Source organism: Zeugodacus cucurbitae, chromosome 2 (genome assembly GCF_028554725.1).
Source record: "Zeugodacus cucurbitae isolate PBARC_wt_2022May chromosome 2, idZeuCucr1.2, whole genome shotgun sequence".
NCBI classification, from domain to species: Eukaryota; Metazoa; Arthropoda; class Insecta; order Diptera; family Tephritidae; genus Zeugodacus; species Zeugodacus cucurbitae.
The window spans coordinates 48,151,965-48,224,053 of record NC_071667.1 but is presented as its reverse complement, the minus strand read 5'-3'; the positions used below and the strand labels follow the sequence as shown (position 1 = coordinate 48,224,053).

General features: G+C 34.2%; 1 protein-coding gene across 4 annotated transcripts; it reads right to left on the bottom strand.

Moving 5' to 3' along the window:
* Positions 1–44,938: 44,938 nt before the first annotated feature.
* Positions 44,939–56,590, bottom strand: LOC105220363 (tachykinin-like peptides receptor 99D). 4 transcript variants are annotated; one of them, XR_008470107.1, is made up of 7 exons: positions 53,480–56,590; positions 50,495–50,652; positions 48,439–48,613; positions 48,257–48,330; positions 47,490–47,612; positions 46,356–46,495; positions 44,939–45,076 (listed from the first exon to the last, which is right to left on the bottom strand). XR_008470107.1 is itself a non-coding variant. In XM_054226086.1 (4 exons), exons 2-4 carry the CDS (start codon positions 47,507–47,509, stop codon positions 45,051–45,053), a joined length of 186 nt encoding a protein of 61 aa, XP_054082061.1. In that variant the 5' UTR covers positions 47,510–47,612; positions 48,257–48,424; the 3' UTR covers positions 44,939–45,050. The 4 variants fall into 4 exon arrangements, 2 of the variants coding, with proteins under 2 accessions (XP_054082061.1, XP_054082060.1); XR_008470108.1 differs by lacking the exon at positions 48,257–48,330; XM_054226086.1 differs by lacking the exons at positions 48,439–48,613; positions 50,495–50,652; positions 53,480–56,590 and having other exon boundaries at positions 48,257–48,424.
* Between the last annotated feature and the right edge of the window lie 15,499 nt (positions 56,591–72,089).

Genomic DNA, 72,089 nt, shown 5'->3' with positions numbered 1-72,089 from the left:
TATATAGCATTAATAAGTTTCATATATTTTTATATAAAGAAAAGATATTTAAATTTTACATTTTATAGTACTTTTTAAAGTGATTAAATTTTTAGTAGTCCAATATAGTTGCAATTAATTTTACTTCCTTTAAATAATTAGCCTCCCCATATATACAATACTTATATACATATATACAATACTTATTGCTCTGTACAAGATATTCCAGCTCCTTTCTAAAATATCATTATATAATGATAATATTGAATGCTTTATTGCATTTACATACATTAATACTTATATTTATATATACATAAATCACTTATTAATTTTTTGGGCGAACAAGTATAGGATATATACATGGAATAAATATTTAACTTATCGTCTAAGCGGTCAAACCATTTGAGAGTTGATATCTGAAGAGCATCAAAAAATTAAAAATTAGCGCTATGTTCCTATTCGAGCATTTAACAATTAAAGTGTACTCGCATACTTGAATCGAAACACATGTGGATTGAGCTAAAATATATTTAATGAATTGTACATCCAAACTTTTTTTTTTAATATTATAAATTGGGTATTTTATTATTAAATTAAATGAATTTAAGAAAGGGCTTAGTTTTTTTTTGAATAGCTGAGTAATATTGTCATTAAGTTGTTTTTGTATTGTATAACACTTGTTGTATTGTAACCACTTTTATAATAAGAGTTTATTTATTTTTAATCTTTAAAGCGTTTACTTCAAGTTGACTATCAAGAGGTGTGTATACAAAACTTCGTTTCTACTTATTTGCAATTAATTAAAATCATTGTTTACTTTCAATTCTGAATAGCACCATAGTGAATGGTAAAACTCTCAAACATTTTGTCACTCACTGCCGTTTTTTTGATTAAGCTAGCTAGAAGCAAGTATATGCCCTGCCCATTTGTTATTCACACTTCAGCCATCGAAGCGCATAAGCAATACCGTTAAATCTTTGTGCTTACAAGCAAATACTTATTAACATCAATATATATTAACTTATAAATAAAATTGAATTTTCATTTTCAAATATGTATTATATGTATATAATAATTAGTTGTTTATAGAAACGGGAATAAATGACAAATAAAACGTTTGTTTACTCGGAGTGGAGAATATCTCTTACACGAAACAATACAGTTCAATACAATACAATTTTATATGCGTCAGAAGACATGTTAACATAGATATACTACAAACTTATGTTATATGTGAAGTAGGAGTGGATGGGAACCGATTTCGCCCATTTCCCTAATTTCATAATAACGAGCAATATTCTCTAATGAGGTTGGAATAATAATATGATATATATAACTCCATATCTAACTCGTTTTAGATGTTACAAACAACCGTTATGGGAACAAGACTCTGTAACAAGTTGCGCGAGTATAACCGGAATTTTGGACGGTCAAATCATTTCAGCACGTACATGAACTAAAATTGAAATTTCAAAATTTTTCATTTTATTAGATCTTCGTTGTCAGCTGATGCTTCTTTTTCTTGTGCTAAGTTGCACGTGGGTGGTATTTTTAATATTTTTTAGAATGGTGTGTCAATGTGTTAGCCGTGCTGGTCGGCCCTTTTACATTCGAATTCATCGGAATATTAGCCAATGTGATTAAGTCAAAAGTTTTCGATTCCTCTTCACTTTTTTCTCGAACTTACATACATATATACTTTTCAAGGTAAACGAATAGTATTCAGTACTTCTCTTACATAAATTCGTTTTCAGTATAGCTGGTTCGAAAATATGTTTAAACATATTGAAAACTCAAAGTGATGTATAGGTTCAACAATGAATTAAGTAACTTTACATTTATCCCCTATTATTTCTGAATAATTTATAATTACTATTTAGTGAAGTACACTCGCATCCACCTTCAACTAGGAACTCAAATCCTGCCGATACATAAGATCTTTCATTTTATTTTATTTGGACTTTTGTATTAACACGTGAAGAGTATATCTAACTTTGGCGTACATGTAAGAACACATAAACAGAAGAAAGTCAAGTCAAGAAAGAGCTTCATAATGATTATAAGGCAGTGGTGGTTTGTTGTAATTAGTACAAGGGATAATATAGCTACATATTAATATTCGTTTTAACAATGTGTGAACAGGCGCACATAAAGGAAAGATGCGTATTTAGATGCGTTTCAGCTCAGATAGGCAATGCTAGAGTTACACAAAAAGTTTCAGAATATAAGTGTGCTTTCATAAATATTCTGGACAAATAAAATTACTGCATATCTCATTTGTAGCATATTCTCATATATTCTCTGATTTAATAAGAATTGTTAAAGTTCACAACAGATGCACAACTGATTATTTGTCTGTGGGAATACTAAAGCAAAAGAAAGAAAGGAGTTTAACTTTGCCCATTTGTTTGCGCATATTAAATGTTTACTTTTATACATAGAATAGTTATCTCCAATACTACTAACATACTGTATTCCGACTAGAAAAAATATATATGTATATATTAAAGTCTTATATATGTATGTATGTATGTGATTGGCGTTGCAACAGTTTAGCCGGTTATAGCCGAATCGACGATAGTGCGCCACCTCTCTCTCTCCTTCGCAGTTCGGCGCCAGTTGGAGATTCCAAGTGTAACCATGTCGCTCTCCACCTGGTCCCTCCAACGGAGTGGAGGCCTTCCCCTTCCTCGGCTTCCTCCGGCGGGTACTGCATCGAACACTTTCAGGGCTGGAGTGTTTTCGTCCATTCGGACAACATGACCTAGCCAGCGTAGCCGCTGTCTTTTTATTAGCTGAACTATGTCAATGTCGTCGTATAACTCGTACAGCTCATCGTTCCATCGTCTGCGGTATTCGCCGTTGCCAATGTTCTGAGGACCATAAATCTTGCGCAAAATTTTCCTCTCGAAAACTCCTAGTGTCGTCTCATCTGATGTTGATATCGTCCAAGCTTCTGCACCGTAAAGCAGGACGGGAATGATAAGCGACTTGTAGAGCTTGATTTTGGTTCGTCGAGAGAGGACTTTACTGTTCAATTGCCTACTCAGTCCAAAGTAGCACCTGTTGGCAAGAGTTATTCTGCGCTGGATTTCGAGGCTGACATTGTTCGTGTTGTTGATGCTGGTTCCCAGGTATACGAAATTATCTACGACCTCGAAGTTATGACTGTCAACAGTGACGTGAGAGCCAAGACGCGAATGCGCCGACTGTTTGTTTGATGACAGGAGATATTTCGTCTTGTCCTCATTCACCTCCAGACCCATTCGCTTCGCCTCCTTATCCATGCGGGAAAAAGCAGAACAAACGGCGCGGTTGTTGCTTCCGATGATATCAATATCATCGGCGTACGCCAGGAGCTGTACACTCTTGTAGAAGATTGTACCTTCTCGGTTTAGCTCTGCAGCTCTTATAATTTTTTCCAGCATCAGGTTAAAGAAGTCGCACGATAGTGAGTCACCTTGTCTGAAACCTCGTTTGGTATTGAACGGCTCGGAGAGGTCCTTCCCAATCATGACGGAGCTTTTGGTGTTGCTCAACGTCAATTTACACAGCCGTATTAGTTTTGCGGGGATACCAAATTCAGACATAGCGGCATAAAGGCAGCTCATTTTCGTGCTGTCGAAAGCAGCTTTAAAATCGACAAAAAGGTGGTGTGTGTCGATCCTCTTTTCACGGGTCTTCTCCAAAATTTGGCGCATGGTGAATATCTGGTCAGTTGTCGATTTTCCAGGTCTAAAACCACACTGATAAGGTCCAATCAGTTTGTTGACGGTGGGCTTTAGTCTTTCACACAGTACGCTCGATAGAACCTTGTATGCGATATTTAGGAGACTGATCCCACGGTAATTGGCGCAGATTGTGGGATCTCCCTTTTTATGGATTGGGCAGAGCACACTGAGATTCCAATCGTCAGGCATGCTTTCTTCCGACCATATTCTGCAAAGAAGCTGATGCATGCACCTTATCAGTTCTTCGCCGCCGTATTTGAATAGTCCTGCCGGTAATCTATCGGCCCCCGCTGCTTTGTTGTTCTTCAAGCGGGTAATTGCTATTCGAATTTAATATGTACCTTATCTTAAAGTTAATGATTGCTGTTTTGATAATTTTTTTACTAGACCTTTTATATTCAAATGCTCCAATGCGTATCTCAATTATTTAAAATCGCTGTTATATCTAATATTAAAGTTTGCTGTGAATCCATTTTATTCTTATTTTGATTATTATTCTGCAAGTGTTTTGCATCCATGTTATTCTTTTTGTCATTCTTGACAGTATTCTTGAGAGGCTAATTTTAGCATTATCTTTCTGTGGACGAAAGTACATATATTCGGAAGTGGAAATGGAATGCGATAAGAATTTAATTCCTTTAAAAGAATAGAAGGAAATTAATAAGCACCTATTTTTATAATTATTTGTATCAGTAATCAGCAAGTGTGAAGGCATGCGTCACAATTTTTTCAACCATTAACAAATTATGCGTACACTGGTATGGTAAAATGAAATTAATAGCCCTAAGATATCGTCTGTAAGAACATGACATTTATTATGCATCATTTATTATGCATCTACTAATAAATTAGGTTTTATTTTCGGACATTGTATTACTCCTTTTCTCTATTTAACCAAACACTTAATTTAATTAACTGATATTTGTCCTTAAATTAGCCAAAAAAAAAAAATAAGTTTATCGCGTTTTTCTAAATATTTTTCTAATCTCAATTATGATAAGTTTGATAAAAATATTTATTTGATATACATTTTTTCACAATTAATATTAAATGGATTCCAAATATTAATATTTATATGACTGCCCTATATTGTAAATTTTCCTCCATATGCCATAAAAAGACGGTAAGTATTGATAATGATAATGAATGTGTATATTTTTGTTGCTTTGGTTACTTCATATTATTTTCAAAATTACCATTTTCATCAATATTACTTTTCTCATACCTATACATATGTTTGTGCTTTGAGTTGCATGCTTTGTCACGTATACGCCATGTCACCATAAGAGCTTTTATGGCGCACAAATGTATGCAATTTATATGAGAGATATCCGAAAAAAATTAGTTAGATGTGTTCCTATTCAAACATTGTGATTCCAAGAGATGACGTACTAAATGATGTGCAAACAAATTGTACACTAGAATTATGTGGTTAGAAAAAAAAACTAATTTTATATTGAACATCTCCATATAAACACCTTGAGGAAATTTGGAGTTCCTGGCGCGTAATTGGATTATTGTCACGCCTACAAAACTTTTTTAATCAAAAATGCTGTAGATATTTGTAACTATCTACTATTAAGTCCATTAAAAAGCTTATTCGTACAAAGTTGAAATGCTCGTATTATTCAGAAAACCACTAAAAAGGGTTTGAAATAATGTTGTTCACCTTCTATGAACTCTTACAGTACATTGTGTATAAATGACCACATTTTGTCGCACTTCAGATTATAAATGTGTTTTTCACCGATGGCTACGCAATTGATTGATGAATATGCGTATGTGCACCATTTGGTAACTACCGTCGTTAGTCACAAAGTTGCGGTTTGTCTCGATTTGCTGCTTTCCCTCAAATCAAATTCCCAAAATTAATGCGCCATTCGTTTGATTGATTGGTTTATAAAATGTGAATGCCGTGTGATTCGCACGTATTTGAGATTCCTAGTAATTTCTTTCACAGGTAATGTCTGATTTTAAGAAACAAAATGGGTTTAAATTTAATGATTTAACCTTTATAGCATAATATTTTTTGGGACAGTTTATAGTATGCTAGCTAATCGAGAAATATAAGATTATGCGCTATTTGTTTATATCGGATGCTTTACCGCTATAAGATATTTGTACTTGGCACAAATGTACGTGCATAACGTACGTCACTTATTGAAAAAAAATCGCTGTATTATAGAAAAAATGTCAAAAAAATGTCGAAAAAATTATGGAAATCATCGAGGCCGACTATCATGTTAGCTTTGCTTTAATTGCCCGAGGCAAACGTTAGCCAAGCCAGGATGGATGGTCAGGAAGGTTTGGCCTTCTGTTTGCTGGGATTGGGAGGGAATCATCAACTTTGAGTTATTCACTTTTTAACAAACTATCTATCTATCACCCAGATGCAGCCAACTTTATTCAATAGGAGAGGAAATTCCTTCCATTAGGACAACTCACTCGCCAAATTTCACACTGACCGGCGTTGAATTGCGTTGTTTCATGCAGATTTTTTTTTATTTTCACACGAATCGGTCATTTAATTTTTTACTTCTTAACACAAGTTTCACACACAAAAGCTCAATATAATTGCTTGAAAACGTGTCCCATCTAAACGAGTTAGATGTAGGGTTATATATATCAAAATGATCAGGATGATGAGACGAGTTGATCCGGATGTCAGTCTGTCCGTCCGTTCGGGCAAGCTGTAACTTGTTTGTGTAAAAATTAAGATATCTTAATGAAACTTGGAATACGTATTTCTTGGCACCATAAGAAGTTTAAGTTCGAAGATGGGCGTAATCGGTCATATAAAGTGCTATAACTAAGCCATAAAATAAGCTATTGAAGTAAAATTTGGTATGATGGATCGCACTATGAAGGGGCATATGTGGATGTGGGCGTCGCCCCGCCCCTACTAAGTTTTTTGTACTACTTATCTCGTAAACTACTAAAGCTATATAAACCGAACTCTCAGGAATTATTTCCCTCAGGTATTTCCTTATACAGTCCAAAAATGAAGGAAATCAGATTATAACCACGACCACCTCCCATACAAAGGTTATGTTGAAAACTACTAAAAATGCCTTAATTCATTAAGGAAAACCACCAGAAACCTTAAATTTCATTATAAAGATGGTACAGAAGAGCTGCATTCAAAATGGTATACAAAAATAAATGGGCGTGGTTTCCATATATCGAACATGAGGACCTCAGTGCTTCTACTATTTTTTTTTACCGAAAATACCTAATATTACAGTTTCAAACTTTCAATGAACTTTATACAATATACATGCCTACTATGTATGAAAAATAAATAAATTGCAATTATTACAATTGCATGGTATAGTATAGATAATACTATATGCATATATTTGTACATTCTCGTACATTTACATTTGGCTGTTTGTATGTACATGTAATTTTAATCGTAAAGAAGTACAAATTAGCAAACGTATCGCAGATTTTCATAACAGTAATTTAAGATAATTGCGATTTGGGGAAATATAATTTTCATATGTGTTAATCATAAATTGTATACGTGTGCAATATGTAGTAGAAATAAGTACATAGAAAGGTTATTTCAAGTAATAATACTATGCAATGAAATAAACTCAGTAAAGGACTGCAAGAGGTACATTTTATTCCTGTTTTTTTCGAAATTTTAAATAAATATTCGTTAAGTTAATATGATTCTTCTGCAATGTGTGGATTGTTTTATATGAGTTTTAAATTGAGTATGTGATATATTATAATAGAAGTCTACGTGCATAAAGTAGTCTGCCATTATTCACTTATACTACCGAGCACTCTATCCTTTATACGATAGATAATAGATGCATTGTAACAGTATTTAACAGTGAGTTTCTATACTAGCTAATCAAAAATGTCATTGTTATGCAAGTCATATTTATTATCAAAAGTCTTAAGGATATGTAGCGGCTTACGTTTAGTACATCGGTATTTTGTTACTTATAAAATATATTTTCTATCGGATGTGAGTGTTTATATATCTATAATTAAAAAATAAAATTTCTATAAAAGTGTCATTTGTTAACAATAACTTATTCAAACATAATAGATAATACAAATATTCGTTTTTAAATCGCATCTAACTCCTTGTGTCGTTTGTTAAACACCAACATTAAATGCAATTACGAAGTGAATTTTAAAGTTCGTAGCGGAACGGATTGTTTACTTGCTTAAACTAAAAAACTTACACTGAGACAAAATATATTTTGTTTAATAAACTGATTTTTTTGAATTTATACTTTTTATACGACTTCGGAAAAGGTTGCGATAATTGTTTAACGCTTCAGTGGAGAGGGAATAGCGTTGAACAATTAACACGAGAGAGAGAGAGTGAATGAGAGTAAAGCACAGAACTTAATGCACTTGTCATGCTTATGCTTTTTGAACAATTCTTGATTTTGTAGAACAATGTTTGAATATTTGGTTGGTGACATATTCACATGTGTACGCATATGTATGTTTGTATGCTTGTGCATTTTTTTTCTTTCGTTTCTGTTTAATTTCTGCGAATTCTCATTTATTTTGTGTGACTTTTGGTTGAAATACTCTGCGTTACCCGTTGAAAAGTTAAGGCTTCACAGGATCATTTCTGTAGACAGTGTTTATTTACTAATTAATTCGTGTTCTATATAATATTGACGTACTATTTGTAGTGAACAGTGAGTAATTGACTGCCAAACAGTTCACACGTGTTTAGTAATCTTCTCCTTTTTTTCTTACATTCGCTTTACTAGCAACGGTAGTGTTGTTGTGTTGTGCTCTTTTTTGAAAGACAGTGACTTTCCGCCAAGAAATTGAATTGTGACATTATTCGTGAAAAGATAATTATAGTGTCTGTGCTAAACGATTAATTAATTAAAAAAGTGATCCCAATAACCATGGCCTCCGATCCTGGAGGTAGAGACCAAAACTACTTTTCAATTTTAGCTGAAGAACCTTCACCAAAACGCAAAAGCCCTAACCTAAAAAACCCACATGATTTCCCACAACTAAAGAAAAACAACAAAGCCCTAAACTTCTCTCCTCTCTCCTGTCCCAAATTCTTATTAATTAAAAACAAAGACACCCAAAAACCATTAAAAACCATAAACATATTTCTACTCCAAAAAGCGCTCGAATCAATAACCTACGAATCACCCAGTTCCATTTCATTTACAAGAGATGGAGATCTACTTATTCTCACCAAAAACAACCAGCAAACTGCTAAATACCTGAAAGCAACAAAACTTTCAAACATATGTGACATTTCTGTTAATTTACATCCAACACTAAACACAGTCAAAGGTGTCATATACGCAAGCTGTCTTGCCAGTCTTACAGAAAGTGAAATAGTAGAAGGTCTGCGTCAACAGGGAGCAACAGAATGCAAAAAAATTACGAAAATTATAGATGGTAAACTTATCAACACTCCTCTTCACATAATTTCCTTTAACGCCTATGAACTACCCAAAGAAGTCAATGTTGCTTGGCTTAAAGTAAAGGTGGAGCCATACATTCCATCGCCAATGCAATGTAAAAATTGCTTTGTATTGGGCCATACTGCAAAACATTGCAAATCCGATTCCAAATGCAACATTTGCTCCTCTCCAACCCATGACCCCTCCCCATGCAGTAAAGTGGAATGCATAAATTGTAGACAGAAACATAGATCAGACCACAAACAATGTCCCACCTTACTAAAAAGGAAAGAAATTCTCACATACAAAACACTAAATAAGTGCAGCTATAGAGAAGCTACTGAAAAAATAAACAACAAACCTAAAGAATATGTACCACCAACAGAAAATTTAGAAGAAGCAATGAATAAAAAAACTAGAAAACCTAACGAAACTAAAACAAATAACAGCATCCAACATATTGATAACCCATTGCCACCTCTCGATCCCTCTCATACCCAAGCCAACACCAGCAATGGTACTCCCAAAGCATATGTTAAGCCTACTAATAATACTTCTTACCAACAAAATACACAACAAATCAACTATACAGCAATAACAAACAATCAAACGGAAAACACCTCTTACTCAAATCTTTCTATTCCGAACAATAATAATGATCAATTCTCTTTGCTTAATGCCCACACTCCTCTAACTCAACTCTTAAACAACGCTACAACACAACAAAACATCGAAGACAGCACTGCTATCCAAAATTTACCTCTCGCACATCCAACGGACTCTCTTAGCTCAGAAACTATTAACGATATTGAACTTTAAAGTTCTCTTATTATCGAATACTTTTTCGATAACAGAGATTCTATTCACCTATCGCTCATTGCATCATCATGGTACTTAAGATTCTACAGTGGAATCTTAATGGTTACAACAATAATTACAATGAGCTTCTTTTACTATTAAAAGAAAACTTTTTTCACATAATAGCTCTTCAAGAAACACATATCTCTACGAACCCACCAACAAATATGATACCGAAAAACTTTTCTATTTATACCCATAACGACATAGAGTCCGATTCAACTGCAAAAAGAGGCGTTGCTCTTTTAATCCATAATTCTCTTGAACATTCTATTCTTAACACAAATACAAATACTTTAGCAATTGCCGCTAATATTAAATCCAATATTTCTTTCACCATAGTTAACGCTTATATATCACCAACAGACAATTTAACAGAAACCGATTTACTTCATCTATTTAATAATTCAACTCGTCCTACGTTACTGCTTGGTGACCTGAACGGATGGAGTCCTTTATGGGGCTCCACAAATTTTAACAAAAGAGGGAAAATTATTACCGACTTCATACAAAATAATAATCTGATCGTACTTAACGATAAATCACCTACCCACTTTTCAACGCGGTCAACACAAACACACATAGATCTAAGTATCTGTAATCCACCTCTAAACATCGCGGCCTCGTGGAAAGTCTTTGATGAACCACATGGTAGCGATCATCTACCGATTTTCATATCCCTATTCGGACACAATCAGAGACAGAATTTTAACTACAATAGAGGGTACAACCTAAAAAAAGCGGATTGGACATTATACCAAAAATCGATTGAAATACTTCTAGACAACCTAACCTTAAACACTAACAATAGCAACCAAGCTGCAGCAATTATGCTAAGAAAAATAAAACAAGCTGCTCATTCGTCCATACCACTCAATAAGCCCAATTTTCGCCGAAGCTCAACTTACTGGTGGAATGAACAACTAACTTCCCTCAGGCTTCAAAAATTAAATTCATGGAAAGTTGTCAAGCGTTGCCCCACAAATGAAAATATTTTAAAATATAAAAAAGCTAACGCAATATTTAAAAAAGAGACAAAAATTTCAAAACGCACCGCTTTTATAGAATTTACGAAAGATATTAATTACCAAACTTCTTCCCAAATCCTTTGGAATAAAGTAAATATCATCCATGGACACTTCTTTTCAAAAAATATTCATGTAATCCAAAATTCCGAAAACATATCCGTTTCTACTCCAGTGGAAATAGGACAAGTACTAGCCAAAGCATGGTCGGACTATTCAAGCAATAACAATTTTGGCCCTGAATACGTTAATAGCAAGTGTCGATGCATTAATACCTTTTACGTAAATTATAACTTAAGCCAAAAAGCAAAACAAATTGAACTTCCTTTCTCTACACTTGAACTCAATGCCTGTCTTTCCACACTAAAAGGTAAAACTCCGGGCCTAGACAAAATCCCTTACCCCCTTATTAAAAACCTTCCCTCTACTGGCAAAACTAAACTATGCCAACTATACAATATAATTTTTACTAATAGCGTAGTTCCTCAATTTTGGAAAACAAGTCTTATTATCCCCATCCCAAAACCAAATAAACCAAAAAACACCACCGACGGTTATCGTCCAATATCACTAATTTCTTGCCTTTCAAAAGTAATGGAAAAAATGGTAGCAAGAAGGTTAATGTGGTACCTACTAAATAATAATCTACTTTCTAAGCGACAAACGGCTTTTAAACCCGGTTGCGGTACAATCGACGCACTAATTACTCTCGATGAGCAAATATCTAACTCTGTCTCTTGCAAAAACCATTTCTCCATTCTAGCGATTGACATGGAAAAAGCCTTCGACCGAGTTGGTCTACACACGATTATAGATCAACTAACTATGTGGAAACTCGGTCCAAAAATTATTAACTACATAAGGGATTACCTTCTCAATCGAAAAATACGTGTAAAAGTTAACGGAGTGATAAGTGAGCAATGGCCAATAGAAAACGGTATTCCACAAGGCTCTCCATTATCGGTAACACTTTTCCTTATAGCTTTCGACCGTTTAAGCCGCATAATAAACGAAAATAAATATTTCAGTCACTTATTATATGCCGATGATCTTTATATCTTTAACACCGTTCGAAATGCTAATAATTTTATTAACCAAATTAACACCCTTGTTAACAATATTTTAAGTTGGTGCCAAAGCAGTGGTACCAAAATCTCCTCAAATAAATCCAAACACCTACACATATGTAAGAAACATAATTGTAATAATATCGTATTAAACATCAATAATTGTAATATAACAAATGTAAACAATCTCAAAATATTAGGATTAATATTTAATAATAAGTATACTTGGAATGATCACATAAAACAACTATGTTTATCACTTCAAAGTAGATTGAACGTAATTAAATGTCTCAGTAACATAAAATTAGAAACTAATTCCAACGCACTCGTTAACATAGTGAAATCAATAATTCTGTCAAAAATTGATTATTGTTTCCCAATATTCAGCAAAACTTCAAAGAGAAACTGGGCAAAACTGGCTTCAACATACCACACCGCAGCTCGAATGGCGATTGGAGCTTTCCGTACTACCCCAATAGCAAACGTATTGGCTGAATCAGGATTACCTACGCTAGAAAACAGACTAGTGTATATCACTAAAACCATGGTTACGAAGCTAATCAACGCTGAAGACTCTCCTATAAAAGCTGCTCTAATAAACAGGCTACAACGTAAGAGAAAAACCAAAGAAACTCCAACCCTCCAAACGCTGCTAGACGCGGCAAAGGATATGAATGTTCTTTTCACCACTTCTCGTTTTTTACGCCTTGGGGCTCCTCCTTGGGGTCTTATAAAATCGTGCATTATTCTAGATCTGGCTAAATTCAAAAAAGAACTCACACCACCAGACGTTTATTTAAAATACTTTTTAGAAATTTTAAATGCACACGCTAGTTGGAATAAACTCTACACTGATGGCTCAAAGGTTAATAATATTGTTGCTTTCAGCGTCGTGAACAACACATCAACAATTATGTCCGCTTTACTACCACATTTTGCTTCAATTTTTACTGCTGAAGCAACAGCCATTCTTCACGCTTGCATAATTGCTAAAAAAAGTAAACGTAAACATATAATTTTCACCGATTCCTTATCATCACTCAAAGCGATATTAAACGTTAACTTCACTGACCCAACGATATGTCAAATTAGAGATATACTCATCCACAATGTGGGTAAAATCATTCTTTCGTGGATACCCAGTCACATTGGTATACAAGGAAATACGCTAGCCGACTCCCAAGCCAAACTTGCAACCAGATCGCCTCTAAAGCTAATAAATACAATCAATAAAAACGACATCAAAAATTTAGCCAAAAAACACTACCGTGAAGCCGAAAATGAATGCTGGAGCGAATACTCCCACTACTACAAAATGTTAAATCCCCAACGAACTTCGCCTATTCTTCCCACAACTATTTCCAGAAGACATTGCATCATATATACTCGCTTCCGGCTTGGACACACCAGACTAACACATAAACATTTATTGGAAAATACTCAGCTGCCAGTTTGCCCATATTGCAACATAGAAATTCTCACGATTCAACATATTATACAAAACTGCACCTCATTGGAACACATCCGTCTAGACTTAAGCAACTCAAACTTAATAGAAATATTAACAAACGTAACACATACTAACATAAAATTGTTTATAAGATTCATCTGTAAACTAAACATCTACTTTGAAGTATGATTTCTCATATATATTTCTTTTATTGAATATATTAACTGTATAATTTTAAGAAGCTGATGGCCTTAGTCGCTCGTGCTGTAAAATTATAATGTTAAGGCATAATTGTATTATCCTTTTCAATAAATTAATAATAATAATAATAATATTTGTAGTGAATAGTGATTCAAGTGATTCAAATAGTTGTCAACTGCAGGTTCGTATAGCGAACAACCGGTACTCCTTGCGGGAGATTTCAATGTAAATTTCTCATTGCCAGAAGCTGAACCATTTCTGGCATTCCTCAGAGAGAAATTTTCATTAGAAATGATCAATGGAAGAAATGATCCTACGACAAAAGGAGGTACGACTATTGATGCGGTATTCGCGAGAAATATAGATAAAATATATGTAAGACATTCCATATCGTATTTTAGTTATCATAATCCAATTGTAAATATTATAGATATCAATCCGTCAGAACCCAAAAATCAAAATTGATTTGGACTTTGCTTTATAAAATGTGCATAATAAATTTATAAAATGTGAATCGAAGAAAGTGTTGGTCACTCCACCATATTTTTATCCTTTCCCTCTCGCTAGTTTTCTTTCATACAAAATGATATGCATTTCTTGGAATATCACTAAGAAGTATAACTTCTTCCGCGCGTAGGGACTCCACGCACCTTTTTTTTTTGTTTATTTTAGAATCCATATGTAAGTGGCTACTACCAAAAATCATCGCCGCTATTGTTTCTAAACTATTGGAAGAAAATATTAAGGCCATCTGTACAACACAATTTAAACGATCATATGAAGATAAATCAATACCTAATAAAAAATTGACATGTTTTTTATCGAATAAAATAAGCGTAGTATTTCCCTGTAAATAAAAGTATATACTGTGGAACTTCCATAACTCGAACTTCTATAAATCGAAGATCTCCATAACTCAAACACTTCAATTGGCAACAGCGTTTAGAAGCCAAATTTCATACAAATTTGCTTCCATAACTCAAACTTCTATAACTCGAACTTCTCCATAACTCGAACTCTTGAAGTGGCAATAGAAGGAAACTTTCATATAAATTTCCTTCCATAAATCGAACTTTTCGACCAGGGCATAATACAAAATTTAAAATTTTACTATCGATGGGATACAGGCGTCAAGAGCCAAACAATAGCAAAGTGCAACACACACAATTACAGAATTCATGTTTTAACGCATTTAAATCAAACTTTATGCGAAGTAAACAATGTGTATAAATCGTTATTTTACAGCTTTTTGAAAAATTTATGTTTTATTGCAAATTCTATAACTCGAAGTCTCTCTAACTCGATGTTTTTTTTTGGATTATGGTGATTTGAGTTAGAGAAGTACTACTGTATATTTCTTTAAAAAATTTTGAAGCACATTTTTCTTAAAATGCATATAAAAGTAACTGACTTTGGGAATACAGAAATGGGCTACAATCGTTTATAATAAGTGTGGAAACTATCAAAAGTACTAATATAAGCGCATACTATGTATATACGCGCCCAACAATAAATCAACACTTTTTCTAATGCGAATGTAAAGAGTTCGTAATGTTAACTGGTCAAACAGATTTATTAGCTCAATCACTGTTGCAGCCAAAACAAAAACGAATATTGATAGCTTCTTAAGAATCCCTCTATTTATTCAAATATCCGTGCCATGTGAATATGCAATAAATTGATGGATATTTAGTTGCCAAAAGTTACTTTAAACATAGTCAATTACTTTGAGTATCATTGACTATCATCTCATACATAAGCTATGGTGACCACTACCTTTAAGTTATTATATAGCTCCACCTTAATATTCAAAATGGCATATTTATGCAAATAACCGGTCCCCACCGTAACACAAAGCACATAGCTAAACAAAGTGAAATATTTATATAATACTTTCAAAACAAATACAAACATTTTCTCGCTGAAGTATGCTATAAAGCTTAATGTTATTCATGCATGCCTTTATATAAATCATGCGAAAGTTCAACGAACAAAACAACTTGTTACTTGCCGAACTTTTGTCGGAAACTTATCTTATTTCCTGAGCTAATAACACGTGATGACACATAAATTATGCACACTAGTATAATATGGGAGAAATTAACGCTTATTTTATATCAAAGATATTTCATACCAATTAGAATATTTCAGTTTTTGTTTGTCAAAACCGCGCAATAGGACATTAATGGCATTCATAAAGGAAATTATCCTTCAACGCATTTGTGTGGTAAAACATTAAGAGATAATATGCTATAACTGAGTTATGTATAGAAATACTTTGTTTTCAGTATCTTCTAACGAGTACCTTAAGGTTAGCGTTCATAATATTTGTATCCCTTACGGGCAGCTCTACAAAATGATTTCCAACTGCCTATGTACTAATTTCACTAAAATTGAATAAACATATAAACATTAATTGTAAAAGTAGTCTTCAATAAATTAACCAACAACCGTTTTGCCTTTTTGCTTATAAGTGCTCCTCTCATTAACATCCATAACTACAGGCTTCATTAAAAACTTGAAATTAAATGCAAATCGTGGTTACATGCTGTGAGTTTAACTTTTTGCAGTTAGTAAGGTAGTTAAAACGAATATTAGTTGATTGTATGTTAGGAAAGCTTTAACATTGAAATTATTTAATTTCAAATGTATTATATACATATTTTTCTTCTAAGCTTAAATTCAACACGTTACTGAGCAACATCATTTAGCTTACGTTTTATTAGTAAAAATTTTACTATAATTCCCATTCACTAGGCTTATGTTCTTCTTTTCAGGTGAAAAATAATTAACTAACCGATGTTTTGTGATTCTTTGGAAATATTATTGTAATTTTCATTATTACGATCATCTATGCTGTTTGTATCACATGACGTATGAGCAATATTCATTATATATCCAAATATATTAATGTATAAAAATATATATCCAAATATATCAACAATAGTTAATTAAGTAGTCACAAGTGCATACTTGGTAAAATCATTCGAAATAAATTTAAAATTTGCAAAAAATTTTGTTTGGTTAATACGGCACAGACATCTTCTTAGTGAAGGCGTTGTTTTGGATCACTCAATTGCGGCTCAAAATGCCTTAGAATCTCATGAGTTAATTATTTAAGGATTCTTTGTAGCTTTACTAAATTAAAAGTCTAGTCAGTATTGCAAATCTTACCAACAGTGGTTTGCACCAATAATCGTTTAAGTGTATTGAAGAAAAATTGTACATATAACCTGCACATGTATATTGTACTCTGAATGTGACGTTACTGCACGTTGAGGAGTTCAAATTTAAATTTATGGTATGTTCATTTTAAATATAAAAATATATTTAGCTTTAGTCGTTACGTCTATAATCAGTGTGAAATAAGTATGTTTGTCGACAAATTTAAATCTCAAATATTTGAAAATTCTAAGCATTCATGTAATGAAAATACTCAAGTACTAAGATGGACCCTTAGGATTATATTTGATATTGCCTTAGGCATTTCAATTGAATAAACAAATTGTATTCAGTCGAAACTTAGTGTGTGCTTGTACTATATAAACATTATACATATATTCCCAATGCAATATATTTATTTCGATGCATTTGTTTGAATATATTAACTTTTTGGAATCACATATATACATATCTTTGTGCATGAATCACAGTTTGATTAATGATAAATGATTAAATCAGTAAATGTTTGTTTGCCAGTAAATTATCTCATCAGAAAAACACAAAGGGTATAAAAAATGAGGAACGTGTTATTATTAAAAAATTCATCTCAGATGCAAGTAAAGTGCGCATAAATAAAATAAAAGGTAAGACTGACATGCAAGAAGTACACTTTATATGTTGTAAATCATATAGGTGGGGACGAACCTGTTTACTGCTGCAACAGAATTATCTAGTAAAGCGTACCGTTGCACAAAGGCGCAATGATTCTATCCAATGGTTTCTTCATGTCAACAAGAATTCGCTATCAAATTATTTAAGACTCTTACATCTATCATCAAAATACAAGCGTATCAGTTAAATCAGTCTCGTGAGCCCAATCCAGTGTAAAGTATTATGGTATGAAATTATTTCAACTTATGTACACTTATATAAAGTTACCAGACAAGATTAATGAAGAAACAACTTTGACTGTTCTTGCAAGTATATTTTCAAAATTTCAAAATGAAAGTATGTATGCAATATTCAAACTGAAGCGTAATACCACTTTGAAACCAATACTAAGAATATGATATCTGTATCTAACAGTGCATTCAATGTATATTAATTTTTATTTTCCTTGGTACAATTTATTTCATTTATTTTCAGTAATTTATCAATTATTAGCATTAACTGTATCTTTCAATATTTCTAACTCATATTGTTGTCCATACACACACCTCTTTTATTCTTTCTTTTCACCTTTAACAATCGATTACTATTAAAACATTAAAAGGTTTGTGTTTAGTCCAAACAAATACTACTCTGCATTTGAACAAAAAACAGGTTAATCTAATTGATATACACTAACAGCCCTATTCTGTGCACTTGACAAAATAACAAAAAAGTTAAAAATTTTTTTCAGATTTTTATCAAGTAAGAATTTTTTTGGTATTCTGTGACAATTTTGATAAAATAAAAAGCTTCAGTACGCATAGCTTTTTTCCACACGTGTGGGAAACAAAATAATGTAAACAGAAACAGCTGATTCTGTCCAATTATATTCGAATTGTATTGAAAAATTGATTTGAATTATTTTTTAACGTAAGTTTTCAAATACATTTCAATATTTGTTGCAAAATAGTTAATAATTTAACTTCAATTTCACAATAAATCCATTGCTTTTGGTCTAGACTTTTCTTAGGGTGCGCAAATATTCCATGCTCCGAAGCTGGCACTATTTTTCATGCAAAAGGCTGTTATTTGGATGAGTGTTTGTTTTAACCGAGCCTTCTTCAGTGTGGCTTCGTTGATAAGTTGGGTTTATGATTGACCAAAGAGTTATCAGCCTATCTATCCGATTCTGATGTCGAGATATCGACTGAAGCCTTTCAGACCTGATGCAAAGTATTTGGTTTGGTCTCACAACTCCATTGACTCTATATAGATGACAGGGTTATACCTAACCAAACAGGGAGTGCCGTGCGTAAATAAAGTTGATTGATAATCAAATGGCAGAGCCTATATATTCACTTTTACATCACAGATCCTCCATAATCTTTTGCTCCCCCGCAAAGCCGTAGAATACTTCATAATATAATACATATACATATGTCCTTTATAATATATTTAAAACTGGAACTGGAATGCAATTTTGATTTAGTTGGTTGTTATGTTTAGCTTCAGAAAAGTTCCTTGGGGACTACGAAATCTAAACTTTGTTCTTTGTTGGCAAAAATTTGCTAAGCTGTAATCGCATGCAATATATAGAAAACAATTTCAATGTTACCCTCATTATCCTCATTTTTTTATACAAAAAACGGAAAAATAAACTTCTTAATATATTATAAAAACGGCTCAGTAACGCGAGCCATCCACATGTTCATGTTTTTCCTCTTTGTATAAAATTAACGACAAAAGTAAAATATCTCCATTGCAACAAATTCTCTTTCACAACTATCCACAGCGAGATATTTTATTTGTCAAGAGCATTTTACTTCTTAACAACTTATAAAGAAAAGAGCTTTTTATTTTAGACACAGAATACGAAATGCATGATAAAGATCAATTTTTTACAAATTAGAAATTTGTTGAATTTGTAAAGTGCACAGAATAGGGCTGTAACACGGAATATAAATAATCACACAAAAAAAATTCACCCATATTGTTCACACACACTCAAATATACCATTTATGTACACACCCATACCCTTCTATACATTTATACTCAATATACAATATTATAACGTCAAAACTCAACCAATAGCTCAAACGGAATCGGCTCCATCGACTTACCCCGACAGTCAGGGCGTATACGTTACATCTGAGCAACATATTTATATATGAAAGAAGAAAATATGTATATACGAAGAAAAATATGAATGATTACAAGAATCTCAATTAACACACGTTTAATTATACGATTTCACCGATCTTCAAATCGTATAACGCTATAATAAAGAAAATGTTTGCTGCATATTTTTCGATTCGTATAGTTTTAACAGTTTGCAAGAAATATACATTAAGACTATTATCTGCAATTCCAACCTTCTCAAATAAAAAAAATTATAGTCTGTGCAACATTTTTCGAAATTATAAAATGTAATTCTTATTGATTCAAATTTTATTATTAGTTTTACCTTAATCGCATTTACCTTATTATATGCATATATTCTACATACATATATATTATTATGAAGCGGACCCTAACATTTATGCTTGTGTTTGTCATTTGAAAAAAGTCATCTAAATCTATACTGCATTAGCGAAATGAAATTTGTAATCAAATAATCACATAAATGACTTTACTAGCACCATTGAAACATTACGACCAATTAATTAAATTGCGATTCCCAATAAGTACAGCAGATTTGACATTGCTTGCAAATGGTTTTAATTTACTGTAGAGGTGTGCTCCATAGTTGAAGCTGTAAGTAATTAGATCGATTATTTCTAATGCAGCAGAATTGTGAATGATTGCGTCACTTCACTCATATTTACGCATGTACATATAGATATTATACATATACAAGTAATAAACTTATAATTTCATTACTGCTGACTCGTAATTGTCACATAGCATGTCCAAGCCAAATAAGGTTTAAAATGTTCTTTCAGTGCGTAAAACGTATTGGAAAATGTACATCAAAATTATAAACTATATTATGTGATTCATGTGAGATAAATTCCTTTTCAATTTGAGCTAGTTAAATATTTAAAGGTATTATTCATATTCACAGCTAGTAAAATGTTAACTGATAAAAAGTTGTTGCAAAAAATAAAAATGAGTTCTAACATGCTGATTACTATGCACTTAACATATTAATATTTATAAGTTCATTAACGAAATAAAGGGATTTTAATTTAATTTTAATATTAAATGGCTGGTCTTGCTGACTAGTGAAATTAAAATAAACTAGCAAATTTAATAATTTTAATGAGTTTGCATAAATTATTAAATTAGATTCAAAGTTGCTTTATCCTATGTGAAAACTAGATTCAATTTGGTTTTTATACTTGCCCTAAAAACAAAAACAAAATATAATATGTAAATACCGTTAATTCACGCATACACCACTGTCTACCCACATCTTTACACTGATGATACATATGACAAGTAATATATATATACGGACTTTGTTAAAAACTCGTCGTTTGTTAAAGTTATTTGTATATATAGATATGTATTTTGTGCATTAGAACACTTACGCTGGGTATAGTTATACTAACCCTTAACCCTTTCCTTCGTTTCGTGTGCTCATAAACGCATGGGTATTTCTAGACCAAAAATTTTTCTTATAAAAGTATGTTTAACAATTTTATGGCCAAGAATTTAGCTTTATTATAACAGCCGTAAACAACGGTTCCAGAGAACATGAGCTTGAAGCAAAGTTCCATTTATCAGAGTGGGTACCATAAACGTTAATTCGGATTAAAACGTTATTTGCATAAAATCTTATGTAAACAAGATGAAGAGTGACGTCATAGCGACACAGAATCAACCATTCAAACACATAACGTCCAAAATAAGCTGATGTTGCATATGTATGCATATGTACGGTTTTCTATGTAGAAAGTTTCTATATAGACAACTACATCAAGGTGTATACGTGACAAAGCAGACAGACTCGGTTGCTGTTATAAATCCACTAGTGACAAGTTGTTGTCAGTAACAAGCGTATATTCACCAGCACGTAGCGTGAGTTTGGTGGTATTACTCGCAAGTTGTGGAGGAATTATTAGGAATTCAAGCAATAAAACTTTGTTTGAATTTTATTTGGATGGAAAAGTTGAAGGACATTTAACAATTAAATGACAGTTGATGTTTAATTTCATGCATTTTAGTGATTTTAAATTTAGTAATGTGATATTTATAGTTTTTGAGTATTGTAATTACTTCATTAAATTACCATAAACTAACTATTATTAGGTATACATTATCATTAGTTTGGTAACAGTTCTCGATTTGAAAAAGAACTACAATGATTACAACAACATTTATCATTTTAAGGGAGACTGATTGACCCAATAAAAGCTAAAAATTTGCTAAAAATTCCCTTCATTTAACAAGAGTCGGAATTTGCAACCAGATTGATGCAGTAAATTTTATCATATCCACCTACTCGTAATTACGAGTACCCTGCGCTTACTTCGGTCATTCTCTACTTGCCGCGGTATGTACACTCCGATTGCCTTCGAGTCCCAAAGTTGAATGTCGACTCGTGAATAAGTGACTGTCATCGAAATGATGGCCAATATATACGTGAGTATCATGAAAACGATATTATAAATAACTGCTAAGAAATGTAAATGTTCAAAAGTGCAAAAGTAAAAGAAAGAAAATTCTTTACATTATTCGCGAAGTGTATGTATATGGACTCACAGATTTGTGTTTGGACAATCTGCAACCAAATAAATTTCGTATTTATCATAACCGTCAGATTTATTGCTTTGAGATTTGCAATTTTATCTGAATATAAAGTTAAATAAATAGCTAAGACAAAATATAATTGCTTGTGCATTTGAAAAATTGCTTGGTTATTCGTATTTGCACTTGCGAGGATGTTTAGTTTGTTCATAATAATTTATTTGTTGCCTATAGGAAACATCCTGGAACTTAGGATACAAAGGGCTATGAAATCTTTATCACGTCAATTTTGAGCTAAAACTAACATACAAATATTTGTTAAAACAGAGCTAGATGTGGTAAAACAAAATTGTGCAGATTTAAATCTATTCAAAAAAAAAAAAAAACAAATGGTGCAACACTACAGATAAAGCTCTACAAATAGATGAGTTGTTGTACACATGTAATTGACGCAGGCACCACTTACGGGATCATAGTTAAAAATCAATAACAGCGCGCCATTATTTTCTTCTTCTTACTATTTGGCACGTAGTCGCTGTCTTTTTAGTCGCTGAATTATAAACTCTTATAACTGGGTCTGGAGGTGAATGAGGACAAGACGAAATATCTCCTGTCATCAAACAAACAGTCGGCGCATTCGCGTCTTGGCTCCCACGTCACTGTTGACAGTCATAACTTCGAGGTCGTAGATAATTTCGTATACCTGGGAACCAGCATCAACAACACGAACAATGTCAGCCTCGAAATCCAGCGCAGAATAACTCTTGCCAACAGGTGCTACTTTGGACTGAGTAGGCAATTGAACAGTAAAGTCCTCTCTCGACGAACCAAAATCAAGCTCTACAAGTCGCTTATCATTCCCGTCCTGCTTTACGGTGCAGAAGCTTGGACGATGTCAACATCAGATGAGACGACACTAGGAGTTTTCGAGAGGAAAATTTTGCGCAAGATTTATGGTCCTCAGAACATTGGCAACGGCGAATACCGCAGACGATGGAACGATGAGCTGTACGAGTTATACGACGACATTGACATAGTTCAGCGAATAAAAAGACAGCGGCTACGCTGGCTAGGTCATGTTGTCCGAATGGACGAAAACACTCCAGCCCTGAAAGTGTTCGATGCAGTACCCGCCGGAGGAAGCCGAGGAAGGGGAAGGCCTCCACTCCGTTGGAGGGACCAGGTGGAGAGCGACCTGGTTACACTTGGGATCTCCAACTGGCGCCGAACTGCGAAGGAGAGAGACAGGTGGCGCACTATCGTCGATTCGGCTATAACCGGCTAAACGGTTGCAACGCCAATCACATACATACATACATACATAACTCATAAGTCACCGATTCATCGTCTGAGGTATTCGCCGTAACCAGTGTTTTGCTTCTGATTCGTCCAGGAAGGACTTTTCTTTTCGAATGTCTACTCAGTCCAAAGTAGCACCTGTTGACAAGAGTTTGATTTCAAGGCTGACATTGTTGATATTGTTGATTACGGTTCCAAGGCAGACGAAATTATCTATGACTGTCAACAGTGACGTGGTAGCCAAGACGAAAATAGGCCGACTATTTGTTTGAAGGGAGATATTTCGTATTGTCCTCATTCACCACCAAACCCATCCGCTTCGCTTCTTTACCAAGCCTGGAGTGAGCAGAACTAACAGTGCTATTGTTAAGGCCAATGATATCGATATCATCCGCATACGCAAAGTGTCTCTTATTATACAGGATGAACTTACTCATCATTTTTTTCAAAGATATTACACAATATATATACATTGTTCTTATTATATGACGGGAGTTTTACCCACATATGTGACCATTTATGTCATATATGTCATATTAAAGTAATGAAACGTAGTTAACATTCACTCTAATTCTTATCAGCTTTCTCATTCCAGTTAACTTGTAGGCCCTCCGCTAAACTGATGAAACTAAAGATAGTGTTTTCATTAGTAATGATGACATCCTATGCGTATCCAACGCCTCCACTATCCCTACTCTAGTACTAATTAAAAGTATCGATGCTCCCAAAGTCACTTACTCCCGTCGTTGGTACTATATGTAAATTAAGTATGTTAGTAGCGTGTGCCTGTATTTCTAGGTATGTAATATATGTAAATCTCGGTTTATTTGTTTAGAATTTGGCTTTTTGTCTATTATATGGGTGCGCGTTTTGTTATGAATGTCACTTCAAAGTTTTGTTTTATCACCTTCTCGGTAGACATTATTAACGCAAACACATTTTGCTTTTGTTTGTATTTGCACCTTTCTGTTATCTTTCTTACATCTAGTCATTGACTATTTTTGCTAGTTTCATCTCTTCATGAAACAAACTCGTATAGATACAGATCTGTGAAAGTTGTAAGCTGCTTTCGTAGAATCTTCTATGCCCCTTGGTTGCTTGTTCATTTTAATTTTCACGAAGTAACTAAAATAATAGAACAGTTTTTAAAATTAGTATGTGACCTGCATATTACGTATGTAAATATGCATATGTGTCAATTTTATGGCGACTTTAGTATTCAGTCCCATTGAGAGCGAGATGAAATTATTATAATATTAATACAATATAAATTAAAAGTAACTATTATGTGTTACTGTCAGTTCTTTTCAATAAAATTGAAAAATAAAAATAACTTTCTCTCTATTAGTATTTTCATAGGATAAAACACTCTTAGCTCAAGTGTCCAATGCATTGTTTTGCAAAGTTCTCTTAACTCAACTCCGAAGGCATATTACAACTATGCTCTTTGTTTATTTTATGCCCACCGTTTTGTAAACAAGAAATCTGAAACAGATGCTATTATATAATTTCTTTATGATAATCTCCATTATATGTATACCATTAATCCTATATATAGTATTGCATGAGTGTTCTTTTAGAATTGCATACTTATGCTTTGACGGTTAAAGGAATTGGCATATTTGCGTCCGTTTGTGTAAACATCTGTAGGCAGAAGGCCAAGATTTAGATCAGAACTGCGTGCTGTCCGTTTCATAAATTCTATTTTTTTAACTTCAAACCAGAAAATGGAATGTTGTGAGACGTATATGAGAGTATTTTTCTGTTGGAAAATTGGTTTATTTTAATGACAGTTCTCTTGTGATTCCACATGAATGTGCAATTCTCGCTGTTGATTTGTATATTTTGCATCATCGATTCAAAGAAAAGGCTGCCCATGTCATTTTACTTCTATCATCAAAGCTTCTACTAAGCCTTGGTTAATTTTGAAAAATGGTATTTAAGAGTCATTGCAGTTAAAGCTAAATCGACGATAGTGCGTCACTTCTCTCTTTCCTTCGCAGTTCGGCGCCAGTTGGAGATCCCAAGTGTAACCAGGTCGCTCTCCGCCTGGTCCCTCCAACGGAGTGGAGGCCTTCCCCTTCCTCGGCTTCCTCCGGTGGGTAACTCATCGAACACTTTCAGAGCTGGAGTGTTTTCGTCCATTCGGACAACATGACCTCTTTTTATTCGCTGAACTATGTCAATGTCGTCGTATAACTCGTACAGATCACCATTCCATCGTCTGCGGTATTCGCCGTTGCCAATGCTCTTATCCGAGGCTTTCGTTGATTTTTCGTTGGTACTTCGTTTCTATGTGGTGGGTCCCAACCGCAGAAGCGGGTTCGCCTTCTCACTTTAGCTCGCCTCCAAACGGCTGTTTGTTGACTACCCAGAGGATACTTGGTCTAAAACCGGAAGTTGTGAGCTGCTTGAACCATCTGGAGAAGAATCGTTTCTGGCCACTCCCAAGTGAATGACAATAAAAAACTTTCCTCACTTACATGAACTTCTACATATGATCCCATCCTCCTTAATTTTATTAGGAAAAGAAATTATAATATGGATCAAAATATCCATAATAAGCGGAAAGTATCATAACAGTTTGCACCGTTACGTTGATAGTTACAAGAGTAGCTTGCTCTGTACAAATTCATGTGGTCCAATTTTCAAAACACTTACCTGTAGTTGCAATATTTGGAAAGCGAGTTCGCATAATATTAATCAAAAACAAATATAATGCTACATCTACATATTTATTTACTTAATTATAGGAACTCGTCGTTATCAGGAATTAATTAATGAAAATTTCATTAATGTCATTTGCATATACTCTCAATTTTTAATTTAGTGCTATAGATGAATTATTGAAGTGTTTTAGGTATTATAAATGGCAATTAGTGAATTTGTTAGTTGAAACTGGAATATGTATATTCGCTTTGCATAAGCGTTGTGTGGTTCTCTACGAAATAAACCACAATGTTTACCAACCCAGAACTGTTTAAACATTCATGCCGACGTTTTGTATTATAGTCTTTCTTTGCCAGATTTGGTAGTTGTGGTGTAGCCAAGCGGAATATGCATGCATTCGAGCAAATAACCACAAATTACTTACCACAGAAATGCAGGTTAAATAACCGGAAATTCAACAGCATAAAGTTAATAATGCACAAACTATGTGAATTGCTGCAGAACACATGTACTTCACTGCGTGTGGGCTGTTATATTCACAGTGCAAGTGAAGTGCTACAAATCATTGCTCATTGCGCTTTTCTGTAAAATTCTTGGTATTTATTAATAAGAATTTTTTGTAAATAAAATTAAACGTAATTAATAAAATACTAATTATTTAAAATTTTTTAACAAAATAGTATGCATGCATAAGTAATTTTGAGCCAATTATTTTGATATTACGTCTAATATAAGTAATATATATATATATATATTTTCAGCCAATAGCAGGTATTTCACTAAGATTTACGAATGGGTCAAGAAGTTTATTATTATTATTTTTTAACATACCCATGTGACGTACATTAACACAACCAAATAAGTATCATGAGGTAATCAAATATAGCAACATAAAGAAATAGTTATTTTATAGTTCAAATAGGATTTCAAGTCGACAAACAAGTTGTGGGTGAAAATCTCTTAAGTGAAATTTGCCCTGTAAAATGAAAAGCTTTTGACTTAAAACGAACGCATATATCATAGACAAGTCGCAACTCTTCAGGTAATGTTTTGGAGCTCATATCCAAAAATATAGACCTATAACTAATTATATACGACCATTAGTCACCCACATAAACCAATATTGTCGTTAGTAACACACTTTATCACTATCAACAGTTATCTAACGTTAAATTGAGAACGTCAAATATATTCGAAAACACAGAAGAAACAAGGAAAGATTAAATTGTACATCAATTAAACTGAACTTTAGTGAAATATATTTAATAACACTGTCCAACAAATGAAGACTTTTTGAATGGAACAGAATAGCGACCCTATAATTCTGAAAGGGTATGTTAAGTAGATCATTTTTGTAGAACAAACTTATGGTCCAGCACGTCTGAGTTTTTTTTTACAATGGGTCAAAGTTTTCATTTTTTGGTCGAAGGGAGCATTATACTATATGAAAAAAATGTTGTAAGTTAATGTCTGAGAGAATTCTTATGGTCAGAGTTGTATTGTGGAATTGTATGAGGATTATTTTTGTGGAAGATCTTAACCCTCTAACTGGTTTCTTTATGGGTCAATTTGACAATTTTTTCGAGAAAAATAAAAAATATCCTTTAAAAAAGGACATTTAAGGATTAAAACATTCTACGAAAATGTTTGGCGGAAAATTTCAGTGAGGGTCACCAAAGACACCATTGTTGTAAATAAAGCTCTTTACGATTAATTGGCAAAATTACACGCCAACATATACAAAGTAGGTGAAAACGTCGTCAACACTGAGTTCTCGCGTCTAGTTAGCTGTTACTTACAAATCGGGTGTGATAAAATTAAGCATAATTGACTTACTAAGCAGTACATATCGGGTGTGATTTTTACTAAAATTAATATAAAAAAAGAACAATTAAAGCTTAAATACGCATGGCGGATTCTGTTTGCAAATTAAGAGATTGGTTTTGTTTTATTTGTGGACATTTTACGCACCTTCAAAGCAGAAGAAAAACATTCCCTACAATTGAAGAACCATATTTTCTTTTCTTTGTTATACGATTTTTATGTGAAGCTTGGATACCAAAAACTGTATGTACTACATGCGAAAGTGGTCTTTTGACCTGGTACAAAGGCGGTACTAAGGCGCTGCCATTTTCTGCGCCTATTATATGGATTGAACCTGAAAATCACAAATCAGATACATGCTATTTCTGCGTAAATTACAAATTTGGTAGAAGCCAAAGGCACTACGCGATAATGACATACGAAGCAACAAATAATGTCATTTTACCAGAAGTGCGCTGTGAAGGTGTTCCGGTGCCTCAACCGCCTAAACATACATTTTCGGCCAATATGACATACGCCAATACAGAAATAACAGCGGCGGTTGAAAACATATCAGATATAAGTTACTTGCCTCCTGGTGGTTTAAACGTATGTCCGAATTTGATAGACCAAGCTTATTTTGAAGATCTTGTAAGAGATTTAGGACTAACAAAAGAGAATGCTGAAATATTATGTTCCAGATTGAAAAACAGGAATTTGATAAGAGCCGATGTAAAAGTTACATCGCCAAGAAAAAGACACGCCGATTTGGAAAGTTATTTAAAAAATCAGAAGAACTTGTATACTGTTGCAGTATTGAAGAGGTTCTAAAATAACTAAAGCTTCCACTGGACTCTTCCGCTTGGCGACTATTTATAGATAGTTCACAACACAGCTTAAAAGCAGTTTTACTGCACAATGGAAATCAGCATCCATCAATACCGGTTGCGTATTCCACAAAAAAGGAGGAAACATACGCAAATATTTCAAATCTCTTAAATAAAATTGAATACTATAAATATAAATGGGAAGAATGCGCAGACTTCAAAATGATTGCAATATTGACTGGAATGCAAACAGGATACACAAAATATATGTGCTTTCTTTGTAAATGGGATTCACGTGCTATCAGCAGCCATTATCATATTAAATATTTCGAAGAACGTAAAGAAAATATTATTGGTGACTTAAATGTAATCCATGAATCTCTTGTCCCAAAAGATAAGGTCATACTTCCACCGCTGCATATTAAGTTGGGCGTGGTGAAAAATTTTATTAAAAGCTTAAATACACAAGGATATGCTTTCAAACGCATTCAAACAATTTTCCCCAAAATTTCTGCAGCAAAATTAAAAGAAGGTAAAATACGGTTTTAAGAAATAATTTATTTCATTTAATGTAAACTACCTTTTCTAGGAATGCTCGTTGGACCCGATATAAGAAAATAATTATGGTCAGCTGTCGGATATGCAAAAGCAGCATTTGACTTTATGCAGCTGGTTATATCAGAATTCCTTGGAAACTCAAAAGCACAAAACTATGCAGAAAATATTAAAACCAAGCTAATCGGTTTTAACAATATTATCGTTAAGATGTCACTAAAGCTGCATTTTCTGCCCTATCATCTCATTTTTTTAAAGAAAACCTTGGAGCGGTTTCAGATGAACACGGTGAAAGGTTTCATCAGGATATAAAGGTATTGGAAGAAAGATTCAAAGGGAAATCCCAAACTGTAATGCTTGCTGAATACGTATGGGGCTTGTACAGAAACCTTGACACATCGGAACATTCACGTCAAGCTAAATACAGGAAATCATATTAAGTTTAATCTTTAATCCATTGTCCTACTACTGCTGAAGCAAAAAAATATATATGTACATACTAAAATAAACCACTATTAAAATAAAATTATAATTTTTTTTATCAATCGTAAAGAGCTTTATTTACAAAAATGGTGTCTTTGGTGACACCCACTGAAATTTTCCGCCAAACATTTTCGTAGAATATTTTAATCCTTAAATGTCCTTTTTTAAAGGATATTTTTTGATTTTCTCGAAAAAAGGGTCAAATTTACCCATAAAGAAACCAGTTAGACGGTTAAGATCTTCCACAAAAATAATCCTCATACAATTCCACAATGCAACTCTGACCATAAGAATTCTCTCAGACATTAACTTATAACATATTTTTCATATAGTATAATGCTCCTTCGACCAAAAAATGAAAACTTTGACCCACTGTAAAAAAAAACTCAGACGTGCTGGACCATAAGTTTGTTCTACAAAAATGATCTACTCAACATACCCTTTCAGGATTATAGGGTCTCTATTCTGTTCCAAAAATGCTGTTGGACAGTGTTATTATACAAGGAAATATGTTCTCGAAATTATAATTATAGTAAGTACATATGTATTTTAATTGGGCTTATTATACATCAAGTACCCGGATGTAAATATTGAACAAAGAGTTTGTGTGAAATTTTGTGTTTCAAACGAAATTTCTTGTGCCAAAACGTTGGAAATATTTAAAAATACATACAAAAGATTGACTTGTTTCTACGCCGTAAGCAACATAAATGACACATAACAATAAAAGTTGATTGAATAGTGGCTGACAGTTGTGCCAACCTGAGAAAAAATATTTTTGAAATATTCTCAGCGGGAAAATTTAAAATGAGAATTTCCGGATACTTATTTGACTGAATTTAACTCAACGTACCTATACGAAACCACGCTTCAGTTATTTTAGAAAATAATTGTAGTTAAAATGTAATTTCAATTAATTTAATGACCTATTTATAGGTCAATTATATGTTAGTCAAGTTAAGTGATTAGCTAAATGGTATATCGTTAGACTGAGTATTCGAAAGCAAATTAATATTTAATAGTGAGTTTTGTAAATGGATGAATGCATTTATGAGTTATTAAAACCAGTGTTTCTATGTTTAACCAGCCGAATGACTGATGTTGAGTAATTATAATTCCTCGTTTTATTTCTATTCGTATTTTATTATTAAATTACTTATTAAATATTAATCTAAAATGACAAAGTAGTAAAATCTTTAATTGCTTTGAGCTAACCTTTTATATGACCATGATATTGTTATTTACCTCAATATAAAATTTCTTTTTAAATAATATATATTCCATGAATATTTACGTTATGGCAGCTTTCGAAGATATAAATTCATAACGGTGTTGATCACGTCATTTTTTTGGCGATAAAATTTCAGAAAACTACCATTTCCTGTGAAAATAAGAATTGGTTGTTTTCAACATTTCAACATTGGTTGTTTTCAACAACACCAGGTTTTTATTTGTAAACTGCTTGTTGAATAGTCGAGCTATATTGTAAACAATTTCACATTGAAATATATGCTCGCAAATATGTTACTATTTGTTGCACATATGTAGAGAACAAAAGCCAATCAAATTTTCTGGAATTTCCATCTCTGTTAACGATGGCTCAGTGGATATGCTTTTAGTAAAAGACACCATATACAGTCTTAATAAACCAGGAAAACCACTGTAGTATCATTCTGATATGTAGTAGTTTAGAATATTTGAAGCTATTTGAGATTATTTTAAGAGTATGCCAGTGACGCTAATACAACATGTGCAACATCTCCCCTTAGCAGTAAACGTACGATCTGAAAACTATTGTGTTATACAAACACATAACCATTGAGAACTACCATGATAACGTTAACTCTCTAAAGTAAATTGTCACAATTTTATATCTATACACCTAATTATTCCATCAATTCCAACTGAATTTGGTACACAATATTTCCTTGGCCGCCTTACGAAAAAATCGGTTCACAATCGAAGCATGACTACTTCCGCCTTTACAAAATATATATCAAGCACCAATCATCTATATCGGTAAATCTTATATCCAGAGAGATTCTGACAATGTAAAATGTGTGGTTATACTCGAAATTAGCGCTTCTATCTCTTTTTCATAACATCTTGAAACAGGTAGGAACTTTCTGGAACTGAGAGATTCATAGCCTAATTGTTGAAATTCCTTCTGACTTCGGAATGGTGGCCCTGAGACAGCACCTATTTACACTTTCAAAAGCCTGGTCCTTTGTTTTACTTTTGACTTCCTTTCTGTGAAGCGAAATTTGCAGAGACGCAAAGCAATTTAAATTCATTACTAAAACAATCAATTAGTTTATGGTATCTAACTTGCAAATAAGTAATAGTAAGAGATGCAGAATCATTTGACACGTTTAAGCTACAAGTAGCTTATTATTTGCTAACGAAATCCCCCCTCTGCAAGACTCTGATGTTATCCAACCGAAGTTAAGTCGACAAAAGTGCAACTTGCTTAAGTGGAACTAAATTGCAATATTTTATTACAATTGCTGCCAAAAGTTTACCCTCTGGCGAAGAACGGAAATGCGGTTTTTTTTAGTCAAATATTCCATATAACTTAGAAATGAAGATGTACAAGTCAAATTTAAAGTTAAGTGGTTTGCACTAGTAACTAAAATAAATGGTGAGACCTTGAGTTTTTTTAGTAAACCGGGAAATTGCAAAATAATTGGCAAATATTTGATATTTTACCATTTGTCACAAGTAAAAATATTGGTGATATACGCTTCAATGATGGAAAGCTACTATATTTGATTGAGTACAAAAAAATGATAAGTCACTGCAGTGCAAGGTCATTGCACAAACAATTTTTTCTGGATTAATAAAATACTTTAGTAAAAATGTATACCTTTACAATTGATATATGATATTAATGAGGACATGGTGTCGACAATTTCACCCTGATCATTTGACTTTCAAACGTTATTCCGTACAGCACTTGCTGAAAAAAGTTACAATGATAAGCATGGTTCATGAAGATCTCACTTCCACTAACATTCATAGCAAGCTTGGACCTATTCTGTAGAACGTGGAAAGGATAACCCTTCTTCTTTTGTTTTTATTGGTAATAAATTGTGGTTTATGTATGAATCAATAACAGTTAAAATTTGTAAAAAGTAGCAGGAGGGTTGGCAATTAGCACACCTTTACGATTATGTTGGAAAAAATTGCGCACCCATAAAAAGCAGCAATACACTTATCCATCCACATAAAAAAACCAACTGTAAAGCACACACACACAGAAGTACACACACAGGTGCGTATAATTTGTGGCAGTTGTGGTAGAAATTAAAAAATTCCAATTCGTGTGAAAATGACAGCAAATTGACATAATGTTAAGAGCAAGTAATAAATGAAATAAAAACAAATTATAAATGAGATGAATTGATGCACGAAACACGAATAAAATCATCTAAATATAGTGAGTAAATTGCAATATTTTGAGTGCATAAATACTGAAAAGAAAATGCAATTTATTTACAAATATATAGTTGGAGTCCGAGCTGAAGAAAGAGTTCAATAATAATTATTCCACGATACTTTAACGATGGTTTGAAAGTTCTTCTGCTAAGTTTTATGGCATCTAATTTTATATAATGTAATTTGTTTAAAATCCATTTTATTGGTATTTGATTATCAATCGAAAGTATAATACTCAACTTTTGGCAACTGTTTATTTAATATTTTGTTAACTTCATTTAGAACAAGCTTTAGTGGAACTTTCTCTTTAAATTATTAATGATTTTCATGCCAAACACTTGCTTTTAAAAGTAATGTAATTGGATAAATTGGGAGCGCAGAACTACTCTTATACCTATACTAACGAATATCACACATACATATATATAAGTATATATAAATTCCTACAATTATTCAATTTTTTAAACTTTTTTGGAAAATATTTGAGCAATATCTGATTCACGCTGAAATATTTTCGACTTTGCATCAAAGGACATTTTTTTTTTTATAAAGCACAGAACGCATAAACCTAAAAAGCTAGTTGTATGAACATAAAAAACATGAAAGACTGTCATGGAAGTGTAAGCACATACGCAAGTGAAAAGCAAATATTAAACAAATGCCAATTTTAGAGCCAATGTCAATAATCCGAGAGTATACTCTTAAAAAGTAAACGGTGCAAAATCAGAGCAAAATCTATCGGCCCCCGCTGCTTTGTTGTTCTTCAAGCGGGTAATTGCTATTCGAATTTCTTCATGGTCGGGTAATGGAACATCTGTTCCATCGTCATCGATTGGGGGATCGGGTTCGCCATCTCCTGGTGTTGTACTCTCACTGCCATTCAGCAGGTCGGAGAAGTGTTCCCTCCATAATCCCAGTATGCCCTGGACATCGGTTACCAGATTACCACCTTGGTCTCTACATGAGGATGCTCCGGTCTTGAAACCTTCGTTAAGTCGCTTCATTTTTTCATAAAATTTTCGAGCATTCCCTCTGTCTGCCAGCTTCTCAAGCTCTTCGTACTCACGCATTTCGGCCTCTTTCTTTTTTTGTCTGCAAATGCGTCTCGCTTCCCTCTTCAGCTCTCGGTATCTATCCCATCCCGCACGTGTTGTGGTCGTTTGCAACGTTGCGAGGTAGGCAGTCTGTTTTCTCTCCGCTGCGAGACGGCACTCCTCATCGTACCAGCTTGTTTTTTGTCGTTGCCGAAAACCAATTGTTTCGGCTGCAGCGGTACGCAGTGAGTTTGAGATGCCGTTCCACAGTTCCCTTATACCGAGATGCTGATTAGTGCTCTCAGAGAGCAGGAGTGCAAGTCGAGTCGAGTATTTCGTGGCTGTCTGTTGCGATTGCAGCTTTTCGACGTCGAACCTTCCTTGTGTTTGTTGACGGGCATTCTTTGCTGCACAGAGGCGGGTGCGTATCTTCGCTGCGACCAGATAATGGTCCGAGTCTATATTTGGTCCTCGGAGCGTACACACGTCTAAAACACAGGAGACATGTCTTCCGTCTATCACAACGTGATCGATTTGGTTCCGCGTGTTTCGATCAGGAGACAGCCAAGTAGCTTGATGTATTTTCTTATGCTGGAATCTGGTACTACAGACGACCATATTTCGGGCCCCAGCGAAGTCGATCAGCCTCAGGCCATTTGGCGATGTTTCGTTATGGAGGCTGAATTTTCCGACTGTTGTGCCAAAGACACCTTCTTTACCCACCCTGGCGTTAAAATCACCAAGCACGACTTTTACATCGTGGCGGGGGCAGCGCTCATAGGTGCGTTCTAGGCGCTCATAGAAAGCATCTTTGGTCACATCGTCCTTCTCTTCCGTTGGGGCGTGGGCGCAAATCAGCGATATGTTGAAGAACCTCGCTTTGATGCGGATTGTGGCTAGACGTTCATCCACCGGGGTGAATGCCAGGACTCTGCGACGGAGTCTCTCTCCCACCACAAATCCAACACCAAATTTGCGCTCCTTTATATGGCCGCTGTAGTAGATGTCACAAGGACCCACCTTCTTCCGTCCTTGTCCCGTCCATCGCACTTCTTGGATGGCGATGATGTCAGCCTTAAGTCATCAACCAGTCATGAGGACATCAACCAGCTGGGCAGAGGCACCTTCCCAATTAAGGGTCCGGACATTCCAGGTGCATGCCCTTATATCATTATCCTTAAAACGTTTGCAGGGGTCGTCATCAAAAGGGGGGTGTCTCATCCGAGGCTTTCGTAGATTTTTCATTGGGGGGTGTTTTTATGTGGTGGGTCCCAAACCCTACGCACAACCGCATAAGCGGGCTTCGCCTTCTCACTTTAGCTCGCCTTCAAACGGATGTCTGTTGGCTACCCAGAGGATACTTGGTCTAAAACCGGAAGTCGTGAGCTGCTTGAACCATGTGGAGAAGAATCGTTTCTGGCCACTCCCAAGTGAGTGACAATCAAAAACTTTCCTCACTTGCGTGAACTTCTACACATGATCCCATCCTCCACACATCTGCATATTTTTAACAAAAAAAAAATTAACATAAAAAGGAAGCTGTCATGATTATATTTCGCCACAAGAAAAGTAATGTGACTAATATCATTTAATTGAATGTTTTTTTTCTCGCTGACGATAGGAGGGAATTTATATTTGACAACTTCGCTAACTTATAATTCGTCTTGTCCTCCCTTCTTCATACAAGAGTGATCTTATTCATGTTTATATTGTTTACTTTACATTCAATTCATTAAACAACACAACATTTTTACCTAAGTGTATTCAGTTGCCTGTTCCGTATGCAATATTATATGATTTTTCACGTATATGACATGTCTTAAACTTGGCCATATACCATCGCTATCTTCACTGCAAGAAAACAAACATATATAAATCAGCTTATTTTAGATTGGTATTTTGATTGTTTAAGTTAGCGAGTCATAATAGTGTTTGCTCTCACCTTCTTGGATGTTACATAAGTAATTGTATTATAAATTTTAGCCTGATTTTAAGGCGAAAACAATTTCCAGTGATTTGTTGAGGCTATTTATGTAAGTGACTGACTTTAAGAATCGCTGCGATTGAGATGACGATTTTAATGGATGTGCTTTTTAAATAAAGTGACAGTTGGATGTGATAGATATTGTTAATATGTAAATTGCTGTTAGTAATGACAGCTTGACAAATAATTATGTAAGTTGCCTCTACATAAACACCAATGATTTTTTTTAATTCTTTATGCTTAAAAATGCGTATACGAAATGGGATGCAATATTCAGCCTCATTGTAAATTTCATAATCATTCGACATTCCCAATGAAAAAACTCACACATTTGTGTTTTTTGTAACATGAATTTCAAATGGGGAAAATCTCACATCTTCGAAAAATATCCCTTATTGTAGATGTAATTTTGTTCATGTGAAACAGTAAAATTTGTTCACAAAAACAATTGTAGGGAACAAGTATAAATATTAACAATTTAATATATGTTAACTACTTTTTATACTCTCGCAACAAAGTTGCTAAGAGAGTATTAAAGTTTTGTTCACATAACGGTTGTTTGTAACACCTAAAACTAAACGAGTTAGATATAGAGTCATATATACCAAAGTGATCAGGGTGACGAGTGGAGTTCAAATCCGAATGTCTGTCTGTCCGTCCGTCCGTCCGTTTGTACAAAGGATCGCACTATGAAGGGGCATATTTGGATGTACTTTTTTTGGATAAGTGGGCGTGGCCCCGCCCCCTACTAAGTTTTTTGTACATACCTCGTAAACTGCTTGAGCTATATCAACCAAACTTTCTGGAATCGTTTCTTTTAGGTACTGCCTTATACATTTCAAAAATGGGCGAAATCGGATCATAACCACGCCTACCTCCCATACAAAAGTTATATTGAAAACTACTAAAACAGCTTTAATTCAGTAAGGAAAACCTCCAGAAATGTTAGATTTCATGGTAAAGATGGCACAGATGGGTCAAAAACCATATCTCCGAAACTACTCGACCAATTTCAACAAAATTCAGTTTGTAACAATGTTTTGGCATCCTGATGGTACAGCTTAAAAACTGGCCAAATCGTATTACAACTACGCCCACTTCCCATATAATAATTTTATAATCGAACTGATTCTTTTACCTTAGATAATGTAAATGGAGATATCGGAACAAAATTTTACAAACTATATACGTATAAACTATACCCGTATATATAGCATTGACAGTAATCAGACTATAACTTTGCAGGTACCGAACATGAGGATCTCAGTACCTCACATTTTTCATCAAATATTAATAGGTTTTTTCCCATCTTATTTCTTTTACCTTAGAATACATTGAATTTTTCGAATGGATTGAGTTTATACTGCACATATCTCAATAGATAATGTCGAAATATAATTATGATGATTTATTTCGATAATAATTGTGCCTTTAAGAGTATATCAATCGAGTGAGTCTATGCCTAATACGGTATGTTAATATGCTACCAAATATAATTGTATCCATTCACGGTTTCACCGAATCACGATTATTGATTTCCTTTGCATCATTTGTATACTCTAGCAACAAGTTGCACATAATATAATAGTTGTGTCCACCTAGCGAATGAGGACTTTAGTGCCCATGGCTATTTTTTCATGAAAATATCCTAAATATATGCAAGCTAATTTTTTTCTTGTAATAACGTGTCTCTGTTCCAAAATGTATAATATTGAGTTACTACTTCTCCTATGTGGTTGGTTGGTAACTCGCATATGCAATATATTACATTTTGCCTCTTTAATTGAATTTGTATCCTTATTAGCATATTATACCACTATAAAATTTAACGAAAACATTTCGATTAGATATAGTTCGGTTGTCAAAATAATTGTTATTGCTGATGAATATATTGATTTTTGTTGGTTAAGACTTGCAACATTTCTATACTCTCGCAACAAATGTTGCTAAAGAGAGTATTATAGTTTTGTTCACATAACGGTTGTAACACCCAAAACTAAACGAGTTAGATATAGGGTTATATATACCAAAGTGATCAGGGTGAAGAATCCATCCGTCCGTCCGCCCGTCTGTGCAAGCTGTAACTTGAGTAAAAATTAAGATATCTTGATGAAACTTGGCACACTTATTTCTTGGCACCATAGGAAGGTTGCTTTCGAAGATGGGCAAAATCGGACTACTGCCACGCCCACAAAATGGCGAAAAGCGAAAACACATAAAGTTCCACAACTAAGCCATAAATTAAGCTATGGAAATAAAATTTGGTGTTGAAAACTACTGATAATGCTTTAATTCAATAAGGGAAAACACCAGAAACCTTAAATTTCATTATAAAAAAGGTAGAGAAGGGCTGCATTCTAATTAGTATACAAAATCATAAATGGGCGTGGCTCCGCCCACTTATGGGTCAAAAATAATATCTCCGAAACTACCCAACCAATATCAATGAAATTTGGTTTGTAAGACTTTCCTTATATCCAGATAATATGTTGTGAAAATAGGCCAAATCAGTTCACAACCACGCCTACTTCTTATATACCAGAAATTTGAAGTTTATCTGAATAGTTTACTTTACAATATGTAAATTAAGCACTAGTGAAGATATCGGAACAGAACTTTGCATAAATACTGCATTTAGAGTGTGTCAACCCCTTTCTAAAAATCGCCGCAATCGGACCGTAGGTGTTCAAGGCCCCTATATATCGCAAATGAGGACGTCGGTGCTTCTAACCTAATATTAGGGTTTCCAACTTTCAATGGCCTTTATACCATATATATGACGAATATGTGGGTCAAATTGTGTATTATATAAAACTAAATAAATAAATTGCGAGAGTATAAAATGTTCGGTCTCAACCGAACTTAGCCCTTCCTTACTTTTTTAATATGAAGTAAGGTCTATGTATATTAGGTAGCTTTTTGGTTATATGAAAACATAGCTAAATTAATATTCGATGGTATGGTTGTGTGGTGGAGGGCTCTTCAAATGTCTTCTAGACTATTTAAGCATTTTTAAGTCGCAAGTTGCTGCTATAAAGGTAGCAGCGAATCTATTGCTTCGAAACGTAACTTTCTTCGTCCTTCAGTGAAGGGTCGATTCACTCTGGTGTTAAGTGCTCACTGACTATGCACCCGAGACTGGTAAATAAATGTCTACCCTCACTTTCAGTCGATACCAGTTAGATCTTCACGATTAGACTAATTTGGGTGCCTGGCCATAGAGGAATTCTAGGTAATTTAACTTTTAAGGCTAGGTACGACAGTCTTAACTACAGAAGAATGCGAATAAGCGTCTACGCCCTTGCGATCTCCTGGACAATTGGGCTTTAGATGAGCATAGGAATAGAGCGGGGCCACCAATGAAATCAATTTCTTAATAGTACAAGATTGTTAAGTTGCTACCCAATGTGCGTCCGTTCACTTGTTTTATTGCATTACCCCTTCGAATATGTCTACATCCTTTTCCGAGGTGGAGAATGCAAGTCCAGCCAGCACTGAGAATTGTTATGTTGATAATTTATCCTTTTATGCTCAAATAGACGCGCAATTGGCTTTATAAACGGAATCTTCATTTGTAGCCCCAATATGAATCAACAAAAAATCAAAACAAAACAAGTAAGGAAGGGCTAAGTTCGGGTCTAACCGAACATTTTATACTCTCGCAATTTATTTATTTAACTTTATTTATATTATATAATACACAATTTGACCCACATATTCGTCATATATATTGTATAAAGTCCATTGAAAGTTGGAAACCATAATATTAGGTTAGAAGCACCGAGGTCCTCGTGTTCGATATATGGGGCCTTAAAAATCTATTTTCCGATTTCGGTGATTTTTAGAATGGGGCTGCCACACTATAAACAAAGTATTTGTGCAAAGTTCTGCACCGATATCTTCACTAGTGCTTACTTTATATATTGTAAAGTAAACGATTCAGATTGTCTTCAAAGTTCTGGTATATAGGAAGTAGGCGTGGTTGTGAAGCGATTTGACCTATTTTCACAACATATCATTAAGATGTAAGAAAACTATTACAAACCAAGTTTCATTGAAATCGGTCGAGTAGTTCCTGAGATATGGTTTTTGACCCATAAGTGGGCGATGCCACGCCCATTTTCCATTTTGGAAAAAAATCTGAGTGCAGCTTTCATCTGCCATTTCTTATGTGAAATTTAGTGTTTCTGACGTTTTTCTTTAGTGAGTTAACCCACTTTTAGTAATTTTCAACCTAACTTTTGTATGGGAGGTGGGCGTGGTTATGATCCGATTTCTTTCATTTTTGGAATGTATTAGGAAGTGGCTAAAAAAAACGACTGCAGAAAGCCTGGTTTATATAGCTTTATTGGTTTGCGAGATATGTACAAAAAACTGAGTAGGGGGCGGGGACACGCCCACTTCCCCAAAAAAATACATCCAAATATGCCCCTTCATAGTGCGATCCTTCATATCAAATTTAATTTCCATAGCTTTATTTATGGCTTAGTTATGGCACTTTATGTGTTTTCAGTTTTTGCCATTTTGTGGGCGTGGCAGTGGTCCGATTTTGCTCAACCTTCCAATGGTGACAAGAAATAAGTGTGCCAAGTTTCATCAAGATATCTTAATTTTTACTCAAGTTACAGCTTGCACAGTCGGACGGACGGACGGACGGACAGACAGACATTCGGATTTGAACTCCACTCTTCACCCTGACCACTTTGGTTTATATAACCCTATATCTAACTCGTTTAGTTTTGGGTGTTACAAACAACCGTTATGTGAACAAAACTATAATACTCTCTTTAGCAACATTTGTTGCGAGAGTATAAATATTTGTGACTGAAAGCCGAAATTCGAATATAAGTTTGCATTCACACGAAATTGATGATACGACATTTTCTTTCGTGTGGAAAAAAATATTCATGGAATGATTTATTCACATGAAATTTACAATAGGGCTAATTAAGTCTTTGATGGAAGAATATAATATTATATAATATAATTTATTCAGCAGAGTAACTTGCTTGGAATAGTCCACAATAAGGATATTATGCCACTCGATAAAAGTGCTACAGCTTAGCTAACGGCAACAGCAAATCAAATCGATAATCGAGTAGAATAAAGTCCACCGAAAGTTTTAAACTCCGTATATCAGGATAATGGGGGCTAAAGGAAGTACTGACCTGGTTTTGTCCATTTATGGCACACAAGGTACACTACTAGAACGAATACATCTTTCGATATTTGGGACTTTGTAAACTCATGGTCCGATTTCGACGTTTTGTAAAAATCGTGAAATCCGGATGTCTGTCCGTCCGTCCGTCTGTCCGTTCAAGCGATAACTTGAGTAAAAATTGAGATATCTTAATGACACTTGGGACACACATTCCTTAGCACTCTGAGAAGGTTGGTATTGAAAATAGGTCCATTGACACGCCCAAAAAATGGCGAAAACCGTAAAGAGCTATAACTAAGCCATAAATTAAGCTATTGAAGTAAAATTTGGTATGAAGGATCGCACTATGAAGGGGGGGAATGTGGATGTAATTTTTTTTGGTGAAGTGGGCGTGGTCCCGCCCCTACTAAGTTTTTTGTACATATTTCGTAAACTAGTAAAGCTATATCAAGGAAACTTTCTAGAGTCGTGTCTTTTAGGTACTACCTTATACTATTCAAAATGGAGGAAATCGGATTATAGCCACGCCCAACTCCCATACAAAGCTTGTGTTGAAAACTACAAAAAATGCTTAAATTCAGTAAGGAAAACCCCTGAAACCTTAAATTTCATTATAAAGATGGTACAGAAGAGCTGCACTCAAAATGGTATACAAAATTTTAAATGGGTCAAAAACCATATCTCAGAATATAATCGACCAATTTTAATGAAATCGGTTTATAATATCTTCCTAGCTTCTCAATGATATGTTGTGAAAATAGTCCAAATCAGATCACAACCACTACTTTACAATACACGTGTACTTTACAATATGTAAATTAAGCACTAGTGAAGAAATCAGAACAGAACTTTGCAAACATACTGAATTAAAGAGTGGCATCGTCCTTCTAAAAATCGTCGAAATCGGACCATAAGTTTTCAAGACCCTATATATCGAGTATGAGGACCTCGGGTCTTCTAACAAATTTTTTACTGAAAATATAGGTAAGTCTCAGATATTTTGAAGAAATTCAGAGGAAATATTTTTCTTCTAATAATATGTTTCCGCGCCAGAAATAAGTGTAATCGGGTCATAACTTCATCTATCTCCCATATACTTAATATTACGGTTCTCAAACTTTCAATGGGCATTATAAAATATATACGTATGAATATGTGAGTCAAAATGTTTGTTATATTAATAAATTTAAATAAATACATTGCGAAAGTATAGAATGTAATAAAATTGTATAAACTTCCCAACAACGAGGACAATAAACTAACTCATGCTACTACATATCACACACATGACAATGTAAATACAATAAAGTTTATGAAATTTAAGATTTGGGCGACCAAATAAAATTTTATTTTAATATTAAAACTCAAATATGGCCAATTTCCCTGTAAGATTACGTTAGATGGCTGATTCCAATCAGCGCTTTAAAAGAAGGCAACTTTGTCTACTGGGTTTATTCAAGGGAAAATAAGTGTTTATGCATATGTATGTTTGTCAAGAAATATTTACATTCAAAACTCTTATAACAAAATTTTCAATACCTAAACAATGCAAAAATTTCGATTTTAGTAAAATTTATGGATTTTACGTTTTATTAAGAAATGTTTGCAAAGTTAATATTAGACACGAATTTAGTTTTGATATTTATAGTTTTCTATAAAATAGAGTATAATAATAGCCTGCTAGTTTAGTATAAATGTAAATGCAATTTAAAATTTTTGTAAATACTGAGTTTGCACGTGAAATTCATAGAATTCCATTTCCAGCATTTAGATTTGAAACATTTACGATTAAAAGCATTAAGCTTTATGGCAGACAGAGTGAACCATTCTAATGTAAAATGAATTCCAGGGAAATACATTTGGTAATCCACAATTACTACAAAAGCCAAAAGTGGCACTTTATATGAAATGGAATCTATGTGTACAACTAGATTTAATAAATAAGTTATATTAAAAATTGCAAATTAAATGTGTTGGTAAGGAACACTCCGTGTTGTTGCTTAGTACAGCTGTCTCCCAAAGAATTCATTTGTCAATCTTTTATAACTAGGGAATGAATTGTCAAAGCTTATAGCCTTAGTGTGATTACTGTATTTACCTTACTTCTGTTATATTAGCGGAGGGTTTGCCCTATAGAGTCCTAGTATATAGCCATACACATAACACATCTTCCATTCATAAACTCACCTTACATATAGGCTTTTTCATATATATTTATACATATTTCGCATAAATATTTGGTTTATGTAACTGACATACATTTACATAAAAGAACCGGTCATAAATACAAAATTTCCTCATTGAACGCGCTATGATTGTATGTATGGGTAAGGCTACATTCATAACTTAACACTCTAATACAATCATTAACTCAATATGTAAGTAATGCCGAGAGTTATATTCGGAATAAACTTGGGATTTTAATCTTGCTCCATTGTATACAATAATTCGAGCAGAATTAGAGTTTATGACCCACTGATATACAACATCCTCTAACAATTGGAAGATTTAAAGTTCTTGAAATGCATTTATTCAAGCTTTTTACTGAAATGTAACAGTATTATTTCTGAAGAAGTGAATGTGAGGGGTTTTAATTCTGCTAGTGCCGTTCCTAGGTACTTTTATAACTTTCTAAGAAACTTTCATTGGCAATATATTTTACACATTAGAACCTATCAAAAGTTTTTGTCACACGTGTGTGCCTAAAGACAAACAAAACAATCAAAAGTGTCACTGCATTGTGGAACATAATTTTTTGTGAACAAAAGTTGTTTGCTATATAAATTGTGTACTGTAAATACTTCGACAAAGAAATAACCACACATAGGAAAGTAGGCTTTATTAAGCTATTTCATATTTATGACTTGAAAAAAAAAATAAGTGGAGGGTATAAAAAAGCTATATCATGAAAACTAGAGCTGATAGAGACAAACTGATTCAGATTTGAATTCAGCGCGCCCAAATTAACTAGAATCAGTTGAGAAATCCAAAGAGTTTAATTTTGTCGGGCTGTGTAATGCTTATTTCAATTATCTTCAAACGGAGATATGTAAATAAAATTTATTCATACAAACATAATTGTTTTTAATATGCACTTTTACTACTACTCTTAGGTTCCGACATCTGTAATTGAATTTTCTTAGTTCTGTATTTGTATACCCCTTTTTTAAAATCAAACATATATATGCAAAAATATACAATATCTATAAAATTTAACGAATATTATCGATAGAGCTTACTCCGAATAGGATAATTTTGTTTTTCTTATACAAACCGTGAACTCGTAAATTACTAAGTAAAATAAAATTTTTGATATGATATTTATATATTTTATTTATTTCAGTTTAATAGCCAAAAGACCTCATGTAAAAACAATTATTTTTTAACAGTTCTAAAATAATAAATAAACTGCATTAATTATATTATATATATTAATTCATTTGATCTCACCGATTAACACATTAAGCATTCATTTTAACCTATATCTAATATCACAGCTATATGCCTCCAATGCAATTTTTGAACCGATCATGGTCATCCATTGCTTCATTCTTTCTATTATGGGTTATTTATGTTGAATACGTAATATTCCTGGAAGAAAAAATAACTTTTGTAATTAGGGTAATATAATTAGTACAACTTCAAAGACTTAATTTAATTTAAGGAAATGTAAAGGAATCATAGTGGTATATTCATTCAGAGCTTTTCAGGAGAACAGTTTTAAACACTAGTGAGTTTTTTACTTCTGAAACTACAGTTATACCATAATTTTCAAGTAACCGTTGGGTTAAATGCAAAGACTATAAAAATAACACAAAGCGAAGTAACTGATGAATAAACTTACTAATGCACTTGTAAATTAAAATGTCTATCAATAATATGGAGTTGTTGTTCATCGTTAGCTTTAATTAAAAAAGTAAAGCTTTGATTAAAAAAAGTAAGTTTAATGTCAAGCATTTGTGTGATTACGGAAATTTATTGTTCTTGTGCTTGTTAGGTACTTCATTAAATTATCATGAAATTACCATTCTTTACCTTACTCACGCTTCATATGCCGCCATTGAACAAATGAAGAAAACATATGCTAATGACTGCAACAACATTTATTGTTTGAAGTTTTATAGATTGATTGACATTTCCTATTGACTAAAACTGACATTACTAACAGTCCATTTTAATTACTGAAATCATTTAAATTTTTTTTATTAATTAATAACAGGAGAGCGGAAAGAAGGTGATGGTGAATATCATAAACGTATACGATGAATGGAAAAAAGGCGGGAAAGAATCAAGACTTCTAATCGCCAGGACTGCAATCTTAGCAGCATATTCTAAAACTCTTTCCGGAATGTTACAACATCCAGAATCGGGTAAAATCGAAAGATGATTTGTATGACATTATTCGATTGAACTTTATATCCTCAGTTCGGAAAAAAGCAATTGACTTCGCTTAGCGTCAACGTACACCACTCTTAACTCACATTATCATGCGGATGAAGCAAGACCTAATGCACATTATTTACATAAAGTTAAGAAAGTTTCAACCATATTCATTGACATAATGTGAAGATACACGACGACTCTTTGGCGAGCTGAGTATCTCGAAGAGACACATAAAGGGATGAATTGACTGAGAAATGTCCAAATGGGAGGCGAGCTAATATGAAATGGTAAAACATGGTGACCAAAACGGAAAAATATTAGACGAAAGTGCCGTGGCTTGAGAAATGTAAGAGTGTTTAGTGAAATATGATTCCAGTGATTTTTAGGGTGCAAAGGTGCCATTATTTCCATTAACTTCTATATTATCATTCAGCTTGCATGGATAGTTAAGTACTGTTACAATTATAAGTAATTATATAAGACTTACCATTTCTTTTCATGCAATTGTGATCCGCCGAACCCCAGCATGAGTAACGCGACGTCATATTGTCACGCCGATCTAGAGAATCAGCGCCGATTTTAACGGGCGGACACCAACGGAACAACCGCTTGAAGCCACAACGGAATCTGTTGAAGAAAATTCACAATTTATTAATATGGTAATTTGTGTACATGCATCCCATAGTGTGTCAAGTGGTACGTATAGTGTACAAATTTCTAACTATGCCCTCATGTATGACGGTGTATCAGCACTGGTTCCAACAGCTTGCCACTGCAGGTGAGAGATCCGCAATTAATTCAAGTTGCTGCTTTACCGCTGCTGTGTGCAAAATTGAGGAAACTCAGTTTCCGCCTAATGGCAATGAGTAAGTCAAAAGAGAGTAGGTGCTTTTGAGTGCCTTTACTCGTCAGGCTGACATGCCAAAGCGGCAGTGTGAAAGCAGACATTCTCTATTAATTATTCAATGCACTCCATCAGCAGCGCTGCGTAAAGCGCTCAAATAAATTGTGCTAATTTGTGGCATTGCATAGATGTGATGTGATGATGGATTGAAGCATAATTTTGCGTCCAATTTCTCATTGCGTTCTTTGCGTCTGCGAATTTTTTTTTTTTGCGTAGGTGGAAGTGCATTGGGCAGTCTCAACATATTTGGTTACATTCTATCAAAATGCAATATGTCTGTCTGTCCAATCACCGAAAAATTTTAGCAAACCAATGGAAAGGATTCCAAAAAAACACAGTAATATACTTTCAATACTACCCAAATCGGTTTATAACCCAAATGCCCCTCGTCTCAGGGACTGAATAGGAATTTGTATACGGCTTTTGCCGTATCATGGATCTATAGGTTCGACTTTCTAAGATAATAATTTTGAATTTCTCGATGGAATAATGTTAATTGAAAGTAGTTCGACCGAGCTTAGTCTATCTCTGTCGATGCGTCGATGTACTCTCTGAGGGTTCAGACTTTTAATTTTCGCGGAGTATTTTTCATACAAGGGATCTAATACTTAACTTTAGTAATTCCTTTTACACCCGTCCCACATCTCTAGATAGAAGAAGAACTCTTCAGCCGGCCTGTTGCAGTAATATTTATGATACCCAGTCATTCATTCTTACCCTACGCTTACTGCGAACATTCTTCACGTGGCGTGCACTCTCCGATTGCCATCGAGTCCCGAAGTTCAATGCCGACTCGTGCATACGTAAGTGTCGTCTAGTATCATAAAAACGATATTATAACTGAAACGAAAGGTAAAAGGGCAAAAGTAAATGAGCGATTCTTCACAGACTTATTGCATTGGGATTTGGGATTGCGTCTGAATATAAACTTAAGTAGAGCTAATATAATATAATAATTGCTTGTGTTTTTGAAAAACTGTTTGGCTATTTATATTTGCACTCGCGAGAGTGTGTTTCGGTTCAAATTGTACGCAAGTATTACTCCACTTAGGTATTCGTTTTCATTCTTTACATTGTTCATCATTCGTTTTCATTCTCAACGACGATGAATGAGCTATCTGTTGGTGCTCAAATGTTCACCAGCCATATATTGTAATTGTGGAAAAGTCTCGAAATATGTATATACAAGTATATTGGTTACTTACAAACAATAAACAGTTGGTATTAGCTGTTCTTTGTATAAACATTTTGACTTAAGCAGAATTTAGATGAGATTGTCTAACACTAAAAATTCTAAAAATTAACCCGAAGCAATAAGCTAAAATTTTTAGATATTCAAACAAAACTTGAGCGTGGGAATTCGCTTTTGCTACAGTACCAGTTGAGTTTAGTTGAGTTTCAAGGACTCATGTTCAAACATTCACCGTTCATACCTATGTATATATTCCACCGCACTCTTTATGACACATCACATATGTACTTACACATATTCTAGTTGCGAAAGATTCGTGGGACCATCAGGTGTAGCACACACACGCTAAGTGTTGCCACAAAGTGCCTATATGGCAATGTACATAGCGTGTCATGTTCCATGGAAAAGAAGCAATATTTGATTTTATTTGCATCGCACTTTACTGTAGTCGTTCGGTGTGGTTTATTAACTCACCTGTCGATGGGTATCGCCATTAGTGTAAACACCGAAGCACTTATGCTCAATGTTGCTATAAATTGCGATATTTTGCAATAGAGTTCACCGAAAGTCCAATCGTTGTCCAGCATGTAAATATAATTGAAGGTCACGTTGAGACTGGATACCATGGCATCCGCTATGAAAAGATTCACTGCGTGGAAAGTACAAAAGAGCAAAAGTTTACTGAATTAATTGGACTGTCCCAACCAAAAGTTACAAGTTCTGTAAACCTTCAATTTTTATTTTGTTTGCTTTTAACTAAACCTCACGTGTTTGGAGTGATTTCCGCTCGTTTCCTCCGTTGCTATTGCTGTTGGTATTCTATACATGCGAGTGTTTATTACCATTTTGTAAGCTGAATAAATTTACATAACTACACACCCTAAAAGCCAATTTGCAGTGATTTACCTGAAACGAGGTAACACTAAAAGCGCTGAAAATATTGGAAAGGATAATCAAAGGGCCACACAAATGATTGTTAAAGGTTTGATGATGAAATTCGAAAAATTCTTTGCATTTCAAACTGAGAAAGTGTTCAAAATCGTTCGGTAGTTTTACCTAGGTCTAATATACACCAGAAAAAGGTCATTGACACCTAAGCCCAAATGTACTGATCAATATATAAATAAATGGGTAAATTTGTATAGGTCAGCTTTTAAAACCATAATGTGATTAAGAAGTTGCTGGTTTTCATGGCTTCAATTGTGCGAATTTAGAACATTTGGTCATATACTCGTATATACAGTTGCTCAAAAAATGGAGCATATGTACATCAGAACACGCAGAGAATTTATGGATGATTATTGAAATGCAATTTTTAATGAAATCAATAATTTATTAATAAATCATATTTAAACATGGGGAAATTCATATCAAAATTGAATACTAATAAGTTAGGTTGGTTTAGAGCTAGAATTCTTCGTGGAATGGATTCGATTAATTTTTGACTGTAATCGGGCGAAATTTCCTCTCAAGCAAGAAATTCGATTGATAACTAATTCAGATTAACCTTATTAAAAAAAATTATGTTTTTTGAATATGGGGCATTCTCTGGAAAAAAAAGCCACATGAAAAAAAAAGTTCTTTATTTTCTTTGGCAATGATACATCTTATAGTACATGTATAACCTAAAATAAAACATATGGTTTTAGGTCTGTGTAACACGGGGTTGCCATATTGTAAGGGGCCAAAGTTTTTTGTAAAAAAATTTTTGAACCGCCATAACTTTAAAACTAATGAACAGATTTTAAAACACCATGTGACTTTTTTGTACAGAATTTCTCAAACTTTAAAACTGTGTATCGTAAAAATTTTTAAAATTAATATTTCATAGCAAAAAATGAAAATTTTTTTTTTGGAATTTTTAACAAATTATGCCCCCTTCGATTTTTTTCGAAAATATCTTAAAATGTTCCTCATTTCATCACCTTTTTACCCCCCAAAGGGAATTTTGGGACAGCAATATTTGTATGAGCTACAAATAAAAAACCAACTCAGAACATGATGAAAAATCATTGATTTATGCACTATTATTATCAGAATTTCTTGTAACCCAGGATAAACGACGTGGACGTAGCAGACATTTAATCCCTTTTTGTTTTTTTTTTTATTTTTTAATATTTTTTTCATTTTTTTGTATTTTTCAAATTTTTAATTTTTTTTGTTTGTTTTTTTGGTTTTTGCTTTTTTTTAAATTATTACCTAGATTAGATTCAAATACGTGATAATTTTAAATAATATGTTAAAGTTATGGCGGTTCGAAAATTTTTTTACAAAAAACTTTGGCTCCTTATAATATGACAACCCCGCGTTACACAGACCTAAAGCCATATGTTTTATTTTAGGTTTTACATGTACTATAATATATATCATTGCCAAAGAAAATAAAGAACTTTTTTTTTCAAGTGGCTTTTTTTCAGAGAATGGCCCCATATATGAAGTTGAAAATCGGATATCGTGTTCTCATATATTATTATGTAACCACTATGAAATTCATTATTTGCATTAATGCTTTATATCCACCTTTACGCACCTATGACATAATTGGTAACGGTTCGCATTCGTTTCGTCGTCATAACAATTCAAACAACAATGAAATTACCGCCCGTCGCCACTAAAACCATGCCACCGAATATTATAGATCACAGGACCTGACGCGACCATGGCAATATGAATGATATATCATCGTCCCTGCAGAGAGAGAAACAAAATAATGAATTGGTTAGACAAAATAATTAAAAATAGGCGTTGTAAATTAACCGCACTGTGCAATCATTCTGGAAAATAATTAATATGCATTACTATAAATAGAACAATGTGTTACAGGGCATATGTGTGTTGATACTGTTTGAAGCTTTTTAATCGACAATGATGTGACTCTATATATATTCAAGTTTGGCTAGCTTTAATATTTGCTAACGTTCTGCACATGGTGTCTTTGTTTGCAAAATCCCAAGAATTAATGCATTGATTTTTCGTAAATTTGTAAGAGAAACACATGTATATTTATTATTGTGGACGACATGGACACCCATGCCACAGAATGGCGATACCCGAAAATATATAAAGTGCCATAACTAAGACATGAATAAAGTTGTAAAATATAACTACAAAGGATCCCACTAGGAAGGGGTATATTTGTATGTAATTTTTTTGAAAAAGTGGGCGTGGCCCCGCCCCTTATTATGTTTTTTGCACATAACTCGTAAACTACTAAAACTGTATCAACCAAATTCTCTACAGTCGTTTGATCGGATTATAACCACGCCCACCTCCCTTACAAATGTTATGTTAAAAATCGACGAAATCGGACCATAACTATTCAAGGCTCCATATATTGAACATGATGACCTCAGAGCTTCTAACAAATTTTTTACCGAAAATATAGGTAAGTATCTCAGATTATTTGAAGAAATTCAGAGGGAATATGTTTCTTCTAATAATATGCCTCCGTGCCAAAAATGAGTGAAATGGGAATTAGGGTTTTCAAACTTTCAATGGACTTTATACCATATATATGCCGAATATGTGATTACAATTGTGTGTTATATTAATAAAATTAAATAAATGAATTGCGAGAGTATAAAATGTTCGGTGACACCCGAACTTAGCCCTTCCTTACTTGTTCTTTATTTATTGCTGTTACTTAAGCACTGTGGATGGTCGTGAGTAGTAATGCAATACATATTTCCAAAAATTAGATATATTCTAATATAACATATTAGCAGCTCTATATTCATACATAACCACCAATTTCGGACTGACGTATGAAATGACATCGAATCAAAAAAAAATAATTTGTTTTTGATGACTAGCTCCAACTGTTTACTGTTTAAATACGTTCAATTCAGGCAATTATGTGAAATTAAAGTTTAGTATATCTTGTGAATTGAATATTGAATTAGCTTATAATATAGAAAACATTATAAGAAAATAGAAAATCCCGGACTAATACAATATTGAATATAACCGTTTTCTTAAACGGCAAATAATATTGTTCTGGATTTTTTTTTTAATTCTGTCCTTGTTTAAAGCATTCTTGTTATTTTTCTATGAATTTTGAATTTTTCGTTTGTGTATGAATCAACAATAACTAACTTTTATTGTGTCAGTATATGAAAGACAATGTGAAGACAAACAAGAAAACACAAAAATTTTTGGTAAAATTGTCTAGGCAAACATATGGCGCTCCATAAACCAGACAGTCTGGCAGACACGCAAGGTGTAAAAACAAATTCACTGCTGTGCTTTAATGGCAATTAATATTTCTCCATGAAACTGATTGAATGGTATTTGGCGTGCAAAAACAACCGTTACGTCATTTAAGGCACTCTCAATTACGAAAATGTATTTTTTCTCTCTAAATTGACTTATTTATTGTGGCTTAAATTGGATTGTAAAAAAATGGGATTTATTTGATGTGCCATATTAAAAGGATTCTAATTACAGCTTTTTGGCGCTAATCAGTGGAAATCTACTAATAAAGTTAAGGTGGACTTTCCAAATGAAAAGTAAAGTTATCGAAAATGAAAGGTGAGACAGAATGTTCATTATTTGGTTTTCTTGTGGCGAAAGCATTCGAATACCCCATATTTATTTTCTCAGCGTGTTTAACAACATCTAATAATATTTGTATTTGTCTTTGTGTAGTCTTTTACATTTTGGTTTGCTTGCAGCATTCTGTCGTTTACACCAAGAATCCGACCGCCAATTACGTTGTTTATCTTTCGTTACCTTTCTTTACCTTTCCTATTGCTCAGTGTTTGTCGAAGTATTTCCGAATTATCGAAATTCCTTTTGATATAATTATGTTTTATATTTTTTTATATATTTTGTTTACGTAACGCTTTATTTAGAATTTTATTAAATACCATGAATAGCATGAATCTACAGTACCGTCATTAGCTTATCATTCGTTTTTTTATTTGTTTATATTTAACCAACATTTGGCTAGCATTAAACGAAAATTAACCAAACATGAGTGATTCGCCAATTTCACGTGCTTCATTCCTCTTAAAATACAGCGCAAAGATAATTTTCCGAGTTTCAAATGGACACGCCACACTTCGGCTTTACACTTACATTTGACACAAAATTAAAATTCTGCTGCAACATCATTTTTTGTTTTTTGACAATATTGAACTCCTGCAAGAAATGGAGGTCATTATTAAATCAAATATTTAATCTTAATATCGTTGAACATTGTATGAAAAAAATTGAGAGTACGGTTTGTTTTAGTTGGAGTTTCAGACCATGAATGTTGGAAAGAGATTTGTACGTAAACCTTTTTTGCTCACTGTATATAGTATAAATATGATCCGACCATATTTTTCGAAATGAACTTAAGTGTAAAGTTAAAATAAGCACAATATCTTATTATGTATATTTTTGGGGACTTAGTTTACGTATGAGTATATTATCTTTGCCATAATCTCGCCATAATACACGCTGCACGAACGAAAATATATTACAAACTAAAATAGTCCTAAATCTAAGTTTTGTTTTATCTTGTACTTACGTCATAGCATCCTTATTTTCACTGCAGTTATTTAGGCCATAGAATAACAGTGATTGATTGCACCAATCAATGGGCAATACGGTGCCGATAAGTTGGGAATAATTATCTTGTAGGCCCTCCTCTAAACCGCCGAAATCAACACGAGTATTTTCGCTGACAATGACGATGCCCGACCCGACTCCACTACTCTCGAACTCAGCAAAAGCGTCGCCATTGTAGGACTGTTTGCTCCCAACGTCACTCCCTTCCGTCATTGGTATGTGTGAGTCGAGCATTTTAGTGACATAGATATTTCTGTATGTATGTGAATCTCTATTTATTTGCTTAAAATTTGGCCTTTTGCCTATTATGTGGGTGAGTGTCTTTTGAAGAATTTGGCTTCTTGGTTTTGCTTTGTCGCCTCTATTTTGGACATTATTAACGTAAACACACTTTGCTTTTATTTACAAACGCTGTTGCTGTTTTCTTTGCACCTTTCTGGTGAATTTATACCTTGTCATTGGTTATTTTTGCCAGCTTCAACTTTTTCATGAAATACACTCGTACTCACAAAGCCAAAAATTGTAAGCGGCTTACGGAATTATGTAAATTTTTAGTGCTCTTTGGTCGCTTCTTGATGTTGAAGTTTTCCATTGAAATCCGCTGAAAGCATATAATGAAAAGTTTGTAAAGTGTTTGTATGTGTATTGGATAATAATATTATATATGTACATATCGCTCATTTACTTGAATAGTGTCACAACTCAAAAAGCACGATTTTTGAGTTGAATATGCAGAAATGTGGCCAATTGCAGCGTCCATATTGTATAAAAATTTCATTCCGATGCGTAGAAAAATAAACCGTGAAATAAGAATGTGCCGTTATTAAACTTGTTATGTTGCATTAGTTTTTAACCACAATAACGACACTTCTCAGTTGTGCCAGAATTAGGCCTGGATTTTTTTCTGAAAGAGACATATTTTGTGTTACAACGATATTGGTGAAAAGTAATTAAATTTTTCGTATTGATTTTTTTCAACAAAAACGACGGATTTGACTTATGACGGCGAAATTGAATTATTTATTTCACAAATAACGACACAATTCAAAATGGGTCACGTTTATGCCCAAGAAAAAACATTAGTACACTCTATTTGGTCCATTTATGCTCAACATTGTATTTAATATGTTACAGGCCACTACCGGCGTACGCCAGTAGCTGTACACTCTTATAGAAGATTGTACCTTCTCTGTTTAGCTCTGCAGCTCGTATTATTTTCTCCAGCATCAGGTTAAAGAAATCACACGAGAGTGAGTCACCTTGTCTGAAACCTCGTCTGGTATCGAACGGCTCGGAGAGGTCCTTCCCGATCCTGACAGAGTTTTTGGTGTTGCTCAACGTCAGCTTACACAGCCGTATTAGTTTTGCGGGGATACCAAATTGAGACATCGCGGCATCCTTTTCGTGCTGTCGAAAGCAGCTTTAAAGTCGATAAAGATATGGTGTGTGTCGATCCTATTTTCACTGGTCTTCTCCAAAATTTGGCGCATGGTGAATATCTGCTCTGTTGTTGATTTTCCAGGTCTAAAGCCACACTGATAAGGTCCAATCAGTTTGTTGACGGTGGGCTTTAGTCTTTCACACAATACGCTCGACAGAACCTTATACGCAATGTTGAGGAGGCTTATCCCACGGTAATTGGCGCAAATTGTGGGGTCTCCCTACACTGAGATTCCAATCGTCAGGCATGCTTTCTCCCGACCATATTCTGCAAAGAAGCTGATGCATGCACCTTATCAGTTCTTCGCCGCCGTATTTGAATAGCTCGGCCGGTAATCCATCGGCACCCGCCGCCTTATTGTTCTTCAAGCGGGTAATTACTATTAGAATTTCTTCACGGTCGGGCAATGGAACATCTGCTCCATCGTCGTCGATTGGGGAATCGGGTTCGCCATCTCCTGGTGTTGTACTTTCACTGCCATTCAGCAGGCTGGAGAAGTGTTCCCTCCACAAACTCAGTATACTCTGGTCATCAATAACTAGATCACCTCTGGGGGTCCTACAGGAGTGTGCTCCGGTCTTGAAACCTTCAGTTAGTCGCCGGATCTTTTCGTAAAATTTTCGAGCATTACCCCTGTCGGCCAGCTTGTCAAGCTCTTCATACTCACGCATTTCGGCCTCTTTCTTTTTTTGTCTGCAAATGCGTCTCGCTTCCCTCTTCAGCTCTCGGTATCTTTCCCATCCCGCTCGTGTTGCGGTCGATCGCAACATTGCAAGGTAGGCAGTCTGTTTTCTCTCCACTGCGAGACGACAATCCTCATCATACCAGCTGTTTTTTTAACTTTTCCGAAAACCAACGGTTTCGGTTGCAGCTGTACGTAAGGAGTTTGATATGCCGTCCCACAGCTCCCTTACACCGAGATGCTGATGAGTGCTCTCAGAGAGCAGGAGTGCAAGTCGAGTAGAAAATCGTTCGGCTGTCGGTTGTGATTGCAGCTTCGCAATGTCGAACCTTCCTTGTGTTTGTTGACGTGTGCGCTTTTCTACACAGAGGCGGGTGCGTATCTTAGCTGCTACAAGATAGTGGTCCGAGTCGATGTTAGGACCACGAAGCATACGCACATCAGAAACACTGGAGACATGTCGTCCATCTATCACAACATGATCGATCTGGTTGCGAGTGATTCGATCCGGGGACAGCCAAGTAGCTTGATGGATTTTCTTATGCTGGAATCTAGTACTACAGACGACCATATTTCGGGCCCCGGCTAAGTCGATCAGCCTCAGACCGTTTACCAGCCTTTACTCTTACGAGGACATCAACCAGCTGGGCAGAGGCACCTTCCCAATTAAGGGTCCGGATATTCCAGGTGCATGCCCTTATTTCGTAGTCCTTTAAACGTTTGCAGTGGTCGTCATCAAAATTGGGGTCTCTCATCCGAGGCTGTTTTTTCTTTTTCATTGGGGGGTGTTTTTATGTGGTGGGTCCCAAACCCTACGCATAACCGCATAGTCGGGTTTCGCCTTCTCACTTTAGCTCGCCTCCAAACGGATGTCTGTTGGCTACCCAGAGGATACTTGGTCTAAGACCGGAAGTCGTGAGCTGCTTGAGCCACATGTAAAAGAATCGTTCCTGGACACTCCCAAGTGAGTGACAGTCAGAAACTTTCCTCACTTACGTGAATTTCTACATATGACTCCATCCTCCAGACAAGAGACAATTGAAAACTTTAAATCGCTCTCCTGAAAAATCGACTTTTTTGAGTTGTGACACTATTCAAGTAAATGAGCGATATGTATATCTTGTATTGATTTGTTCATATACATACATATATATCAGCCAAGTATTTGAATTTCCGCCTATTTCATACTTTTCTTATAATTAACTAAGATACAAATTCATACCTTCACATTATTCCAAATAAATGTAAATGTACGTACTTCCGAAGTCAATGTGTTCGGTGTTTGGGCCCTTTTTAGCCTTTAAAATAATGATTGCCTTAGTTTATGGGGTCTACATCTTCTCTACATCCATGTGAAAATATAGACCATAAATAAAATTAGAATTAACTTCCAGGTGGTCGCATAATATAAGATTCTAAATAAATATAATTATGTAGAAAGCTTACAACATTTCTTTGTGTGGGGGTATGTACTTATATACATTCATATGTTTACTATATTTTAGTGGAAATAAAAATATGAATGTGTGAATAAAAACGTTTAGCTGTTTTGCTCAACATTGTGTGAATATTCTCAAATAAATATTCTATAAATAGTATAACGTCATATGTCGTTAATTTTGTAGGCGGAGAAAAGAATTATCGCGATTACGATAATATATTTTGGCAGTGATTTATAGTCTGAAAATTGATTGGAGCAAATTTCAATTTATATGAACGATAGTAGGTAATGCATTTACTCGCAGTAATTAATAGTATTAAGTTACTGTAATTATGAATCAAAGAAACGCGCACTCCATCAAGCAAAACAAAAAATCGATTCTAACTCAATTTCTCAGATTTAGTGGTAGTGCATATTTTTTCATATATTCTATGGAAATGGTTGACAAACTAATTATGGAAAATAGTGGGGAAAGAACTTTATAAGATTGTGATTAGTGTAACAGTTAATTGTGAAATTATTTAACTTTGCTGGTATAAATCATATATAACTTAACCACTTATTTACAAACAATTAGAGAATAGTAGAATACTGAAAAATACCGGGCTGATAAGACAGTATGAGACCAACTTCCTCACAAGCTTCAAAAGGCTTAGACGGTTGGCATTGGGTAAAGTTCAAATGTATATCAATTGTCACACACTTCCTGCTCGTTGAATTGTTTTTTTTTCTTCCGATGTATTGTGTGCTTCAAGGCATTGTTTTTTTGTTGACACTTTTTATACGCTTACGATTCCGACAGGTCGTTCTTTTTTATATATTTTCCCTTTATGTATGTTGTGTTTGCACCTGTTATGCATTGCATACGCTTTCATTGCATACGCCTGCATATATTTTGAACATAAGTGGGAAAACAGTCAGATGAAGTTATAGGAATAAAATCCCTATTTCCGTAAGCTAAGTTGATACCCTTTTATGGAGTGGCCCCTCTCTAGACACTTCTGGTTCTATGTGGGACCTAGGGAGTAGCTATCTTAGTGCTTATCTTTTATGATTGCTCTAGTAAACGGCTGCAGTTCAATGTTGTCACGTCATTGTATATATATGAGCTGCCAGTTGAAGTTTACAACTTTTAATTTTCCATTCACTATGCCGACCATATCCAACTTATCTCACTCGCCACTACACTCCCCACTTATGCTCAATTCTTTCGTCGATTGATATTGCTAAACATTTGTTTTGTTCATTATCCACTGATTGCTTTCAGAAGTCTTGAGCGACTCCATTGATTACGCATTTTACTTTGCATTGCTGGCCTGCTCAGTCCCATGGTGAATATTAAACAGGAAATATTTGTGTAAATATGTATGTATGCTCCTGGAATAATATTTGTATTCACTTTCAATTGCATTCAATTTAATACTCGAAAACATGTGCAAATTGAGGCAATTTGTACTAAAATAGTACATAAATTTCCGTCTGGACTATAAGATCAAATGGTGTATCTCTAAAACGCCATACAACGCGACATACTTTCACTGAAGTGCTTTTTTTTTCAAAATTAACACTATAATTCTTTATGACAACTGCTAAAATGGATTGTTATTTTTAAGTTTAAGTAGTTTCATCTCCAAGTGATTAAAAAAGGTTAGGAGAAGTTAGACTGGGTAACCATACACAACTAAATATAATGACAGATTATTTCAGCTATCACAGTATAGTGGTTACAAATCATATATTATTGGACGAATTGTAGTCATCATAAATACACACTTTTAAAATAATGAGAATTATTATCGCTATTAGCCCAATGCATCAGGAGGCACATAGACAAGAAAAACGGCGGGATTTTATAACGTTGATGAAGCATATATATAACACATACTCATATGTATTTATTAGCATTATATGAAATGGCAACCATATTGGCAGGTAACCTCTTATTAATATGGCAATTAAATTCATTTTCAAGCTCACTTCGATGTCACTCAATCACAATAACGTCTGTCTAACATCCGCTATTACATCGCGTAGTCCACTATGCGAATGCGTTACCAACATAAAGAACAATAATTCAATTTAACTCTAGATAGATAAATATTTCACTTAGTTAATAAGGAATATAAAACTGATTGAAATTTTTATATGTATTACGGCGCTCTTACTGGACTTTTAGTTAGGTATATCATTAAATTTTGTTTAGTATTCTTTATAAAAATTTAATTAATTTGAGTTTAAATTATATATACTAGAAACAATTAAAATCCCATCGGAGATTGTGAAAGTTGTGGACATAGCGAAATCTTGAACCAGCTTACTTCAATACCAAATTAAACAAACTATATTCTCCTAAAGATGGACTTCAATAGGCACTTTCAGGTGAGGATACCCTCTAGACGGGAATGAAGAAGAGGAGCAGTTGAAGAGGAGAATACCATCTCAATATATGCCGACGGATCTTAAATGGATTGCGGTGTAGGAAGGTATACTCCAATGATCTTGACACCTCTCTCATACTTTGAATACAATTATGTAATTTGTAGTATCTATTTATACGGCTGTGTAAGTTGACGTTGAGCAACACCAAAAGCTCCGTCAGGATCGGGAAGGACCTCTCCGAGCCGTTCGATACCAAACGAGGTTTCAGACAAGGTGACTCGCTATCGTGCGACTTCTTTAACTTGATGCTGGAGAAAATTATAAGAGCTGCAGAGCTAAATAGAGATGGTACAATCTTCTACAAGAGTGTACAGCTCCTGGCGTTCGCCGATGATATTGATATCATCGGAAACAACACCCGCGCCGTTAGTTCTGCTTTTTCCCGCCTGGATAAGGAAGCGAAGCGAATGGGTCTGGTGGTGAACGAGGACAAGACGAAATATCTCCTGTCATCAAACAAACAGTCAGCGCATTCGCGTCTTGGCTCCCACGTCACTGTTGACAGTCATAACTTTGAAGTTGTAGATAATTTCGTATACCTAGGAACCAACATTAACACCGATAATAATGTCAGCCTTGAAATCCAACGCAGAATCACTCTTGCCAACAGGTGCTACTATGGACTGAGTAGGCAATTGAAAAGTAAAGTCCTCTCTCGACGAACAAAAACTAAACTCTACAAGTCCCTCATCATTCCCGTCCTACTTTATGGTGCAGAAGCGTGGACGGTGTCAACATCCGATGAGACGGCACTAGGAGTTTTCGAGAGAAAGGTTTTGCGGAAGATTTACGGTCCCTTAAACATTGGCAACGGCGAATACCGCAGAAGATGGAATGATGAGCTGTATGTGTTGTTCGACGACATAGACATAGTCCAGCGAATAAAAAAACAGCGGCTACGCTGGCTGGGTCATGTTGTTCGAATGGATGAAAGTGCCCCAGCTCTGAAAGTTTTCGATGCAGTACCCGCTGGTGGAAGCCGAGGAAGAGGGAGACCTCCACTCCGGTGGAAGGACCAGGTGGAGAAGGACCTGTCTTCACTTGGTATTACCAATTGGCGCCAAACCGCCAAAAGGAGAGATGCGTGGCGCACTGTTGTGGACTCGGCTATAACCGCGTAAGCGGTTTCTACGCCAGTTAAGAAGAAGAAGAAGTATCTATTTATATAAATCCTCATTTACTGTTTATATGCTTACTGTGGAAATATGTAGATATACTGAGTTATGAAATAAATATGTTTTAGTTAGATATTTTTATTTGAAATAAAATTTGGAGTATAATCTTCTCAGTTATGGATTAAATGTAGAACACAGAAGATTTAACAGTTACTTAATTTAATTATAAAGAATAGTATATACATATTTGATGCCCTAAATGTCACCGCAACAATATAATAGCACGCAATAAGTGCGTGAAAAGAAAAAATTTAAATCGGGCATAATTTGAGTTATGTTCCGGTCAAGAGAAAAGATCTACAACAGAGATTGATGACTATCCTGTTTTATTAAAACATAAACTTTTTAGTATATAAGTTTTTACGGACATAAAATATCACTGATTTTGTTTCGAATTCATTCACTTTACCTTTACATAAATAAACAACGAAAAACAACAAACACTTCAGAAGGCAAAAGTGGTGAAATTGGCATACTTATAAAACATTCTGCAGACATTATGCCAATGATATAAGAAAGAGCTGGAGAATAAGATTTGTTCACTTTATTACACTGACTAATTGCAGATTGTTACTTTAAGCCAATAAAAAGCTGAACTTTTCTCTCTTATTGTTATTGTGCATAAATCATGAATTCACTAACTGTAAATAAAAGCAGTTTGCATGCAAGCTAATTAACACCTCGAACAGCGCGGCGAATTTCTTTAGACCATTCCATCGTTTATAGAAAAATGTTTTATTGTAGAAAATAATACAACAACACTGTATAACGTTTGAGTAGCAAGCAACCTACCGACACTACAGAATATTTTCCTTAAGCCAGTAAAGCTTTTGACAGAAACACTTCACAGCACTTAACCTTGGCAATCGTACGATGACATGAATAAGCAACCTTTTCACATTTCTAAATGCAGAACTTTTAATTTACTTTTTTATTTTTATTCTCTCACTTTAATAAACGAAATTTATTTAGTTTAAAGTTTTTGTAGCGACTTTATGTTTTAAGAACTCTTCATTAATTTCTAAATAATTTTTTTTTATTTTGAATTATTTTTGTTTCTTTGAATATTTAAACATTAAATTAAATATTACATTTTTCTCCACATTTATTTTTTTGTTTATTCATTTAATTTTTTTGTTTGTGCTTTTCCATGCTAAGATGTAAACACCAACTGCTTATAAACAACAATTCACTTCTTAAACATTGGTAATTTCATTTCCCAGCTTTGATAAACAAACATATTTTCCACTAAAAATTCGAACACCTATTTTTCTCAAATCATTTTAGCCCATACGCACAGTTACTGAATTTTCAATTTTTTAATTAATTGATGATTTTATTACACTTTATAGCTTTGGAATTTTTTATATTCATCAGGTGTGGAAAAACCATTTTTTTTATTTCAACACTTGGGTTCAATATAATTCCATTTGTTTCGCCTAAAACACAAATTATTGAGGTGCGTTAATAATATGCTTCAATATATCGCATTTAAGAGTAACTTTAACCAAGTCTTTTCCACCGACTATTACCTTCTTCACAACCACAACGCTAATGGTATCTCGACGTACTGAATCGTTGCCATCGAAGCGCTTCTGTTTTTGGCACGACGCGACGATTGTGCAAATATTACTTTTGCCGGCGTAAGAGTCAATGCACTCAATCTACTACTAAATGCAAAAGGCGGTGGAAAAAGGCACTTTTGAAAAAGTAGTAAAATTCATGAAAATGTGTGTGTTGCTTAGCTGAAACATAGTGAATATTCTTAGCATACTAACACTCAAAAATATTAACTATTAATTGATACCTATTTGACCCTTGCCAGCGTAATTTTTCAAAGTAAAAAATTACATCAAACTCTGATACTTTCTTATTTTATTATTATTATAAGGAATGAATTAATTTAAGCAACAGTATTTGATGTGATGTGATGTGATAAGCTTGAAAACATAAAAATGTCCTTTCGATCAAATGACTGGTTTTGAAATTCAAGACTCTTCCTATTGATATGCTACCTCATGTTTGGTAGGTTCAGTTCTGGCAACTTATTTCTTTGTTTTATTTTTTGAAGGTGGTTTAATAATATTACTTTTTAAATAGCAACAATTATGTTTTACTTCCAGTTCTATTTAATAAATTTTGGTTACTTTTCGTCGCTATAACTTTATCTTAAATAATTTATATTAAATAAATCTATTGGTAATCTCTTTTCAGTAACGTTATTTTCGAGTTTTCCTATTAAAACTGATAAATGAGCGAAAGCAATCTTAATCTGTGAAGAGATGTGGAAGTCATATTAAATCTCACTCAGTGTTGCTACTCAAAATAAAATACTCAATGTTAGCACTCGTTGTTTTACTTAATTCTCTAAACTCAATATTTTCTCTTGGAACCCGGTGGCAATATATTCTCTTTGTACATTTTATGTCGGCCCTTTCGTGAACAAAGGTGTTTTTATGTAATTTCTTAATTATGGTGGTGTAATGAATTCACACATATTTATGTGCACAAAAGACAAATGAGTATTTAATTTAGCGACAAATCACAGCAAATATGCAGAGCCTAATTTTTATAGGCTATGACAAATCTGTATTTTTATGTTTAGCTTCAATAACTAGTGTACTTAGGTACTTAAGAAGGACCGAAGTATAAAATAAAAGTACATATCTAGATAAAGAGAATATATAGTGGCAGCTAAGAAATGTATTCTCATGATAATAGAGATTTACATTATGTGATTTACGCAAGATTACCTTTTTGAATTCCCTCGAGAGAATCTCACTTCTCGCTACCACTAGTTTCGCGGGACTAGATTTCCCAAATTAATTCTCTCCAACAGCACTCAGCACTTAGCTCAGTTGCAATCAGATAAGGTTCTTCAGATATTTGTTTATTGTGCGTGTTTGGGACTTTGAAAACATATCTAGGGACTTTTATGACGTGTCTTAAGGTTTTCCACTATCCGTAAACAGCTGTATATCATAACTTTTGAATGATAGAATGGTTCGTCATCGAACGCACAATTATTTAATGGCGGCAAAATCGGCATTATTTCGGTTGAGATTAAGCAGTTGTTGTTAAGCAGTTATTTTTAGGTAAAAAGACAATGTTTCATTATTTTATTTACAAATTGAAGTCTAATCTTCTTTTATTTTGGACCATAACATTTTAAACCTCTTCCTTCGTCACGTCTATATCTCTATGGATATTATTAAATATGTTTTAAGTCTGCGAAGTGAGGAAAACGAGCGTTCACTTGAAGCGACAGATATAGGGAATATTGCTCCAATCTTTAAAAAACGATGAACTGTTTTGAAAATTTTCATTTGAAAAACAAATAATAAGTAAAGTTGTGTATCTAATTCAAACCAGTTCTTTCTGGTTGTTTTTATTAAAAATATAGACATTTTAGTTAAGGCACTCAAGTATTTTTTTGCAAATAGCATAATTTTTTTTAATTTAAATTTATTTCACAACAGTTTGCTCATGGAACGAAAACTGAAGTCCTAATAAATGAGTTTTTAGTTTTCCTGTGTTATGATTAACAATAAACTCTAAAAAAATAATAGAAACCTTATTGGTGACTCTTCAGTTCAGAACTAATTTTCAAAAGAAGTCCATTTTCGACTCACAATTTCCCTTAAATCTAAAAAAATCCAGTTCAGCAGCCACAGAGTTATAAGGCAAACTCATTACTTTGAAGCAAATTAAAAAAATGTTTCTGTCCAGTATATATTTTTCTGGGTTTTTTAATTGGCCTACATTCCCACAACTTTAACATTTTCATAGTTTCAAATAGGCCGTTTGTGAACAAAATAGGCCGTTTGTGAACAAAAAATTATCAAATCACAAAATTTAGAAAAAAACCCCAAAATGTTTAACACCCCAAAATGTTTAACACCCCAAAATGTTTAACACCCCAAACCCCCCCCCTGTGTTCGCCCCTGCTTAATGAAGTCCTTAACATCAAAAAGTACTGCAATGCCAATAACTTTTTAATTGACTACTGCAATAATAAATTGGTTTGCAACGGATACGCAAATAAGTTTAGTTATAGGCATTCAAAAAAAGATGTTCCAAATCGAGGAAAATATAAAAGCCAAATTTACCAAAAAAAAAGGGTGTAAATAAAAAAGGGGACAAAAATTCATATTTTTATTGGGCCGGCACAGCGAATCTATATGCTGTGTCGCCAGCGGCCACACCTCCACTGCAAGAGGAAAAACTTCTACTCTCTCCTGAGAAGTCGACCGTGGGTACCAACTCTGGCAACAAGAGAGGACCCTGAAGAAGCCAAGCAAGGAGGGTATGAAGGCCAAAGTAAGATATAAGCGGTGGTCGGAATATGCAACCGACTCGAGGGCAAGTCCAACCTGAAGAAAGATGAGGTGCAACGGTTGGCTTGGGCCAGAGATGCGGTGAAGAACGGCCGGGCCCATTTCGCAACACGGAACTAGTGCAATGCCTCGGGTCCAACATTTGCTAATCGGATTGAGTAATCCGCTGGTGCAGATGTCACAGGAGCGGTGGAAAATAGTGGAATTGAAGCTATTGGATGCCCTCTTTGCGAGGATGGTCGCCGAACCAAGCGCACCCATGCCCACATTAGATGGAGCTGGGTGGATTAACAGAGTTAAAATCCTGAAGTGTAAAATGACCCGTCGCTGACATTGTAAAGGAAGCTGTGGTGAACTCGCATATTGAACCCGGAATATGCGTTGCGGCTGGAGCGGCAGACGACATTCCTAAAGCTAGGTTCGGGAAGATAGGGTTGGGGCTTAGGAAACATGTTCCTTCGCCTCAAGAAGCGTCACGCCGCAGAAGACAACAAGAACACGCTCGAAAAAGGTGATGTGGAGAAGGATCTCAGTATAGAAAATACTATGGCGACTTCGCTAATCCTACAGAAGGTGGAGAAGACACCGACCCAGCACTCTGAGAGTACAAAACAGGGAGCTGAGGGAAATACAGGACAACCTCCATTAGAGTATAATCGCCTCTACTGAGCTTCTTCTGTACTAGTGTAATATTTGCTGTCCACTCTTCAATTCCATCTGAAGAAGTTGAAATCCCTCATGCGGACATAATTGAATTTAAATGCTTCCAAATTGGCGTAATAGTGGTTACACTTACTTAACGTTATCTTATATACCTCCTCAATCTGACTTATCTGTATACTAGTAAACCCGGGCACGCTTTGCTGTGAATAATTTATATACATATATACATATATTTAAATATATATTTTTTATTTTTTAATACATTTAAATTATTACCTAGGAATATAGTTATAAAATGTATAGTTTGTATTAAAATTCATATATTTATATGATATTCGTCCTGTCCTTGTCAAAATATTATAAATAATGCTGAGAGTATTGTCCTGCTGTGTGATTTTTATTGATCGATTTTCAACAGGATCGCCAACCATTACGTCACACAAAAAACACTTGCTCAAACAAATTTTTTTCCACAAAAACAAATTCAAATTTCAAAAAATACAATCAACTACACGTATATAAACAAACACCTGCCGCAATGTAAAAATTTTCAAAAGCCAGCTATGATATGCACCCACAAACCAACAAATGAGAAAATATACATACAATCGTAAATATATTCAAACACTTGCGGTAATGTAAAAATATACAAAGCCAACTACAGAAAAAGTATACACGTACTGACAAATTTATCTACACACACAATCGAACATATATTGAAAATGAAATGTAGCGCCATCTATTGTAACAGAGCGCACTTAGCGCCACCAACTGGTGGATAGCTCTTTGCTAATAATAAACAAATAATTTGCAATAAATAAATAATGCGACTATAAGGAGAGTTATAAACTATCCTATCTTTCAAGTTGGACCAAACTGCACACAGTGTTAAAAATTTCATTAAAATCGGCTCAGTAGTTTAGGAGTCCATCGAAAACAAACAATGTGACACGTGATTTTTATATATTAATATATGCAGCATGCTTCTTTAATAAAAAATGTTTTTTTCATTTGCTAATGATACTGATTCCATGATTGTTCTGGGCGATTTTAATCTACCGTATGTATCATGGAAATCCATTGATGATTACATTATACCAGTTTGCATTCGTTTCAACTTTAATGAGTTTTTGGAAGAAATGTCTGAGTTGGGTCTTAACCAAATTAGTTTGATTCCTAACAAATTCGGTAAATTCTTAGATTTGGTCTATGTTGATAATACTTCAATATTTTCTGTTGTCCGATCTGAGCCTTTAGTTTTGCCTGAGGACTTTTATCATCCTGCTTTGGAAATTAATATCGAAATCAAATCCGATCTTGTTTACAATAAACAGGACCATTGTTTTAGTTTCAACTTTGCGAAAGCTAACTTTAAAAAGATTAATCTGGAACTCTCTAAATTGACTTGGCCCGATTATAGTGGTAATATTGAATTTAATGTTTCACATTTTAATAAAACTATTTTTAATTTATTTGAAAGGTTTGTTCCGAAATGTTTTGTTACCCAAAGTAAAAACTCAAATTTGTGGTTTTCGAAAGAGCTATGTAAACTAAAAAATAGAAAAGATCGTGCTTTTAAACTTTATAAAAAAACTGGAATGCTTGGTGACTATTTAAAATATTCTAAGTTACGCCGAGAGTTTGCGGTAGTTAACAAAATATTTTATAAAAACTACATAAATAAAGTTAAAAATAATATTATTCGCATCCCAAAATCTTTTTATGGTTTCGTTAACTCCAAATGCAGGATTTCCAATTTTCCGTCCGCTATGAAATATAATTCAACCATGTCATGTGACAATTATACTATTTCTAATATGTTTGCTGGATTCTTTAAGTCTAATTATTGTTCTAATTCCCCTACGAATGTGCCATATCAACATGTGTCTTGTCCGAGTACCGTTATTAATGCACCTATAATTTCTGAATTAGATGTCTTAAACCATCTAGATACTTTAAAAAGTTCGTTTAAATATGGCCCCGATATGATTCCCTCATGCTTCCTTAAAAATTGTGCAAAATATATTTATCTACCTTTAACCAAGCTTTTCAACTCATCTCTTAAACAAGGTATTTTTCCGTCATTGTGGAAAAACTCTTTTATAATACCTTTGCATAAAGAGGTGTTAGATCATCCGTTGAGAACTATAGGGGAATAGCAAAAATGTCCGCTATACCCAAACTTTTTGAAGCTATTATCACTGACCAAATTACATTCTCGATTTCTCCATTGATTTCATTTTCTCAGCATGGATTCTGTAAAGGGAAATCTACAGCAACAAACTTGCTTGAATTCGTAAGCCATGTGTTATTGGGTTTTAGATACAATAAGAATACCGATGTTATTTATACAGACTTTAGTAAAGCATTCGATAGAGTAAACCACTCTATTCTATTGCAAAAATTGGATTATCTTGGGTTTCAACCAAGACTTCTTAATTGGGTATCCTCATATCTTACTAACAGAAAACAACAAGTTATATTTAATAACACTTTATCCGATTCAATTATGGTCCCTTCAGGCGTTCCACAAAGTAGTCATCTAGGTCCGATTCTGTTCTTATTGTTTATTAATGATATACCTTCCGTAATTAAGTTTTCAAACATTTTATTATATGCGGATGATGTAAAACTTTTTAAATCATATACTTCTTATAATGATAGAACTGAGTTACAATCGGACTTAAATAATTTAGTTACTTGGTGTCACATAAATGATATGCCACTGAATCTTAAAAAATGTAAAACGATGTGCTTTTCCCGTAGATCTGTTGATCCTTCTCCCTACGTAATAAATAACTTCAGTTTAGAGCAAGTATCTAGCTTTGTTGATTTAGGAGTTACTATGAACCCTAAGCTAAATTTTAATTCTCATGTAAATTCAATTGTTTTAAAAGCTAAAGGTACTCTTAGCTTTGTTAAACGTTGGTCTAAAGAATTTAGGGATCCGTATATTACTAAAACTCTTTTTACAAAATTGGTAAGACCTATATTGGAGTATGGTTCTGTGGTATGGAATCCTAGCTACAATACCCATTCCGATAAGTTAGAGTCCGTTCAGAAACAATTTTTACTGTTTGCTTTAGGTCACTTACGCTGGGATTCAAGATTGAATCTTCCTCCGTATACTAGTCGTTTAAAACTTATAAATCTACCTACACTCACTAGTCGTAGGGAAATGCTAGGTTTAATGTCCCATTTCGTTCATCTAGGCAGTTTAGACCAATACTTTTAAAATCTTCGAGAACAAATTTTGAGTTAAACGAACCATTCCGTCAAATATGTTATGATTGTAATTCTCATTCCAGCACATTTGACCTGTCTGATTCGATCTTTAGCATTAAAAAAACTATTTTGTCTTCGCTTAATAAGTAACATTAGACATTTTTTAACCTTTTGTTTTTGTAAATTTTAAATCTTAGCTGTTGAAATTTTTCTTTCTGTAGCTGAGCAGTTTGAGATCTCGACGCTTAAAAACTCTTGCCTTTCATGACTCGGCCAATTCCGCTCGTTTGCGGATTGCGCCCCACGCGTCGGTTTGGGTTTATATATGTATAAGTTAAGTGGAGGGTATAAAAAAGCTATAGCATGAAAAGATAGAGATAAACTGATTACAGATTTGAATTCATCGCGCACAAATTAACTATAATCAGTTGATAAATTCATTTCATTCATAATTTTTACTTTTGTCGGGCTGTGTAATCGAAGAAAAGTGCCTACATATATGGGACACATCGTAAGAAGCGTCTTAGACATGTCACTCTATACCAGTAGATGTGCAATGGTAGAGAATTGGAGAGTACTAAGTACACCGTCATTCTCTGATCATAGGTACATCTACTGCTCTATTAAATTTGAACCACATTAAAGAAGAAGTTAGGAGAAATCCCAGAAATACAAACTGGAATCTCTATATTCAAATACTAAAACGCAAGAAACCCAGATCTTCCATGTTCAACAACACATGAAGAGGTAGAGGCAGGGGTGAATCACAAATGCTCGGAATAAAGCTTTTCATTTCGCGTGTCTTGCTCTGCGACGCAAGCGCAAAACGAAACCCCCTTGGTGGATCAAGAAGCTCAGGTTGCAAAGACGTAGGGTAACCTGACAGACCTGTTCAATGTGAATTTTCCGGGCTGTAAGGTCCCATTTACGAAAGGGAAAGGGGCTGTAAACCTACCCGAAAACATTATTACGGAATAGGAGATAGAATGGACAATCCAGTTCTTCGACGCGTTTAAATCACCCGGTATCGATGGATTCATTCCGGACATGTTGCAAAAAGGACAATGGTCAATTTTGCCGTGGCTAAAAACGATTTTAGGGGTACCACATTCATGAAGAGAGGCTAGGGTTATTTCCATACCAAAGGCAGGTAAGAATAACCCAACCTACTCGAACGAATTTAGGCCCATAAGCTTAACTTCCTACCTCTTGAAGGAGGAAGGGTCTCTCCTGGAGAGATATTGGATGCACATATCACGGATGCAGCATAAGCAATATCATGACAATCACTCTCAGTATACAGGAACTTTGTAAGAATGTTCAAAGCGCGCTGGAAATGTCAGGAGCAAGGTACGAAAGAAACAATGGAACATCTCTTATGTGCTTGTCCTGCAGTGTCAAGACAACCGCTTCAGCACTTGGAGGCTTCACATCACCACATCACCTTTTGGAATTCGCGTCAAGCATCATAAAGGATGACTACTACGTCACGGCACAAAAAGGACCAAATGAGTGGCTCATTGGCCTACCAGATTAACCTAACCTAACCTAACCTAATAATTATTTGCAGTGTTGTTCTCCCAATTTCAATATTAAATTACGAGGTGACATACTGCAATGGAAAATATTAAATTTAATTTTAATTATAAAAAGTGAATTATCCACCAAAGTGCGATGAAGTTAATTCATTTCAAAAACCCGTATGCTCGACTTGAAACCGTAGTTTATATTACGTCAAATATTTAATTTGGTTTTGCAATTTCAGAAGTATGTTTAGTCCCAAATACTTGCTTGATTATCCTCAGCGTTAATGACATCACGGCTTAGTGGTGTAAAAGGATTGAGTGACAAAAGTAAAATTTTCATGTTGGTGGGTATATAAATTTAGCACTTGTTATGCATTAAGTGGTTAATGAGAATACTGAAATTGAAACGGCACCTAATTCCATTTTCTCCATCCCCATACTTCTTACATAAGCATTAATGCGCTTAGCGTCTATTCCATTAAAAACTGGCATGTCAATTTATTATTCGATGGTCATAAATTTCATTCAAGGAAAATGAAATAGCCAATTTAAATTCTATTATAAAAACATTGAGAGAATATACCAGCAGACACCCGAAAATTGTCAAATAAAATAAGTATTAGTATCGTAATTTTGATGTCTTTCGTAATTCAATGATAAATGATCAGCATTTGGCAGAATATCCTTTTTGATACAAACATTCTGTAATGACCAAAGCGATAAAATTAAAGGTATTCAAAATACTTAAAGCTGTTTGTATTTGTTTTAAGGGGACCCTCCATTCTCGGTTTCCAAAAATTTATTTTTAATTAATAATTTACTTCCGACCTATAACTATTCAAGAATGTTCCTTAAAAATTTCAAGTGAAAATTTCAAAAGCTCTTGAAGATATAGCCAATTGAAGAAAATTTCCAAAAATTTGTTTCTGAAAACTTTAAACGGAATTTTTTCGAAACAATGTTTTTAGACTGGCACATAACGTTACTCAAATCCTATTAATCCAATCGGTTCCAAATTTCAATACGTTATTTTATACATAAATAGTTAGGATAAATCAAATCGGTGAATATCTTCTTCACTTTTCAACTTGATTTGGGGTTGAAAAAAAAAAACGATTTTCATAAAAAAAGATTTCAAAGGTCCGCCATTTTGTTATTTTTTGTGCGAAATTAATAATCCTAGTTCATACCAGAGGCAAACATGTACTCTTTCTAATCCCGTAGGAATTTTTTTTTCAGATGTTCCAGTGAGCGGAAATCACATGCGCCGCCGAAAAGAAGGGCTTTGTTTGATCACAAAAAAATAACAACAACAAAAAAATATTATAAAATTGTTTTCTTCTTTTTTAAGTCTTCAAATAAATGTATGCAAAGTTACAACCTTAAAAAATAATTTATGTTCATTTACCAGCCCATTGAAAATCGTCAAAATTTGAAATCGAGAATGGGACCCTTATGTGTTTAGCTAACAAGTATAACATAAATCAACGAAGCGCATAACAAGCAGCGTTAAAAATTTGTATTTATTTGTCTGCTCGTCGGGTGAGAAAACGAAATGTCGTAATTAAAAACTTATAATGCTTCTTCTTATACTTTAGTATTGTTGCACAGAGTAAAATGCCATTCTTCACTTAAATTTT

Bases quoted from the DNA above. Each gene is read 5' to 3' on its own strand.
- LOC105220363 (XM_054226085.1), bottom strand. From the start codon at position 50,537: ATGACGACGAAACGAATGCGAACCGTTACCAATTATGTCATAG. The intron at 48,614-50,494 runs GTGCGTAAAGGT...CTTTCCACGCAG, and splicing joins CGTTACCAATTATGTCATAG to TGAATCTTTTCATAGCGGAT. The intron at 47,613-48,438 runs GTGAGTTAATAA...CTTTCGTTTCAG, and splicing joins ATGGCGATACCCATCGACAG to TTATAATATCGTTTTTATGA.